This window comes from Lobosporangium transversale (assembly GCF_002105155.1).
Source record: "Lobosporangium transversale strain NRRL 3116 chromosome Unknown BCR41scaffold_45, whole genome shotgun sequence".
NCBI lineage: Eukaryota > Fungi > Mortierellomycota > Mortierellomycetes > Mortierellales > Mortierellaceae > Lobosporangium > Lobosporangium transversale.
In genome coordinates, this window is record NW_019029023.1 from 294,178 (window position 1) to 364,308 (window position 70,131).

The following is a 70,131-nucleotide window of genomic DNA, read 5'->3' on the forward strand; positions in this document are numbered from 1 at the left end:
CAGCACAGCCATAACAGCGCACCGCACTTGACTGATCAGTGAACCTGTGCATTTTTGCCATTTACTATCTAGTATTTTTGGATCCATTGGTATCTTTAAGGACACTGACCCCAATTAACAAAGAGGAACCAGCTTGGGTTTCACTCGAGTACCATATTGAATACACGAACGTAGTTAAGGTCATTGAACAGTACGCTCCAAGGCACACATCCCGGAAGAATCACCGTAAAGGATAACTCTCCTATATATCCGTCTGCTAAGGTATGCCATGATCGATTGTCTTGGCTTTAGCATAACTAGCCCATGCGCGAACTTTGCTATTAAAAAAAGAGAAAAAGAAAAAGGTCTAAAATAAAATTGAATGAAATTAAAAACTAGGATGGCACAATTTTTTTTTTTTTTTTTTTTTTTTTTTTCCCAATCAGAGTCCCTTGCTCAGGGCGTTGGTCGACTTGCTCAAAGATGTTTTCCAAGTGCAATCGATCTTGTAGTGTGCGCGCATATGAAGATGCAAAAGTAGCACTGGTAATCGGAAGGAAATAAAGCCAATCTTTATTCGGGGGGGAAAGGCCTGCTCTATAAAATAGTATGAGAGCTCTATTTAAGCTATTTTGGCTCTAGGATTTGGGCGAAGCGTTGTCAATTCTAGTGCGTGTAGACTCCGTTGCAGAAGACCAATGTTCCGGTATGCAGAGTTCAAGCCACCAGTACCGCCATCGTTATCAGTTGTAAGTTGCGCTGTAGCACAGTTGTACCTGGTAGCACACGGCAAGAGTGTTCCAAAAGATGTCGAGGCCCACGATTTCGGGCACAAGTCTCGGAAGAGACTGAGGATTCACTCTTTCTTAGGGAAGGACATTAAATACTAATTTGCGGTTAATTCTTGCAGACTCTGATTGAGGCGGACAAAATTCTTGATTGCAGAACATGCCATGGTGAGGGATCTCGATGATAGGGCCGACTGAAAAGAGTCGCTTGTACCCGCTTGACCTTGATATTGAGCTTGACCTTGACCTTGACCTTGGGCTGTAGTGGGGAAAATGATTTTCTTAATATATTTATTTATTTATCCCCCTTTTGAAAATCTATAGTCTATAGGTCGCTACGCTTTTCGATGCTTGATGATTGATGATTGAGGGTGATTGAGAACTGGGAGTTAAGGAGGAGGAGGAAGGCTTTACTGGCAATAGAGAAATAGTTTTGATCCGTATGCGAGTGAATTTTATTTTTTTAACCTGACAAAGACTCTATTGTACCGAATTATTATTATTATTATTATTGTTGTTGTTGTTGTTTTTTGTTTTTTTTTTTTTTCTTTGACTATATCTTATTGTTACATTATCAAGTAGTATTATTTCTGGCAGAGATGAGATCAATCTATCAGTAAATCACTTAAGAATAAAGAACAGTAGCAAGCAGTATTAAAGGGAAAAAAAAAAAAAAAAAAAAAAAAAAATAGTCTTCTTCATGCTTTTCATGCATCTTGCCTTACCTTACCTTACCTTACCTTGCCTTACCTTATCTGCTTGTGTGCTTGTGCCTGTGTTTTCAGTTGTAAAAAATTATATATATATATATATATATATATATATATATTTCTATGGTCGCGTAACAGGTTAGGTTGATTGATCAGACTGATAACGCGAGACAAGGTTATGAGTGAGCCCCGTTTAAGAAGACAAAGAGATCTGTAAAATCATTAGACGGACAGGTTTTATTTTTTCGATATTACTCCTGAGTCATCTGCTTTGCCCTGATACAGTAGTTTATTCTCTTTTTAGGATTATTTACGTGTAATAATGCTATATATGTGTATGTATATATATATCATGTTTACAAGTGTAACAATGGTATACATGTATACTGTATATATATACATATAAGAAGGTTATTTGATCAAAGAAGAAGAAGAGGGTGTCTGAGGTAAACATATCAGATCCAAGGATTGGGGAAATCATCATGATGACTTTAATATAATTTGTCTCAAATGTAATTATAAAAGCGCGGAGTGAGAACGAGAGGCGGTGTGGCCATGCAAACTTTGGCTCTTTTTGTGTTTTTGACGCTTAGCCAACAACAACAACAACAACAAAAAAAAAAATTAAAGCTCAATGGGTCATAAAGTCGGCAGGATATTTTTTTTTGGTTTCTTAATGTTTATTTAACATTATATAAATACTTTATTTTATCTTTTTTAATGTAATGTAATATAATTATAAATATATACATATATATAATAATCCTTGTTATTTTATTCGAATCAAGTAGGACGAAGAAAAAAAAAAAAAGGACCAACCAACGAGAACAAAGACTGGTAATGGAAAAATAATAAAGGTCCTGGGCCTAAAGAGGAAGGGCCATTGCTTTTCTGTCTCTTTGTCTTGTCCGAACGGACAATAGAAATATAATAGTGTTTAGTTTGGGTTGCACCAGTTCATGAATGCTATTGACATGACAACAACAAGACTAGTTCTCTACAAAAGCAAAAGGGAGATTTGTTTTGATGCTGGGAAGAGAATGTATACAGATCAGAAATAAAAAAAAAAGGGGGGAGGAGAGAATGAAAGAAAGAAAGAAGAAAAGAGATTGGATTGAACATGGATTGGATGTGTCAAGTGTCCATTGTGTGCAGCTGATTAAGTGATGTGCATGTGCAACTGTGTAAAGTGTAAAAAGGTATTAGTTGTGTTAGTATATTGGTGCTAGAGACAAGGGATGAATGAGGGGAGGGGGAGAGAAGAAGAAGTGAAGGAGAGAAAGAGAATGAGAATGAGAATGAGAATGAGAGAATAAGAGTAAGAATAAGAATGAAGATGTAACGAAAGACAAAGAGAGAGAGATTGAGAGAGATAGAGAGAGATAGAGAGAGATTGAGAGAGAAAGAGAGAGAGAGAAAGAGTAAATCACACGGCAAGCGGGATCGCTCCCTTTTTTCCCTCTCCCGCAACTGTCCCATCACAAACGTATGTTTTGTATCGTACCCTTTTTTACCTTTTTACCCTTCATATAGATGAATATTTTATTGTCGGGCTTACTTCTTCCCTTGTTGATTATTGTTGATTGTTTGTTGATGAAGTCAAGCAAGTGTCTTTTCTCTCTTTCTCTTTCTCCTCTCTCTCCTCACTCTCTCTTTCTCTTTCATTCTCTCTTGACTTTACTCCTTTTCTCTATCTCTCTTTATCTTCATTCACTCCATCGCTTTCTTTCTTTCTTTCTTTCTTTTCTTTCTTTAATACGATTGTTTATTAGTTAACTACCATTCATTACCTTATTATCTCATTACTATTTCCCTACTATACTATACGACTATACCTTTTGTATCTTTATCCTTCCCTTCTCCTCCTCCATTACTATCCTTCTCTCTCTTCTCTCTCTCTTCTCTCTCTCTCTCTCTTTTTCTCTTTTTTTTTTTTTACTTTCATCCTACATTCATTCTCTCATTCTCTCATTCTCCTCTCTCTTTCTCTCATTCACCTTTTCTTTGCAAGTCATTAAAAAAAGAAAAAAAAAGAAAAGCGCAACGTGCTCCTTTTTGTTCATTATTCTTTCATTGCTCACTGTCCTGTCCGTGCTTGTGCTTGTTAACGATCAACTGTCTATTCCCACTCTCGCCTTTTCTCTTTCTCTCCCTCTCCCTCTCCTCGCTCTGTCTTAATTCCATCCATCACATTCACCCCCCCGTTATTTTTTAATATCACGACCACGACACGACACTTGACTTGGGCATGAACTGAACATTCACCTCATCTCTCTCTCTCTTTCCTCCCCTTTCCTCTTTTTTTTTTAAACTTTTTCTTATTACCAACTTACCCTTCACTTGAATATCTCCCTGTTGCTTTGCTTGCTTGACTTCTGTCCTCAACCCTGTCCTGTATCATTGCCTCTCATGACACCCTCGGACAGGCTGCCGCACCCGCAACAGCATCCTCAGCGGCTTCACTATGCCTCCAGTCCTCCACTCCAACATCAATCCCATCCTCATCCCCAGCACCAGCACCAGCACCAGCACCAGCATCAGCACCAGCACCCACACCATTACCCTCTTCCAACACCCCATCCACATCCACATCCACATCTACATTTTCAATCCCATCCTTCTTCCCCATATCCACAAGAACCCTCTCAGCATCAATCCCTTCTACGCCACAACGACTCTTCAGACCATTATCAATCCCATCCCCATCACTCTCATCCTCACCGACAACAGTTCTTGACTCATCCTTCAATTCCTACCTCTCCATACACTGCCCCATACCCTCTATCCGAACCCCAGCGTGCCCTTCCTACTCCTTCACACCTGACAACTCCTCCTACACAACGACACCATGGCTCAGACTCTTATTTCTACCGTGACCATTCAGACAGTCGTTACTCTCCCGCAACTCAATACACTCCACAACAGCATCATGACCATCCACCCTTGTCTGCCCATCACGAACCTCCATCACGCCACCATTCCTCCACACTCCAGTACTCTGATCGCTCTCCCGATCGTTCCCTTCCCTACTACTCTCATTCACCCCATGGATCACCCTATGAACCTGATCCTCAGAGGCTCTCACCCCAAGCACGAACACTGCAGCCTCGTACTCAAGAGCACACGTGGAATCAGCAAGGGTCTTCTTCTTCATCAGTCCCCTCTTTTCAACCTGATCAGTCAATGGACCAGAATGCAGATTCGACTTGCACTCAACGACCCGATCGCCATTACGTCCTGACCAGCGTCAACTCGACTGCTTCCACATTTACACAGAGGCAACTCTCCGTCTCCACCTCGGCCAATTACTCTGCCGTTACCTCTACGTCCGCATCAGCCATGCCCTCTCCCTTATCCTCCTCACCTCTATCCACACAACGTCAACCTGCGCACGGTGACGAGCCTTCGTTCGTCCACGAGCGTCAGGGTCGAGATAACGGTACAAAAGTGCCCCAACCGAGACCAACACCTATCCGCACGAAACTGAGCAGGGACTTGAGCCGGGAGTGTCCACCCCTGTCGTTCCAGAGTAGCTCCAGTCAATCCACAGGTAGAACAGAAAGCAGAGCCTCACCCTCAACACCACGCTCCTCCATGCTCCCCTCCATGATGCCAAGTTCTGCATTTGATGAATCAAGATCCGGTCTTTTTGAACACTCAAAGAGTATCCATCCCACCCCTTTTGATCAACATCATCACCTTCTGAAACATAACCATTTTCATCAGCAGACGACCCAGAGATCCATCTACGTCTTCCCATCGCCTGTTGAGTATCGCGACTCGGGTCTTTACCGCGATGATCATGATATGGAACATTGTTCTGAGCAGGACGATGTTCGCGAACGTGAACATGAAGAGGAAGATGAGGATGAGGATGAAGATGAAGCTCAGCATGCTAGAAAAATTGCTCGACATAATCTGGCAACAGGCGCCAAGGATAGGGATAGGGATAGGGATTGTGATAAGGATAAGGATCGATCAGGAGTTTCCACTCAAAATAATGTTCATCATCCTCAACATCATAATAATAATATTAATAATAATGGCCAGTTTGTACGCCCGTCCAAAAATGGAGTGGACGAAGAAGGCGATGACGCTGAGGATGGCAGTGGCAGTGGCAGTGGCAGTGGCAGTGGCAGTGGTAGTAGCGGTAGTCGGAAGCCAAGTTTGACAAACAGTCCGCCGAGGGAAGAATCAAAGTCATTGCGGAAAATCGCCAAACCTAAAACTGCTCAAAAGGGAGGATCAGGAACAGGAACAGGGGCAGGGATAGTCTCCCGACCACCTTCATTCCAGGCGGCCCTGGAAGACGCGATTGCAGAGTATGTGTTCATCTTGCAGCCCTCAAAATTTGAGGGTATAATACCGTCGTTAAGGTTTTCTTTTCTTTTTTTTTTTTTTTTTTTTTTTTTACTAATATCATGGGACTAACATGTAAAGGTTTTCTTTTATTCTTTTTTTTTTCTTTAAAAGATTTGAGGAAGAGGGTCATGGCCAGGATGGATCTGGTGCACAATCCCTGAAGGGCCAAGGACTCGGCCATTATGCTCCACTCGTTTGTGATCTTGTGGAGAGAAGACGTGTTACCACTTATAATGATGTATGTGACTCATTCATTCTTCATTCTGAGGATATCTGATCTTTTTTTTTTTTTTTTTTCCTTTTCTTTTCGTAAACGAATGTTTTTTTTTTTTTTTTTTTTTTCTTTTCTTTTGGCAGGTTATTAATTTTTCCTTTTTTCTTCTGCTCTCCCTTTCTTTTAACCTTTCTTGTAATAATATGGTAAATAAATAGCTTGTACAAGATCTTGCGAGTAGTCAGCCGATTGAGCGCGCAGAGGGCATGACGACTCAAGAACAAGGGGTAACAAATATCCTTTTTTTTTTTAAAAAAAAAAAAAAAAAAAAAAAATTTGTGGCAGACTAATTTCGTTTTGCTGGATAGCAATCATCAATGAGAAGTTATTTTATGAGCATCAGATGACTAATCTTGAGGGATATATTTTCTTATTTCAAAAAAAAAAAAAATAAATTAATCCTGGTAGAACATCCGTCGCCGAGTCTATGACGCCTTGAATATTTTGGAGGCACTTGGTATTATCTCTATGGACAAAAAGGAAATCCATTGGATCGGGATCTTGGATTCGAAACCGATTCGGGAGGTCTCTCGCAAGGTTCAACTTGCCAATCCATCACCACCCCAGACTGTATACTCCTCTCCTAGGCTTCAACAACGTGAGCGTGATGGAGCGGATGAAAGTGAGGAACCGGAGGATGATGAGATGGAGATTGAACAATTGCAGGTAAAAGCAAAAAGCAAAAAGTAAAAGCGAAAGCTTTTTTTTTATTTGTTTTCTGTTTTTGTCAAATGGATATTTCTTATAAAACAAAACAAAACAAAAAAAAAAAAAAAAAAAAAAAAGTTGATATTTTTTCTCACCCAATGCGTGTTTTTCTTCTTCTTCTTCTGTTTATAGAAAGAGGTGGAGGCTATGAAACTTCGTAACGCTCTTGAATTGGCTCGTCTTCAAGACCAGGTCGCTCGTGTAAGTTTTTTTTTTTTTTTTTGCTCAACTAGCTACTCGTTTTTTAAGCTTTTACAAAGTTTTTTTTTTTACGATGGACGGTATGATAACCATGAACACAAAACTTTGATTTTTTGTTATTGTTGTTGTTGTTGTTGTTGTTGTTGTTGTTGTTGTTGTTGTTGTTATATACATATACACATATGCACAGCATGTCCAAGTAAATAACCTTATTGAACGTAATAAGCTCCGGGAAGAAAAAGAGTTGGAGCGACAATTACGTCGACGTCAAAGGAAACAGGAACGGAAGGAGGAGAAGCGGGCACAGGCATTATTAGGCTCTGGTGCGACTGCTCTTAATGATGGCGAATCGATGGATGTTCAGGATGATGCTGGGGAGGCGGAGGTACAGGCAAGGAAATCAGAGAGACGTCATCGACATCATCGCCATCGTTCTCCAAGGATCGATAGAGAGAAAGATGGAGAGGATGCAGTACAGGTTGATGGAGCGAATGTTGAATCGGGAGTGGAGATGATGGATGAGGAGACTGCTCGAAAGATCCGTAAACAGGAACGTAGGGAGAGACGGGAACGTAAGGAGAAACGAGCACAGAGACGACTAGAGAGAGAGTCTGCAGCATGTGGAGAGGAAAATGGAGATGTTGAGCAGATTCAGTTGCCCTTTGTGGGTGTCAAGATCCCACGGTATGCAGGACAGAGCTCCGATTCTGAAGCTAGTATATCAGTAGTGCGCCGTGTACGTGAGGAGCAGCGATCCCGAAAGAGGTAAGGCAGCTGGGAAAAATCTTGTCCATGTCATCACGCGTGATTGATTGATTTTTTTTTTTGTTTTGTTTTGTTTTGTTTTGTGTAATGTTACAGACGAAATTATTGACACGTAAGAATACGTTATTAATATAATTATATGCTATGATATGATATGACATGATATCATGATTTTAGTGGCAAGAGTAAGAAACAGGGTCAGAGCACGAATGGAGATGAGACGACCATGGTAGAGATCAAGATACCGCATCAGGAGGAGTTGAGCATCATCTCGGACACGGAGATCCTTGGGGACTTGGGACTGAACCAGGTACCACTGAATGATCTCAAGGCTATGCTTCCGGAGGAAGCATTCAACAAATTCAGTTATACCACCACTACTACTGAAAATGGCGACGTCATCGCGACAGTCCAGGGTGGATTTGAGCGCGCCATCGTATGCTCTGGTGCTAATTAATAATTTATTTTATTTTACTTTATTTTATTATATTTATTTATTTATTTATTACTGTGTATTTTTCGATTTTACTTTTTACTTTTAACTTTTAACTTTTATTTTCTTTCTTTCTTTCTTTCTTTGCCACCTTTTTTTTTTTTTTTTTTTACATTCCTTGCAATCTTTGTAACATAGTCCTTATTTATTTTTTATTTTTTTTTTTTTGCAACGATTTTTTTTTTTTTTTGTTTTTGTGTATAGTAACATCCAAAGAAAGAGAGAAATAATATTTAATATTAGCTTTATTTTTATTTTATTTTTCTTATAAAGAAAAAGAAAAAGAAAAAGAAAAAGAAAAAAGAGTAATAATAGTATTTTTAATATCAAGAGTATAGATGATGACGAACAAAAGATGAAAAAGACCTTGTTTCGTGTTGTATACCAATGGCTATTATTATTATTTAAGACCCCGCATCCATCCATGGTGTGTGGCATGGATTACATGAACATGTAGAGAAATAAGCAAGGGAAAAACAAAAGGTTAAGAATAGCCGACAAAAATTTCCCCATTAACACATCGTGCGTTTAGATTCATTCAGTTGATTCACATGATAATCTTTTGCTTTGCAAAGAGAGAGGAAAGCATCATAAAGCATAAAGTGTATAAATATATAAGCATAAGCAAAAAAAAAAGGATTACGATTTTTGATGATGCAGTTGCCCATTGGACTTTTTTATTTTTTTTTTTTTTTGCTTGCAATAGTCTAAAAAATCTAAAAAAGAAAAAAAATGCCCTAACCTCCTAACCTATCAATTGCATTGATATTGGTTTTGATGTTTTGATGTTGATGTTGATGTTAATGTTAATGTTAATGTTGTGATAATGGATGGGGGTTGGGGGGAGGATGGAGCAGCTGACATGGGTGATGCGGATTGCTACACAAAGCAACAAAAAAAAAAAAAAACTGTTTTTTTTTTCCTTCCTTTTCTTCCTTTTCTTCCTTTCTTCCCGATGCGCCGCGGGAAAAAAAAAAAAAAAAAAAAAAAGTGCAATGCTTTGCCATTATCCTATCCTTGGCGAAGGAGATAATGGAGATCAAGCTGGAAAAAAAAAAAAAAAAAAAAAAAAAAGGTAATCTCTCTTTCTTACCTCATCCCAAAAAGAAAAAAAAAAGGGGAGGAATTACTTTTTTTTTTTTTTTTTTTTTTTTGTGATGGATTGATGGATCGATTGATTTGACAGATTTTGGTTTTTGGAAAAGTGGAGTTCGTGTGGATGTGTCTTTATTTACATTGTCTCCATCTCCTAAGATGCCTAGAATGGACAATGGACAATGGACAATGGACAATGAACAATGAACAGTAAGTGTATACTAATCTGTCCCCCCCCCCTTCCCCTGTTTCTCAGATATCGGTTCTCTCCTCTGTCTCTCTCCTATCTTTCACCCATCCTCTCCTCTCTTCTATGGATGTATAATATATAACATGTAATACATTCTACAAATGTATCAAGCTCCTTTGCTTAGATCTCTTTTAAGGTCTCGCGTTTACTTTTTTTATATGCCAAAAAGAGTCCTTCTTTGGATGAAAAAAAAAGAAAAAAAAAGTTGGAGGTCAAGGCTTCAGAGTCTTGAGAGCTTATTCATTTCATGTGATCTTGACTTTGTGAGTGGAAAAAAGAAAATTTCTTTTGAGCCTTTTCTCAGTTTTTTTTTTTTTTTTTTTTTTACATGTCAATTCTTATGCAAGTCATGCATTCCTCCGGCTCTGAATCTTGGTTAGATTGTTTGATGTAACATGGGAACATTGTAACAGTAGAAGGGGACACTCACCCACTTTATGTTTTAATCTTTAAGTGTGGGGTTACAAAATGCAATGTTTGTCCATATTAGAGACAAGCAACGATTAAGAAGAAAAAAAAAAGAGAGACGTTGTGTCACAGGACAGAAGGTCAAAAAAAGGTGTAACGTGTGAGATGATTGGATACGTTGTTTATCTTGAAAGGGTCATTCGGTCGCACATTATACATCTTGAACACATTTTTTTTTTTTTTTAATTTTCATGCAAGAAAAGGTAAAGAGTTGAAGTACATAATTAAAAAAAAGTAAGACGTTAAAGAGATGTGGATTGAGACATGGGTTTCAAAACATGTTTAGGAGATGGATGGAGAGATAAAGATGGTTGAAACAGAGCAAGAAAAGTATTATATATGGATATTGGATTTGTTGATCATATATTATATAAATATTTATCTATCTATGTATTCTATTGCTATTGTGTATATATATAATAGTAAATAATAAAATAGACAATAAAATAAAAAATAAAAAAAAGTGAGCTTGATATGCACGGCAATGGTTTAGAAAGCATGGAAGTAAAGAGGATGTAGCACACGTTGCTGCAATTGCTGCTGTTATGAACAAAGGGTCCCACGTAGCATTAGGCGGAGCAGGAATAAAAATGTAAATGACGATTTTAAATAAATTCTTGTTTTTGACATGAACAAATGAATGGACTAGAGAAGTGTTGTTGTTGTTGTGATGTGTTTTGTGTACTACAAGAGCACATGCATGTTTACTTTTATACTTTTTTAGTTGCACCGCATAGAGACTAAAATATTCATAAATACATCAATCAATCAATAAAAAAAGACACTATCTCTCTCTGTCTGTCTGTCTCCATGTTGAATTGTTTGAATGCAATGCATAGCATAGAGTGTAACTGCATGGATTTATGGTAGATGGCATGGGATGGATGGATGGATGGGAGATTGATACAACAAAGAGATAAGGAAAATTACACTAAGTTGTTGTCTTTTTATTCAATTCCTACCCACCCCCCTGCCCTGTTCCCTCTCCTTCCTCTCTATCATGCGCTCTTCTTGCTGATTGATTGTGGCATATGCTCGGCCCTGGGACAGAACAAGGGACCCATCGTCTTTATCGTTTTGTCTTTATCTTTTTCTATTTCTACCCTTTCTCTTTCTCTTTCTCTTTTCTCTTTTCTCTTTTCTCTTTCTTCTCTTTCAATCTCTCTTCATTCATTCTTTCTCTCTTTCTTTCTCTCTTCCCTTTTTCCTTATTCTCTGCAACCACATCAAGTTTTATTACATACTCTCCTGTCTTTTACTTCTCCACATTGTCTTCCACATCCGTACCCTCCTCCTTTCTCTATTACTTTTTATTTTTTCTTTTCTTTTCTTTCCCTCCTTACTCTCTTCCTCGCTCATTCATTCTAAACACCCCATTCCCATTCATTCGTCCATTCATTGACAAACCTACAAAGTCGTGTGTCTGTGTGTGCTCATACATTTTGTTCTTTATCCGGGCAGACAGATTTTAATTTTCTTTTTTAGTCCGATTTACTTTATTTTGCTTATCTTTATCTGGCTCCTGACCCGACTCCGCCCCCGCTATTAACCGCGACTAAAAAACTAAAAAAAATCTTCGCTTCCGTCACGCTAAACTATATATTCTTAAGGTCATACATAATCATAAAAAAAGACCTCTTTACTTCCTATCCCTATCCCTATCCATTCCTTCATCTCTTTTCTTTTTTTCTTCTTCTTTTTCTCGTCCTTCCTCGTTTATATCTCTCTTCATTTGTTTCCTTTGTTTCTCTTTAACGCTCTCTATTACCTCATACCTCCCACACATCAGTTTTTTTTTTTCCCTTTTTTCCCTTGACATCAACAGGCTTCCGGATGACACTTTCGATTCCTCAGCCTATCCCCTCTCGTTCCTCTCATCCGGTTCATGCACATCAACGACCCCCTGTCCGTCGTTCCCAGTCCCATTCTACTTGCACAAATCCCTCCCAAAACATTAATGCCTCGACCAGATTTGGTCTCAGTCGACTCTTAACCACTTCAGACCATCGTCTTCATCAATCCGATATCGGCGATGAACTGACACTGACGAACGAGGATGATGAGGATGAGATCAACTCTGAGAACGATGACGATGACGATGATGATGATGATGAAGAACAAGATGAGGATTCTTCAGAAGTACTAGTTGATAGTGGCCATTACTCCTCAGACCTCGATCTCGCCGTCATTGCAGAGAGCCGAGGTATCCCGATCGGCAAACCAAATTTCCTGTATAGTCAGAAAAACGCCAATCATCTTTACGGCACAGCCGGAGGGAGCGTTGATAGTAAGAGCCGAATGAGTCAAGGTTCACAAAGCGCATCCTCGCGATTCCGCTACAGTCATAGTCATAGTAACAGCGATAGCCATCATAGCATCAATTTGATCTCAAACAATCTAAAGGCAACAACAGTAGGGACTAACAAAAAAAAGGATGATACCCAGTCTGACTCTTCCTTTACTCACTTTAAACAATTCCAACCACCATCACCACAACAACAGCAACAAGAAGGTTATTCCAAAAGTAGTAGACTTGTATCCCCTTCGAACAATCCATCCTCTCCCCCTTCTGCTCGTTCGCCTTCTCCTACTGCTCCCTTACCCTCGCCTTCGCTCTCCCCTGACAGCACCCACTTTCCTCAGCGGGCAACACTCCAGAGGCATGATGCTCAAATCGGTCAACTTGATCTTGCCTCTGTTCAGGGCGAATCTGAATGTAGCCATGACCATATCAGCACTAGCATCAATACCAATAATAACTCTACTAGCAATGCTAGTCCTGATATCTTGAAAAGCAACAACAACAACAACAACAACAACAACAACAACAGAAATAGTGTCAATCATAATGCAGCTCATTATACCCAACCCATCTCAATCGACACGTCCAAAGCTCGTCTGCATCAAGAAGATATCAAGGCACCAACCGGTGATGCATTACCGGCCTTGTCCAAGCTTAAACAAGCTGCATCAACCACTAGCCCTCCAAAGCCGCAGCAAAGCAGCCAATCCCCATTTGGGTTAAAAAAGGAAGAGAAACCTGCTCCTGTCTTCTCCCCCTCATTCCCTGCATCCTCTACAAACAACAGCTCAACACGTCCCTTGATGATGGCTAGCCAATCCCGGCTCAGCTCAGCCCTGCCGCCCACGCCCACGTTTCACCAACAGTTCATTACCACTCCAGAGTCTGTACTCTCCCCATCATCTCCTCGTGCCAACTCTGCTCTGGTCAATTCGCTTGAACAGCTCTCCGTATCTTGGAAAGCGCCGGAGAACACGCCGAGTTTCCCGATCAACCGCTTACATCGATCTAGAACAATCTCCACTGGTGCTCGGCCTTCTTTCCCTCCTTCATTCTCCTCCAATGGTTCTTCAAACTCGTCCGGGAGCATGAACCCTTACCAAAGCAACAATATCATGTCACCCAACACAATGGTCACATCCTCCTCCTACAGCTCCTTGCCTTACTCTCCTGCTGTGGCATTCCTTTCGAACTTTGTGGATGTAACAGCGCCCCGTATGGCGCCTGATGAGGAAGGGGAGCAAGTAGGCGATTTCATCATGGGGAAGATCATTGGACACGGTGGATTTTCTCTGGTGCGTGAGGCATTTGCAATTCATCTGGATGGATTGGTTGCTTCAGTCGCTGTCAAGATTGTCAAGGCTCAGACGGGTGCTACCGACAATGACCGGATCCAGCGAATGTTGGACAAGGAGATCGCCATTTGGAGCCGGCTCTCACACCCGAATGTGTTGCCCTTCGTGGCAGTGGAGAAGCTTCCGTCGGACACCTTCGTTTTCTGCGAACTATGCACGGGCGGAAATCTTTTGGACTACTTGACAAAGCAAGAAGCTTCTTCATACATGTCATCACGTGCCAGTGGTGGCACAGTTGGCCTGGACGAGACACATGCTCGACTGATTTTTAACCAGATTGCAGAGGCAGTCCGATACCTGCATGAGGAGAAGCGAATTGTTCACCGTGATATCAAGTTGGAGAACATTTTGCAGCACGAGGATGGAACGTGGAAGATTTGTGATTTTGGCTTGGCAGAGTATCAAAACGATGAGGCAGCATTGTACTTTGGATCGCCTCTCTCACCCACGATCTATAACCCTCGAGCCTCGTCTAATCAAAACCGTAACTGTCAACAGAGTCCCTCGAGCTTGCAAAGCCAGGATAGTAATAGCAATAACACCAATAATGATGACAGTGGCATGGATGTAGAAGTAGAGGAGGAGGATGATGTAGTTGGTGGCTCACTCGCTTATTGTTCGCCTGAGCAGCTCAGATCCCCAAAGCCCTTGCGATGCCCTTCCACGGATGTGTGGTCTCTGGGGGTGGTGCTGTATGCTTTGCTGACAGGCCGATTACCGTTCCAAGATGAATACGAGCCTCGTCTGCAGTTCCAGATCTTGAATGGTCGATATGAAGATCCTACAGAGTGTAGTGCTGAGGCCCGTGATCTGTTGAAGAACATGTTCAAAGCCAAGGCTGGTGAACGACTGAAGATTGGTCAGGTCATTGATCATCCTTGGTGCATCAACGCCACGCTGGAGGGTTCTTCTTCCTCTACAGCATCAATGACAACATCATTTGGAGGATTTGGTGGAAGTAATGGTTTTGGAGGAGGAAGCAATGGCTTTGGCGAGAGCAACAACAGCAACAATAATGGCAACCACAGTGATCATGCCAAGATGAATAACTTTTTTGCAACATTCCGGTTCTAAACGGATCTTTTTTTGTTGTTGCAATTTGTATACAAATTCTCTATTCATTTGATTTCTTTCTTTTTCGTTTTTTTCGTTTTTTCGTTTTTTCTTTGTTTTTGTTTTCGTTTTTTAATTTCAACCCTCCCTCCTCTTCCCCTCTTTAATTCGTTTACCTTTTTTTTTCTTGTAGCAATAATGTCACTCAATGTATTTATCCTTCTTCAACAAACCATTCAATTGGAATAAAAACATCTGTACTATATGAATTCTAAAATACGCATTTTCATGTCATGTCATGTCTTGTCTTATTATTATTTTTATTTTATTTTTTATTTTTTTTAAATAGTCTTGACTTGCTTTTCCAAAGCCTAGAGAGAGAGAGAGAGAGAGAGAGAGAGAGAGAGAGAGCGGAGAGGTTTATTTTTATATCGTTTGGGATATGAATAGGAAGAGGGGGGGATTGATATATGGGACGGGAGCAAAGGAACTTTTCTTTTCTTTTCTTTTCTTCTTTTCTTTGGCGGGAACGTTTCTAATTTATTGATCAGCAGCCTCAGCAGCCTCGGCAGCCTCGCGTCTCTTTCTTTCCTCTGCAGTCTTCATTCTACGAATGCAGCTATTTTAATCGAGGGGATTAAAAAAATTAAATAAAATAAAATAAAATAAAGAGAATAGAATTAAATATTAATAATCTTGACAATCAAAAAATAATAGCAATAAGTCTTTTTTTTTTTTTTTTTTTTTTTTTAACTGTTCTATCCTTCCATGACCATTAAAAAAAAAAAAAAAAAAAAAAAAAAGTCGTAATATTTTGGGACGAGTCCGCTGTAATGGTAATGTTGTCTTGTTCTTATTCCCCGTAACAAATACATTTGCAACATGTTGTTTTCAAGAGGATTTACTCTCTCTTTCATCCTGAATAAAAAAATATGGCCGATACAATACAATTTCCTCTATTCATGTAATCCACTGTTGCCCCTCTGATTGTTATTATTGTTGTTGTGTTGTTTCTTTCTCTTTTTTTTTTCTTTCTTTCTTTCTTTTTTTTTTTTTTTGTCGTAGTCGTCTTCAATATGATGTTTGTATTAAATAAAAAATAAAAAAACAGTCCCCCGTACTCATCGTATTGACATTTCTCATAGTCATGACGTTCATCCTGACACTTGAATGGTAAATAAAAAGTTTCGGAACGACACTTGTTCAAAGGAATGAGCAAATGTGCACAAGAATCTCGATAGCCCAACGGAAGACGAGCATCCTGCATTTCCTTTTGTGTTGCGGACATTATATTATTTATTTCCTTTGAGTCTTAAGAAATGGTGAAAAGAGGGGGGGTGGTGAGTAAATGAATTATTCAATGTTTCCCCTCAAAATCGCTTGGAAATAAATAGATTCTATTCTATTGGATCCCTTAATTCCAACAGACGCGTCTTTTTTCATATATATTTTTTGCCACACAAAAATGTTGTCTAGATTTCTAGATTTGTAAATGTATTGTGTGGTGTGGCGAAGCATAAATAAATTTCATCCTTTGACTTCACTTTTTGCTCGAAGGGCTCTCCACCGAGAAGAGTGAACCAATGTATTACGCGGATTCACATGAAATAAATAAAATAAGGTATAATACACGAGTAATAATTACAAATATGATAAGTTGGTGGCCAAACATTTCAGACGTAAAGTTTATGGTGTTGGCAAAAACTTTTCTTCTTTAGATTTATAACACACAACTCAGAGCACTTTGGGGTTATCAATAATAAAACGACAGCAGCTACAATAGTCTAGTCCCTGCTTAGCGCCAAATGGACGTGGCAGAAACATTCTAATTGCAGACCCTTATTTTGGGTTCAGTCAATACCACCATCTATAATATAAAATAAGATCTTGGTATATTTATACCTTCGTTATTTTAACTAAATTGCAGGAGACAAAATAGAACTCTTCATGCAGAGATAAAAGACTGGATATTTGTAGTGTTAGTGAGATGGAAGGGTGGCCGAGAGGGACAAACGCAGAGGTAGAAAGATAGAAAGCGCCTCAAAAAGCTTCAGATTCTAGTTAGCTGCTTGTTCAAAACCCATCCGTTACTTCTGTACTTTGTCAACAGAGGAACATAAAAGACGCGAAATTTTTAAGCGAAATGACTATGCTTGTTGATGATAGTTCAAGGTGTGTACGCTTCTTTTTTTTTTTTTTTTTTTTTTTTTTAAGAGTTGAGTTCTATACTTTACTATCTCGTCCATACCCTCAACCATTATGGGATGGTACTACTCGAGAGCATTTTCACCCTAACGAAGATGTTCTCGCCTCCAACCTAACGGCGTAAATTGACAGGTATGCAAAATATTCACTGTTGCCCTTGTGTAGCGAAGAAAAAAAAAAAAAAAAAAAAAAAAAAAAAAAAAGATCGACAGCAGCATCTCCATCTTGTCATCATCATCATCATTCCCTCGATCATTGCCGAGATGACATGATCTCAATACCAATAATTTCGAAAAGCCAACAATGACATCATTGAAAAAGTTTGTGTAAGAACTGCCTCTGCTTCCGGAGGTAATGACGGCAATTCATTCTACGTGACTTTACAAGACGTTCGAGACGTGTTTCCTGATGCACACCGATTCATGTCGGGGGGAGATCCCATCCCATTCCTTATAGAGCCTGATGGCAGCAGGTATCTTATTTTATTATAATGCCTTATCAAATGTTCTAGAAAAGAAAAGAAAAAAAAAATGTGAGAACTCAATTAACTGCGTCTTTTTTTTTTTTTTTTTTTTTTCCTTCCTATTTCGTTATATTAGAATTGAACCTCCACGCATTGCGTTCTACCCTGACAAGGTTCTGGATGTCATTGCAGAAGTACCACAGTCCTGCAATTGCAACAGCAACAGCAACAGTAACAGTAGCAGCAACAGCAATACTGTCGTCCTTTTGCCAACCTCAAAAGAGTCAAAAAACTTGACCTTTCAGGACCTTCTTTTGGCATTATCCAACTTTATCCAATCTTCCAGCTCATCTCTTACTGTCCGCAATAACGAGGATTTCAACTCTCACTTTGAAGAGATTAAGGAGATGCTGCTGAGGGCCGAAAATAGGGACGACAAAATGCTCCAACTGCATTTGGAGGCTAGAGAGAAGAGCGACAGGATACTCGAATTACAATTGGAGGCTAGAGAGAAGGACGACAAGATGCTTGCAATGCAGGAGGAGATGAAAAATTTGCAGGAGCAAACACTCAACAGACTTGTCATGCTTCAGCAGAAAGCTGAGGCTATCCTTGTTCAGACCTTTGAGCTACACGAGTATCCAATCCCTCGACTCTTTATCATTTTACCTGCCGACCGCTCCAATTGGGACCCAAGGGAAGTATTGAAAAACAAGTTCCGCCTTCATTTCCTATGTGAATGTGGGGATCTCTCCGTAGAGGCAAGCAAGGACAGCCAGAACCAAAGCCACATTGCTAGACATGAAGGATATGAGATCCGAAACAGCACAGAGTTCTTTCAAAAGTATGGGAAACACATGGTCATCCTTTTACAGTGCCTCAAAGTAAGGACGCCCTTGAGTACTCCTCTAGCACCAGTTCCAGATCTCAAAGATTGTATTGATTACTCACTCGACTATCTGAATGAACTCTCTAAGGAATATGCCGCCTTGAATAATATCAATACAATCGATGATTATGAACCACTTGAAGGAGCAGATCTCCGGCAACTGCATAAATTCCTTCAAACTAACGGTGAAGACAGAAAGCTTGGCAACCTGTATAGAACTAAAACCGAAAAGGGACATATCAAATGGGTTCGCATCGACCACCATCGCTCGCCATATAGAGAAAAGGAACAAAAAGCGCTCGAAAAAGTTGTGGGGATGTCACAATAGTAAATATGACCCACATCTTGGTAAAAGTGGCCCATCGAATTATGGTCCAAAATAAGCGCTGAAGAATTCTATAATGTCTTGGTCAATGCAAAACACGTATACGAGTTAGATATTACTTTTGACTGGGATTGGAGCAAGGCTGATCTTGAAGCACTTGAGGAAGCACTAAAGATGTCGAGTGTATCCATCCTTCGACTTAGAGCTCAAATGAGTGTTGCCAGGAGGTTACAGGCAACATCGCTAAATGATATACCTGTTCGTATCATAGAGTTCCGCGGAATGAAATCGATCAATATCGTGCTAGGCCCAGATCTCGTCAAGCTTCCCAATTTACCTAGTATAAAATTGCCACACCTTCATGAGCTATCCTATGAGATGAGCCTTAGAAGAATGGAAAGTAGTGATCTTCAAGTTCTTGTAGAATCACTCAAGAGCAACACAACTTTGACATATTTGGGCTTGAAGGGTAATCCAATTGGTGAGAATGGCGCCCCAGCGCTGTCAGAGGCACTCAAGATTAACACGGCTTTGACTATCTTGGACTTGTGTTCCAGTGAAATTGGGGATAAAGGAGCTCCTGTACTTTCAGAGGCACTCAAGATCAATACGACTTTGATCTGGTTGGGCTTGGAGAGTAACTCAATTGGGGATAAAAGAGCGCTTATATTATCAGAGGCGCTCAAGATCAACACGACTTTGGCCAATTTGATCTTGATTAGCAACTCAATTGGAAATGAAGGAGCTTTTGCATTCTCGGAGATGCTAAAGGCTAATACAACTTTGATCGTTTTGGATCTGGCACAACCTAATTAAGGAGGGGAGCTCTAGTATTGATTAATGCGCTCAAGGCTAGTACGACTTTGACCAGCTTGGGCTTCTGGGACACTTTCCTTATGGAGCGTCTCTCGGACGGAAATGTGGCAAATTTGGACTTGCGTTACAATCCAATTGGGAGCGAAGGGGCTCTTGTACTCTCAGAGGCAGTTAAGGCCAACACCATTTTGACCAAGTTGGAATTGAGTAGCAACCTAATTAGGAAGGAAGGAGCCTTGGCGCTGTTCGAGGCACTTAAGATCAACACACACCACTTGGACCACATTAGTGTTGGTGAGCAACTCAATTGGGGGCGAAGGAGCCCTGGCACTCTCAGAGGCACTCAAAGCCAATACGACTTTGACGGATTTGCAATTGGATTGGAGCTCAATCAGGGATGAAGGCGGCCTTGCGCTCTCAGAGGCACTCAAGGCCAACACCACTTTGGTTAGATTAGGCTTACGATCTAACTTAGTTGGAAAGGAAGGAGCTCTCGCACTCTCAGAGGCACTCAAGACCAATACCACTTTGCTTAATCTGGACTTGCTGAGTAACAAAATTGGGCATGAAGGAGCCCTTACACTCTCAGCACTAATGGTCAACACGGCCTTGACCGATTTGAACTTGGGATACAACGAAATCGGGAAGAAGGGAGCCCTCGCACTCTCAGAGGGACTCAAAACCAATACAACTTTAAGCACATTGACCTTGTGGAACAACAGAATTAGAAATGAAGGAGCCATCGCACTCTCAGAAGCACTCAAGACCGACACAGCCTTGGCTAATTTAGATCTGAGTAACAATCCAACTGGAAATGAAGGGGCCTTTGCGCTCTCGGAGGCACTTAAGGCTAATACGACTTTAACCACGTTGAACTTGGGACATAACAAAATTGGGAGTGAAGGGGCCATCGCACTCTCAGAAGCACTCAAGGTCAACACCACTTTGACCACTTTGGTCTTGCGTTACGCCTCCATTGGGAAGGAGCCCTCGCCCTCTCAGAGGCACTCAAGACCAATACGGACTTGACAGAATTGAATTTGGGGTCCAACACAATTGTAAAGAATTAGACATGATGCATAATTTAAGGACTATATTCCTTAGTTATTTGTAAGAAAGAAAAAAAAAAAAAAAAGCGCGACTTGTAACAGTAATGCAGGATGCTGAGGAGGCTCTTCCCCCCCCCCCCACCATGCATTTTGTTCACGCTTCCACGACATTTATTAGTATAAAGAGCTATTAGTAAACCGTTTTGTTAAGAGCTTTTTTTTTTATTTTTTTTTTTTTATTTTCTTTTCTAAACTAATTAAATAAAGCAATTATACTACAGGTTTACCCTGTCAAACCCAATCGAGTGAGGAAATACCGAGGAAGACGAAGGTCATCTTAAGATGTATCGGCTCTTTCTGCTAACAATAAGGCTGTTTCTAGCTTTATAGTCCCTCCATTAGGAACAAAATATACATGATAAAGAACTCACCCGTAACGCGCACGCCCACTACTGCAACATATTTTGCAAAAAGGGAAAAAGAAATAATCACCGAATGAGACATGCATAATCCTTTCCTTCGGTCCACTTGCATGCTATAGCAGATGATAAGCTGTCTGACTAGTCTGACCAGCCTGACCAGCCTGAGAATCCAACGTATCCTTGATTGGATGGAATACTGTATAAACCGCCGGATCCCGCCCTACTTCCAGAAGTTGTGTCGGCCTTCCTGGGAGATCTTGGATGGATTGACCCTTCAAGACGGGCTCTTCATGGACGGTAGCATATCGTTGCTATTGTGGTCTATTTTCAGTACTATTAATACTAATGTTATTTCACCCACGCTCTACCACTACGCGTTTTGTTGCCAGTGTGGTCGCTGTTACTACTACTATATGTAGTCGTATTCTCAGATCGTACATCATCATTGACAATACTGATCTTGGTCGTTAGCTTTCGATACCATTGTTTTTATTCCACCGGACTTTCCATTATATTAATGAATACCTTCCTTGGTGCTTCTGAACAACAAAGACCCCTCTCAAGATGCAATGGAGACACAAGGGGCGGTGGGATTTTTTAATGGATCTGCGTATACTAGGCTAGGGGCTGGCACTCGCTTGTCCATCAATACCGGCTATGAAATATGACTCTCTGACGACCTATAAAAATACGATTTGGATATTGTTGCATTTGCTATGACTAAGTTAATGACCCCTTCTTTAGCTGATACTATCTTCTTAGCTTGGACAGATTTACATAAGAGTGACAACCCGGGTTGTCAAATAGATTAATTCATCTTAATAACAGCATCTCTACGACTCTTGAAAATCTCTTGAGTTGTCAAATCGAAGCGAGCAATGGCAATATTAAATAGTTTTTCGAACGTGCCTTGCGATAAAGGCCCGACAAAAACGAGATAAGAGTCTGAATCCCTGAGCATGGTCCTATCAAACTTGCCATGTACAGTGCCTGTGAACACAACGCACAATCCACTCTTTACTCTGCTCGTCCAAGCGGCGAGGCAACCCAGAGAAGCCAGGACAGGAAGCCTACTTTTTGCTGGAGGTTCCTTGTGAAACAAAGCACTATGCTCATCTACAATGAAGAGAGCCTTTTTACCTTCTTGTTGGAGGAAGTCGTTTAATATGTAGCCAGCAATATATTCCACACTCTCATAACTTGCCATGGTGGAGAGCTCGTTTATAGCCAAGATATCCTTATTGAGATCTAGGAAGCGTTGACAAATCTTTTTTGATGCGTCCCCATCCTTCTTACATCGAGCAAGGCTCCCTGCGTCAGTGATGTAATGAACTGGCCAGCCGTGAGCATATGCCTTAGCGACAAGAAACCAGGTTATATAGGACTTTCCGACTCCCATGGGGCCAGACAAACATCTTGCAAACGCCTTAGGAAAATCTTTCATCTCTTCCCATAGCTTCTTCATCAGTTCGGTAACAAGGAAATCATCTTGATTCTCTACTCCAAAGAGCTTTGGGCGATGCCCAAGGCTTTTTCTCTTAACCTGCTCGCCAACCCTAACATTCTTCAGTGATGAGAACTCCAAGCGACTTTCCGGCTGGTATGTGGTTGTAAATAGTAACAAGCAGGGCGAGTCTAGGTTTTGACAAGGAGCTTTATTCTATGTTGTCTACCCTAAGCTGTTGCTCTAACCATGGCTATTTATATGCAATGACATGGGGCGTAGTGAGAGCGCAATGGGGGGCGTAGTAATTAACACGTTTGCATCCTTCCTTCTAAAAAAAATTTTGGTTTATGAAAAAGGAAGAATCAAAAAAAAAAAAAAAAAAAAAAAAAAAATTATAAAATTGGTGGTAACAAAAAATAGAGAAAAACAAGCCGGAGACCGTGGCTTCGCCACGGCCGGCTCTTGTCTCGTTAGAAATTCCATAAAGCGTAGTGCAACGATTGGTTTGGAAAATATTAAGCGTTACCATATATACAACGAATAGTATCTTTGCATAACTTTTTTATTGACTGGGTCTTTTTTACCATTTTAAAAGCTACAAACATAATCGACACTATATAGAAATACAATAAAGCAAAATCAGGTAAGATTATATACAGCAGTAAAATAAACAAAAAATAAAATACAAAATAAGAAAGAATATCTGGAAGATACGGCAGTAAATGAGAGGATGCTTATTTACAACGCATCCTTGGAGGCAATGTTCCGCATGTATAGCCCAGGTCTGAGATTTAGCTCAATTGCACCCATTACACCGATATATGCATCCGCCTTCAGCTTGGACTGGTATTCGCTGATGAACTGAAGCCTATCCGCCTCCAGTCTGCTGTATTGGTCGGGAGCGTACTGATGAGTCAAGCACGTATTCATCCAGATGAAATATCGCTGGTCTGTTGAGCTCAAAGGACGAATCTGCATCCTGTACATTTAAAACTCCTTTAGCTTGGCGTATTCTCGACTTTTCCTAGCTCGGCCATTGCCTCCATCCACTTCCACCTCTAATTTGCCGTCATCGTTACCTCCGTCATAACTGTCACCATGAGGCCCTGCAGAAGTTCGACCTGGCCTAGGCCATTTTTTATACTTTTTATATGTCCAGCCCTCGCCTTTTGGGTGCAAGAGGATACTGTATCACCCACGAGGTAATGGTGTTGCTGGAAACCATGTAAAAACCGTTTGTCAAATGATCAGAAAACAGATCAGGCATAATAGCAAACATTGGGATAATCATGTTCCATTTACTCAACTAAGTGCCAACACTCGGACTGTGAGTCTTCATAACTCCTCACCATTTTCTTTATTTTCTGCACGAAAAGCGAATGGCTTCAGTAACTACACTGATATGGAGCAAAAGTAATGACTCTTGACCCAATCCGTGGCGACAAACTTACCCCACGTTATGAAGGACCATACACAGCCGTAAACAAAAATCCTCATGGCTCGTATATCCTTAAAGATGGGACAGGCGCAATCTTAGCCAGAAATTAAGCCCCGTCTCAACTGAAACTTGTCCTTGATGGCTTTGAAGATACTCTTACCTACGAAATAGAAAAAATTATTGACCATCGACAAAGTGATACATCCACATGAGTATGAGTATCTTGTTAAATCGAAAAACTATTCGCATGATGACAACACATAGGAACCTGAAGAGAACTTCACTGAACGACAATGCATTACTGATTACTGGGCTGATCATCATGCATCAAATGCTACTACTGTTGGCCCTAAACGGTCTCACAGTTCTTCATCAGAATCCGCTGACTTGCAGCAGAATGTGTCACAGATATCTGATGCTCGCCAGACATCTGTCAGAAGTACCTCTCGACCCAAGTGTCGACGCACGCGTCGTTAGACTTATGACGAACGCATCATTCACAATGATACCAATAAATATCAATAATAATACCATTAACAATATCTAAAATAACAGATCTATCAATGTTTAAAAAAAAAAAAAAAAAAAAAAAAAAAAAATTTGATAACAACACTTTATTCAGCAACTGGTTTAAAGGTTCTATACACATCTAGCAACAGTGCTGCTTTTTCTTGCAAGAGCTCGCCACGAGGTGAGTCTACATCAACTGATTCCAGTTCGGTGAGAACCTTTCGGAGCTGTCGTTCTGACATTGACTCTTGACGGCTGTTTGACGTTTCCGTCACAAATTCAGTCTCCGTTACTACTGAAATGACAGCAACCTGTGCACGTTGCGAGGCTTTAGCTGACGCTTCTAACCGTTACCAGTCTGCCTCCTTGACCAGCATCAGGTTACGACGTCTCAGTTGCTTGAACAACGATGGTTCATGCACCCAGAAGATATCAAAATTGTCACGTCTTATGGGTTCTCCTGAATAAATCAAGTTTTTGTCCTCCCTCCAGGAAGAGATACTTGCGAGGTCGCACTTCATCCCCATCCTGATAGAGTGCACTCTCTGTCCGCGCCCCGAAATTGCAGAGTTCACTCTCCAGAAAGAGCTTCCTGATCTTGCTCCCATCTCTGGTGGGACGCTCCCATGGAACATAAGTGAACACTGGGTCAGCGGGTGGACCGTCTGGGGAAGGTGGGGCCTGGCGACTTGCGCTCTTGTCATTTTCCAATTCCTCACGAGCGCGTTTTTTTGCCAGCAACTTTGCTGGTGGAAGAGGAAGCAGTGTTGTTGGAGAAAGACACAATTTAAGCAATGTAAAGTGTAAGAAAATGAGATTTGAAAGCCTGTTTTGCGTTGAGAAGAGTTTGAGTGTTAACAATGTTTTAGGAATGAAGGAATGAGAAGCACAATGACCTTCAATTTATTCTCCTCATTGCTTTTCTCATTACATCTCTCCTTCATCCTGATTCGTTCCTGACATTACAAATCTTTTCCGCATGATCTGATCTTGGCTGATCTTTCAAACCAATCAACATTGCGAATTACAATCGTCCAAAAGCGTCACTGATCTTAACCAATCACTGACACTGATTCACGCATGTGTAAGAATCTAAAGTTTTTTAAAAAAAAAAAAAAAAAAAAGTTTTTTAGCCGGGCCATTATTATATTGCATACTGAAATATGCAACAGCTTTCCCTTTTATTGAGGAATGAGGCACACATTTCAGGGCACGGAAGCGAGTTGAGATAGGACGCAAAGAATGATCGCGACTGTTATGCTCTGTTTCTTGTATGTAAGTGCATAGAAACTTTTTTTTTTTTTTTTTTTTTTTTCAGGGACAAGATTTTGCTCAAATAACCGAGCATCATGAGAAAGTAGCAGTAGAAATAGTGGCAATAACGCGTCGCACAAAGACGCGATAAATCATTGACAAGAGTTTTGAATGAGCCCATGTCACCTTATAGATAGATGTACTTACCTGGTACAAGTCCCTCTACCAGAAAAATGAATAAATACCCCATGGGTGTGGTGTGTGGACCCACATCTTATTCTCACTTACTTTTCTCACTGTTTACGATCTATCTGAAAATATTTTTCAGTACCAACATGCGCGATCAACAATGCGAGAGTAATCTGGGAAAGTAATGTTCTGTGTATCCTGAGTGGTGAAGAGGATAAAGAAGTCTCTTGAGGAAGCCGCCTTTTTCCTTTCATTATTGTAGGCTCGTTGGTTGATAATCGAGTTTCCAGTAGAAAATTTGTATTGATGTACCCCGTTACTGATAGGTCTGGAGTCCAGTGATAGAAAGGCGTCGCCATAAGGTGCTGATGTGGCATTAAGAATGATATCCTTGTGCTCCCGTAAATTTATGATCTCCTTGCTGCAATTAATGGTCCAATGGCGCCTATTAAACATTGACGTCTTGGTGTCCGTTTGCGCAATGCTGTCCTATGAAATTCTGAAGCGTTTCTTGATTTCCCTGTGCCTGCACCAAAGAGAAATAGGTAGAGGGACATGTACATTTTATCATGACTTCCAGCCCCGGAAGTAGCGGAAGTGATCTCGGATCCCGTCCCGCATGGTTTCAATTAGCTCGTCACTTGCTTGATACTCCTAACCTACTCCTGCGCTGCTGACAAGTAGTCTTGGTTCAGTGCATGCCAAACCTACTCAAATAGTCCTTGAGTAACTTTTAATACTAATAATAGCTGTCTCATCAGCATTAATACGATATTGCGATACAAATTACCATTGGGAAGGCTTCGACTATTGATGGTAGGCTTGAGCGTTCTGCTAACATTCCTTCGATTTTTTTTACTGTCAGATTCAGATGAATCTGACGCAATCTCGTAATATGACCCCTCAAAAGCTCGCCATATTCTCCCATTAACCGTTCAGATGCAATTCTTTGTTGATGAAGCCCAAGGTCGTGTACAATTGTGCCTGCATTGAGTGATGTGATTTTTGTCTTGATGTCTGAGTAGTGGGACCAGAATTGATCCTCTGAATGTTGTCTGAATTTGTCAGAGTTATCTTTTAATTTACTCCTTCTTTTACTGCGAAGGACAGGAACTTCCAAAAGGTCTTCAAACATCTTGATTGCAGATTCTTTGTCTGTCAATTTGAAACGTCTCACGAAATTGGGGAAGCACACATGTTCTTGATGTGGAGTCTTGGTAGTCACCCATTTATATGGACTTTTGGTACTGTCATCTCCTATGATATCATACAAGGAAAGGGTAAGGAAATCCAATTAGAGATTATACTATTACTAATCAAATTCAAAAGTCGAAAATGTCGCCAATCAAACAGATCGATCACAAGGCGCCACTGTCGGCGTTACCATGCAAAGCTCTCTGGTGACCACCAATATCATAGCTACCCCCGCTCAGTTGAGCCGGAAGTATATCAACCGGAGCTAAGGAAGCGAAGCTACGTGCGATATAGTGTTTCAAAGCGCGATCAAGTGAATCAATTACATGCCTTAGTCTGGCCTGGGGTCTACAGTCACCTGAACAGAAATGAATTATGAACAAATAGTAATCCTCTTAGTAATAGATTAACGATTAAACAAGTCTACAAGTACTCAATAGAGAGAAAAGAGGAGGGAAAAGACAGAATCGAGAGTGAAGTGAGAGAGATATGCTGATTAAAAAACATTGCTTTCCTTGAGAATACATGTGTGATAAATCGAGGAAGAGAGATAAAGAAAAAAGTGCGAAAGAATGCAGAAGATGTGGATGGAGTTGAACACCATTGTTCCGACCCCTCCACCTTTAAAAAAAAAAAGGTGCAAAGAGAGAGAAAATAAGTTGGTTCCCGGAGAGAGTCAAAAAAATAAATAAATAAAGCGGTGTGCAGTAAGAGCAGTGGACACGACTAAAAAAGGGCGTGCAGAAGCAAGAAAAAAAAAATGCGCAGAGAGGTGTACAGAGTGAAGTAAAAAAAAGGTGCAGAGAAAATGGATGGCAATCAGACGCGTAAACGAGTCATCAGCCATCAATCAATCAATCAATCAATCAAATAAATAAAATTGACCGTAATTACTTTAATTAAACGCGAAGAGAGGGAGAAAGGCGCACAAACAAGGAATCTGAATAATAGGGGACACCTGGCAATTTACTCTGGCTTTTTGACCTCGGTAATCAAAAATGGTAACCTTCTTTTTCAGAGAAATAGTTCGGGTAATATTTCTCCTCGAACCCCCTTGGTGTTGGCAGAGGATCTCTACTCCTAAAGTGAAATAAAAAATAATAAAAAAAAGGTTGAATAAATAGGTTTCGGAACAGGAATACAGCAATTCAAAATAATATTGTTTACCAGCGATCGGCTGCATCAAGGTCTTGCCGCGAATGTTGAGCATTTAGGCAATAGCAGTATTTCCTCATCTGACGCATCTGGGACTTTGATCCACGGTATCATCGAAAACACCTCGGGGGAAAGACTGTTTTGACAGAATAGCTGAAAAGGCGCACCGAAACCAGTGCCGTTTCCCCGGCGTGCTGACAGTCCGAGTGCATCGAAGGGTTGAGAGATTCGGCAGACCGATAACAGATAACGGAGCCGTACCCTTTCTTGTTCAGGATAGGATAAGGGCCATCGACCCCAATGTTGGTAGTAGGATTGTGTTTGTGATAAAAGGGTGAGAGAAAAGCTTTCTTTTATGTCCTTTTCACTCCAATTTCTTCATGTCGTGTGATCAATAACTCATGTATTGTCCGCTCCATTTGGTCAGTGATTCTTATACTTTATTGAATAACCTTGATACATTAGGAGCCAATTACAGTATTTCCCTCGTCGCGGCGAAATATCGAGATCAGCTGCCAAAGCGGTTCGGCCATCACTTTTTGAATAGAAAATATCAGAATCGCTGACCAAACGAGATGGAGTTTATTTTTATTGCAAGCTCACAATCCAGAATCAGCCATCATCGCTGGAGTACTGATCAAACGAAGCGGACAACACATGACATGACCCATATCCCATATTGCGGACAAAAATGGTCGCAATTTTTTTTTTTTTTTTTTTTTTTTTTTTTGTAAGATCTGAGCCTTTTTCAGAGTTGAATAGAAAATAGTGAAGCGATTCTCACCGGTGGTAGCGATGCCCTGTGGATCAAATGACATGGCTTGACATAGTATAATGATAAAAAGATGACCAAATAAAGTATAGTGTCTCCCCTATAACATTAATTTACTAGAGACGTTGAGGCAAAGAGAGGTGTTTCTTTGATAACAGGAAAAAATAGCCCTTTTTCTGTTATTATTGTTTCCAATCACTGTTGATCTTCGTTTACTGTGCAGACAATCCTTTCAGACTACGTGACCACCGGCAGTGATTGACGAACTAAAAAGGAAACCAAAAAAAAATTGACGCACTGACGATGATTCGTTGTTACACCAACTGAAATAACGCCTCTCTTCATTGCCCGCGTTCCTTGATGAGATTGTCGGATGCATTCCCTTCAATGAAAATGATGAAAGATCAGTTCCAACAACTCCGAAAGGCCAACAGCGACATCATTGAAAAAGTTTGCGTCAGAATTGCACCTACTTCCAGAAGCAATGGCAGCAACTCGTCATTCTACGTGACTTTGCAAGACATTCGAAATGTGTTTCCAGATGCACATCGATTCATGTTGGATGGGAGCCTCATCCCTTTCCTAGTAGATGGCAGTGGCAACAGGTATGTTGTTTTATCGTGATACCTTTTCAATTACTCTAAAAAAAAAAAAAAAGCGAGAGACCAATCTAGCATGTCTTTTATTCTTCTATTAGAATCGATCCTCTGCGCATTGCCTTTTATCCTGACAAGGTCCTGGACGTCGTTGCAGAAGGACCAAAGCCCTGCAACATTAATAATAGCCTCAACAGCGACAGTAACAGTGGCAGCGACACCACTATCAGTTTGCCTACCTTGAAGAAGTCAGTATATCTGGCCTCTCAGGAGCTTCTTCAATCATTATCAGTCTTGATTCAATCTTTCAGCTCATCTCTTGTTACTCACGAAAATACGCAAAAAGGAATGACCAAATCTGACCTTGAGCAGATTGAAATCTTACTACTGTATGTCAAAAAGAGAGACGAAGGGATGCTTAAATTGCAATCAGAGATGCATAGCTTGCGACTGAAGGCTAAGGAGAATGATAAAGTAACTAAGCTGCAACTAGAGGTGCTCAAGCTGCGACTGGAATCCAAAGAAAAAGATGAAAAGATCATTAATTTGCAACACCAAGCTCTTAGCAGGCCCACCATCATTCAGGAGCATGCTAATCAAGCTCCCGACAGGGCTACCATCCTTCAAAAGCATGCTGAAGCTATCCTTGCCCAGAACTATGAGCTGTATGAATATCCACTTTCTCGACTATTTATCATTTTGCCCGTCGACAGCACCAAATGGGATCCAACGAATGTCTTGAGGAACAAGGTCCGCCTCTATTTTCTTTGTGAATATGGAGACCACTCCATAAAGACAAGAAAAGACAGCCACGACCAAATCCATATTGTCAAACATGAAGAATATGAGATCCAATACAGCATGGAGTTCTTCCGCAAGTATGGAAAGCACATGGTGATCCTTTTAGAGTGGCTCAAGTTGAGGATGCTCTCGCCCACTTCTCTGAGACCTATCCCAAATCTGACCAACGCCGGTATCGATAAATCGCTCGACTACATGAAAGCACTCTCTGCTGAGTATCCGGCCTTGATTAACATCAACACATTTGATGACTATGAGGTGCTTGAAGGAGCAGACCTTCGCCAGCTGGGCACATTCCTTCAAACCAGTGATAAATACAGACAAATTTGTAACTTGTACAGGACTACAACTGAAGTGGGGCATGTTAGATGGATTTGTGCCGACCACTTTCACTTGGATTATAGAGAGAAAGGGCAGAAAGCACTCTTATGTGAAATTGCTCTGAATGGAGGCAAATACAACATGCATCTTGGCAAAGCGATGGTCAAATTGGAGTCTAGTACTAGAGCTAAAGTATTCCTCAATGCTCTGGCCAATGCAAGATGTGTTTATGAGTTGGATATCACACTCAACTGGGATTGGTCCGAAGCTACCCTTGAAGCACTTGAGAGAGCATTGAAGGTGTCGGGTATATCAATCCTACGACTTGAACTTGGACTATCTCAAGAAAGCAGCAGCGGGAATGCAGTTCCAAGATCCACACGATATGAAGCACTTATTCGTATAATTGAGCTTAACAGTATGAGGGTGATTCATATTGCCCTCTCACCGGACCTCATAGAGCTCTCTCGTTTAGAGCCTAGAAGCGCATCGCACCTTCATAAGTTATCCTTTGAGATGGAACCTCAAGGAGTTGAAGCTAATGATTTTCGAGTACTTGTGAATTCACTCAAGACCAATACGACTTTGCTCGTCTTGGACTTGGAGGGCAACTCAATTGGGGATAAAGGGGCCCTGGCGCTATCAGAAGCGCTAAAGACTAACACAGCTCTGACCTCTTTGAGCTTGCGCGAGAACTCAATTGGACATAAAGGAGCTCTGGCACTCTCAAAGGCACTCAAGATTAATACCACGTTAACTACTTTGAACTTGAACTGGAACTTGATTGAGGAGAAAGGGGCTGTGGTACTGTTGGAGGCGCTCAAGAGTAACACGACTTTGGTCACTTTGGGCTTGCGTGGCAACTCGATTGGGAGGGAAGGTGCTCTAACGCTGGCAGAAGCGCTCAAGGTCAATACGGGGTTGGCTTTTTTGGACCTGCACGACAACTCACTTGAGAAGGAAGGAATTCTGGCGCTATCAGAGGCGCTCAAGACCAACAAAGTATTGACAGATTTGAATTTGGGAGGTAACGGAGTAAGGAATGAAGGAGCTCTGGCACTCTCAGAGGCGCTCAAGGTTAACACTACTTTGACCATTTTGGGCTTGAGCCAAAACCTAATTAAGAAAGAAGGAGCTCTGGCGTTTCTAGAGGCACTCAGGATTAACACAACCTTGACCAGTTTGGACTTGTGGGACAATTTAGTTGGTGAAGAAGAAAGTCTGGCACTGTCAGAGGCCCTTAAAGTGAACGCGGCTTTGGCCCTTTTTGATTGAAGGGCGTAAATCGAAAACCAAGGTGTCCTGGTACTGTTTGAAACACTTGGTTCTATTTGATCGAATGAATTATACTTTTGGCCATAGATTATTTCTCGCTGTTCCTTAAAGTAAAGTCCATCAATTTCGTAATTGCACAATCTTTTTTTATTGCAAAAAAATCAAAAATCAAAAATAAAAAAAAGATGTATAAAGGCGAAAGTAAGTTCCATGGAGGACAGATGTAAAGATTGCGCAAGTGGCTCCACTTGTGTCTCAACGTGTCGAAGTCCACCGTCAAAGGATGAGGTTTCCATGTCATGAACCGATGAAGCTGATTGTTGGGCGATAAGGTGGGGGCCCCACTGCTGGTCTAGATTGACGAGCCCAGCCTCCATTCGAGCCGTGCTTGCATCCGGTGCGATGGTGCACCTGCTGGATTGAATACCGATGGCACGTATGTGGTCCTGGGTCTCATGTCTGTTGCTAGACAATACTTCCAAATTTTGTCCGCCAGATCAATCAGAGGTTGTGAGCGAGTTCCGCCGAACCGGTTGATGTAAGCGGTGGTGGTTGTGTTGTCGATTACTAGGCTGAGCATTCTTCCTTGTGTTTGAGGAAGAGTGGCTGCGTAGTACATGGCTAGTAATTCTTTTAGATTGATGTATTGGTGAGGTATGTCTGGTGGCCATAGCCCTATCCAAGTGCGTTATCCTATGACAATCCCCCAACCTTGGCCGGAGGCGTCTGTGTACACGTCCATTTGAGCTGGCGATTGAATCCATGATGTTCCGTTCCACTCCTTGAGTTGGTTTGTCCACCAATCCAGATTGACTCGAGTTCTGTCGTCCAGTGGGATTGTCACTTCCCATGATGGCACCCCGCGCATCCATTTGGTGCTTCCAAGTGTGAAAGCTGTGTGGATGGAAACGATGTCCTTGTCTATATTGATCTCCTGAACATGGAGACTTTCTTTGATGAAAAAGTCAGCCAATCGGAAAATATCCGCAGCTTCAAGAAAAAGCGGAGGTAAAACTGCGTCTATAAAAAAAGTCATTGCTCCTCGGAAGGTCGGCACGCCTGTTACAGGTCCTATAGAAAGTGTAGCCCAAAGTGCAAATGTGTCCAATGGTCTGAACCTTTGAATAAAGAGCACATTGAACATCTTCTCTATATTAAATTACAGTCAAAAAAATAAAAAGAAAAAGAAAAATAAACAAGGTATCATGCAGCTTCTTTGATAATTGACTTCCTCGATCTACCCTTTCTACAAGCGACGCCAATAATTGATATAATGCCAGCATTTTTCCATATAAAAAAGAAGAAAAAACGGATCGCTGTCAAAGCTAGTGAGCATGCATGAAAAGAAGACACGATTGCCCTTATCGCTATTTATTCAGTGACAGGGTAAAAAATAATCCTGTCTATCAGATGTGTACAGTCACAAATATTTAATATTTACGTAATAAGAAACGGCTGGTGGCAAATGCATGTTACGTCTGGATTGACAGCGGCTGAAATGAAATATCGGTATAATAGGAGCAGATCTGTCGGCATGGCTCTCTCTACATTAGTTCTCTTTATATTACCTTGCTCACTTTTAGCTTTTATCACCCTCATTACTCTTCTCCTTCCTTCCTTTTGAAGGCCACACGACTGTATTTGATCTTCCTTTCTACTTTCACCAGCCAACTCACTTTTTTGTCTATTAATCACACCGATGATGGACAAAATTTCACTCCTTTGCATCCCTAACGGGGAGTCTACCGCATTCCCAGTGGACATAAATCCCCAGAAGACTATCAGCCACCTCAAAAAGGCAATCAAGGAGAAAAAAGACGCTTTTCAGGGTATTAATGCCTACGAACTCATCCTTCATAAGGTCTCGGTCCCTGGTGAAGGCACCACAGTCAATCTCACCAATGTTGGATCAAAGGAGTCACTCACCAGAGGATCAAGCAAGGTCTCCAAGGTATTTGGCACATCACCTCTGCCCGAGAAGACTATTCACGTCATTGTTCAGCGTCCATCAGCAGGTAAGGGATCAACTGATATGCTCTCTCTAAATTTTTTGCATGATGTTGTTGATTAACATTACTGATTATAGTGATGCCGCTTCTAATTACCTTCATGTTCCTCTTCGGGTTACCCTTCAGAGCAACCTACTCAAAAAGCAGCGCCAGGGCCGCCAAGGCTAGTGCAAGAAGCATGTAAGTTGATGGCACTATCCTTTCAAGACCGCAATCCGGTTTTGGTATGGATTTGCGGTTAATATCTTGCATTCATTGTAGTCAATAGGGAACTAGAGAATATCGAGAAGAAGGTCTTCCATGCGGACACTCCAATTTCACGTTTCCTTCATTCATACGTGAAGGGTGACATTAAGCTCCCTGACGCAGACTGTTGTGTCAAAGGCTTACCACGGGCCTGGCTCCGATCAAGATATTTCAGCCCTGAGTTACCTCAGCCTGCTCTCTATCTCATACATCCAAGAAAACCACATGAGACGATAACGACACCTCCTTCTGTAACAGCGCTAGATACGATCAGCAGGTTTCAGAATAACGACATTATCACTTTTTTCGGCGAGAGTGGATGTGGAAAGGCGAGAGCAGTCGTGGAAATGCTTGCACAGAACTGGGGGGTTCTACTTTAATGGCAGTCAGTCGGACAGAGGTTCAATGGACGTTGTTACTTTGTTCAAGTCAGCAATGAAGAGGTCGAAGCAGTACCTTTCGTCCGATAAGGTTCAGAATGGCCCCAATATCCAGGCGATTACAAACTGTTTACTTATTTCGCGTCTTATGGTTCTGCATTACTGTCTGAGTATCGGCTGCAATGATTCATTTACTTGCGAGCGTTGGATGTTGCTCCAAATGTGCCCAGGAGCCTTTAACACCGATGTATCAGATGTCTTTGACGATGTTTTCACGGCTATACTACGCGCCTATCATGACCAGAGACCGGTTATCGTTCTCATAAGCTTGGAGTACCTATTACATGGTCGGTTTACTCAGGTTAAAGGCCGATCTCCTCACTTGCCTCTAATTCTCCAACGAACAAGCTTCTCGTTGTCCTTGATGAAGCGCAAGCCCTGAATGATCATGGAAGAGAATGCTTTGTGTCGCACGCGGATTCCAGAACTCCTAGGCCGATTCTCTCACCTATTATTTATGGGCTTAGGAACATATCACGAAGTAGACAAGACTACTGCGTGGTGACATGTGGCGCAGCCATCAGTGAAGATGAGATTGAAGTATTAGGAAGCTCGAGCACTTCAAAATACTTTGGTCATATCGAATACTGAATTATGGACTTCCCAGGCTGGGAATCAGTGGGCCAGGTGGCTCTGTACATCAACAGTCTTGGAAACATGATGAACGAGGACGACAAGGTGATGCTTCATACATTAATACCAGAGGCAGCTGCCCAGGAGTTGTTTTTCAGCCTTCGAGGCCGATACCGTCCAATCATTACGACAATCGAGGATATCATCACTACCGGATCTCCATCATACTGGAAAGAAGCTATTGAAGGCCGAGTTCGATCTTTGGTAAACTATCCTAAGCAACTTCACATGCCTGGGGATATTTGCTCAGCTATCAAAAGGACGATCGACAAAGTTGCGAAGGATCCAATCAGGTTCGGGGATGCTGTCGAACTCAAGCACGTCCTCAAGCAAACTATTGTTTATCGAGCCTCTCTGGGACTGCCATGGAGCTTACAAGGAGAGAAGCCGATCTTGGTTGAGAGCGCTTTCGGCTGTCTCCGCAATGTAGCTACCAGCACGGTTTTTGGGAAGTCATTCTACACGGTTATTGATGAGCCATTTATATTCCAGGCTGCCTACAACTTTATCAAGCATGAGGACTATGACTTCTATGTGCACTTCAGGGAATAGTATCAAGACTTACAGGGTCGACAACCTGAAGAAAGGATCTTTGAGCTGCACGCACCCTTGGATCTGGTTTACGCTTTCCATAATAAACAGCTCAAGCAAGAATTATTCTCGATCCCCAAGGCTGCTAAGCATCAACCTACGCCAAAACTTAAAAGCCCTATCCCTGAATTTGAGCCTGTTGCTTTTCTCAGGCATTTGTTCAAACATAAAGCAACGATTGTCGGATGGGAAGATTATGATTGGAGGGTTCGATACATGGAGGCTCTGACTATGGGCGATTTTTTAGAGGCACACTACAAGCATAGCTCGATGTGGGGTGGCTCTGCGGTACCGCCTTTTTACTACCCAGAGTCGTCTCTTTCGGGACCGGATATAGTCTTTGTTCTACGAATTGATGATCAGCTCTACCCTGTGTTTGTCCAGACGAAGCTCTCTCAAGATATTTCTCCAGGAAAAGTAGAGGAGGCACGGTTGACGATACATGAGAGCAAACTCAAGCATCATCTTCCGAATTTGGCCTCATACTGCCCTGGCGGAAAGTACTTTGGCTTGATCTACGTTCACCCTATGGTTGTAAAAACACCTCGAGAGAGCTGGGATGATAGTCTTTGGCGTACAGAGCCCGATTGTGGAGCCGATGGCAATCAAGTCCTCAAGGATGACGACATACCATCGATGCAACTCCTTATGATTATTGATAGGAGCAATATGCAGAGTCTTCTTCCAGGAGGAGTGGTTGACTTTCTCGATAGTGTGTAAGGCATCAAGCGAGCACATGAGCAATCAGGCTCGTCTGATAGGGCGGATAAGAAACCAATGTTGGTGAAGCAACAGTAGTGAGTGTTGAAAGACATGTCAATAAACGATATATTGCAGCAATTTGTGGGAGAGCTTTGCAAGCGCTGTTTCGATGTATCCTTTTATTGAGAAGTATTGCCATCATTGCCAACATCCATGATCAACAAAGACTTCTCAGGAAAAATAGCTACTAGCGATGTTTAAAATCGATTCATGAGCCAATAACCTTTTAAAACTATCTTTAACCAATTGAATAATCACGGAACATTGAATTAGACCGAACTTTCACAATTTTCCACTATGAGTTTGTGTAGGTTATAATCTTGCTAAATAGGTTCCATACCCAGAAAGAAGCTACAAGCACTCCTTTCTGTGTACTTTTATTTCCTTTTTTTTTTTTTTTATAAAATAAAAATGTCAGTGTGCCCTTGGTCCTGGTTGCCTGCACTCACCTTGTAACGGTTTGGATAAAAGGAAATAGAAGGTAGTGTAAGTTCCGTACAAATGTGTTGTGGAATAGAACGCGCAGGTATAGTCGCCGCAGCGTTCAAAGCAAACGGAATGGAAGGAAACGAAGATGACAATTTAATCTCTAGTGGTGAACTACGTGAGCGTAACGTTGAGGCAGTAGTGTGATTAAGCCATGTCTGTTGAGACGTCGCGTTACCATCATGAGCGCAGGTCAATCCTATCTATATCTATTATTATTATTATTATTATTATTATTATTATTACTTTTGCCTTTATTTTAATTATTTCTAAACCTATGTGTGGAAAATAAGAAAAAGAGAGAGAGAGAGAGAGAGAGAGAGAGAGAGAGAGAGAGACAGAAGCTGCTATGCAAAATGAATAGTGAGTTTATGAGGAGAGAAAGAAAAAATCTTTTGGTTTTTTTGCTTTTAAGTATTGTAATGTAATGTTAATGTAAATGTAAATGTAAATGTATATAATGTAATTTTTATTTTACTTCCTGGCCTTCTTATTGGCGGCCTTGGCTTCCTTGGCCAATTGCTCCTTCTTCTTGGTCAACTTCTCGACCTCAGCAGCCTTCTTGTTCTTGCCATATTGGATCTTGTTGTACAATTTCTGTTGCTTATTGGTCATCATGATCTTGGCCAACTCCTTTGCCTCGGCTTCTTCAGCCTCTGCAGCAGTACGCTTCTTGCCAGCAGATCGTGTTACGGGTGCCACATCAGCAGCAGCAGTAACAGCCTTGGTCTTCTTGGCATTCTTCTTGTTTTCCTTGGCCTCAAACTCTGTAAAGGCAACACCTTTAGCTTCAGCCTCCAACTCCCTTTGATGGAGATCCTTATGCTAAAAGATTTGGCATTAGTCAATAATAATGAAAAAAAAAAAAAAAAAAAAAAAAAAAAAAATTAGTCCTTTTCTTTTTTTGCAAAAAAAAAAAAAAAAAAAAAAAAAAAGTCCGTGAGTATACATATTGCACATTCAGCAACATATGTTTATATATTACCTCGGTATCTTCCTCTTCTTCTTCCTCCTCTCCTTCTTCGTCTTCGTCTTCATCTTCATCCTCATCCTCCTCTTCTTCATCCTCCTCTTCTTCATCCTCCTCAGCACTCTCAATCTCCAGATCTTCGGTTTGACCTTCGAATTGATTCTGATCAGGAATGTAATCACCTTCCTTGGCCTCCACAAAGGGTGACAAATGAGGAGGCAAGGTCTTGCCGACATGATAAGGATCTGCTGCTAGGATTTTACCAGCGTTGATGGAATCATAAGCCCATTGGGGTTGAACATAATGACGGTTCAAGAACCGATGTCCCTGTGTGGGACGATCGCTAATTTGATGGGTGATTCTGTCATCATTCTCCTTAAAAGGCGAGCCCTCCCCCAGAACAGGATCCCAGCCCACATGTCCTCCACAGGCACGAAGAATAAACTCGAGTGAGTAGCGAGGGACCTCACGGGATAGGAAGATGTAACATTGACTGAAGAGAGATTGGAATTGAGTCAAATGTTGAGACGCTTTCTGAATATCGGAAAAGGTGACAGTATCGGAGGAAGACCCGTCCAGATTAGGAAGTGGTGCTGGGAATTCGTCCATGGTATCCTCGTTGTCGTTATCGTTATCATTATCGTTATTGTTTTTACTTGATGATGAATTTCCATTTGTGGTCTCATATGAGTTGGATTCTTGAATATGTGCAATCTTATTGGAGAGGGTCTTGAGACGTTTTTCTGATTCTTCCAGACGTTGTTTTTCTTCCTTGGATAATGATGATGATAATGAAGATGATGATGAAGAAATAGAAGCTTCGGGTACATTTAAAGTCTTTGCAATGTTGGCAGCCGACTGTGTGGATTCGATAATCAAGGCGTTCATTCCTGCACCGCCTTCATCCAACTTGAGATCCAATGCAGGAGGATAGACAAGGTTGACATCCGAATATAATTTAAAGTTGACGAATCCACACAGGGTTTGGTAAAACTCCAAGAATGTCAACATGACACGGAAGTCGACATCTGTTGGGACCTATTTTTGGGGTGTTATAATAAAATCAATTAAGCAAGGTAGTTGAAAAATGATTAGAATCGTTTATATATATATATATATATATATATATATATTTTTTTTTTTTTTTGCTTTTCTTTCTGTTGCTGAGAATAATACAGATAATAAACCAAGGTTCCTTAAGACATATTAAATAAAATAATAATAATAATAATAATAAATAAATAAATAAAAAACTTACATCCTGAGAAAATTGATACGGGACAAGCCAGTTGATGGTCTGACCTTTGATCTCGGCTTGATAATAGATTCCTTTGATGGACAAGAAGACCTTACGTAAACTCCTGGTGTGTAGTACATAGTGTTGGAATTCTGCTGCGAGACGTTGACAGTTCTCAATGGTCTCTGCTTTGATCTTTTCGGTTTTGGGCATGGTAGCGAATAAGAAGACCATGCAGAGAGCATCATCCAGATCACGGAGAGCATCTGTAAAAGTGGGGTAACGTTCCTTGATGATATGATCCAACGTATAGATGGGTTTGTTCTCTGCCAAGGTCTTTGCAGTGCTGTATTGACCCTTGGACATGACCTTGGCCATCTTCTTGGCAAAGGTCTTGTATTCACGGAACTTGCTCAGGATGGGTTCATGCATCAAATATTGAATATCCTTTGCATAGTAAAATGTCGCTGGAGCGGTCGAGCCCTTGTTGGCCTTCTTTTTGTTTTTAGGTTCCCGAGGATAAATTCCTTTCAAGATACAGAGACGACTTTAAAAAAAATAAAATAAAATATATAAAAAAAAAAACGCGAGTTAGGGAGATATTATCAGCTAATAGATTGTAGAAACCATGGCTACATATTAAATCCAGGGAAAAAAAAAAAAAAAAAAAAAAAAAAGTTGAGGATATGGAGAATACAAATAAGAAAAATGAGATAAATAATGACATGATAATTAAGAGGTAGAATGCAAAGAAATTATAAAATAAGTGCAAGCAATTGTTTTCCCCCTCCTTTTCCTTTCTGTCTTTTCTTTTCCTCTCTTCCCTACCGAAAATCAGCCAGAGTAACCTGAAGCTTTTTCAGAGCCTGGTTACGGGTGATATAATTGACGGCGGCTCCGGCCTTTCCCTTCTTTTGAAGCTTTCCCATGGCTAGTTGGTTATTCGGGTGTTAAGGATGAAGGGGATGTGAAGAAAAAAAAAAAAAAAAAAAAAAAAAAAGTGGAAAGGTTTTTGTAAATGGAGAGGGGGGAACACTTTGGTGTGTTTTGTCAAGGCTTTAGAAAAAAAAAAAAAAATAACAACAACAACAACAAATCTCACGTGCATGTGGCTTTAGGCAAGTAAAAAGCAGTCATTCATCGCCACCAAAATTTTTTTAATATTGCGAGAGAACATTAAATGAATTCCACGATACATTTTTTTATTAAATTGTAGAGTGTTTGGGTATACACATATTTAAAGCAACTATGAGTGGTTCTAGAAAAAATACAAAGGAGAGAGTAAAGAGTTTTTTTTTTTTTTTTTTTTCTTTCACAGCTTCTGTTCCAGCTGAATCTCTTGAAGTGTGCCTTGGTTGTGAATCTTATTCAGGACCATATCCTCTGCTTGCATATCCCTTTCATATTGTTCCTGATCTCTCAATTTCTGTGCCTTACCACCCATATACAAGACTACAAAGGGCAACAACAAAAGCGTCACAGCAGCGATCAAGATACAAGTCCAGAACATACTAGTCTCCTGATAGATCAAAGCTCCCAACAAGGGTCCAACAACCATTCCCAAAGAGAAACACATATTAAGTATTGAAAAGGCTCTAGCGAATCCATCCCCATCTCCCGTCACTCGGACCACTGCAGAGACCTCCGCCATGATTGGAGTCAAAAAGATGGCACACATACCACCGATTCCCACCAAGAATATGATCATGGCCCAAAGGGGCATTCCAGGAATTCCAAGGACTGCCACAAGAACTACACAGATCGCAATAGCGACACTGGACATGATCTTCGCACCATGTTTATCAGAGAACCAGCCCGCAACCGGTGAAATAAACGATGGGAGACTGAAGGCAAGGAAAATGATACCAATCTTGGTCTTGGACAAGCCGAATTTATCTGCAAGGAAGAGTGGCAGCACTGGCTCAAGCGCTATAAAAAAAAGAAAGAAAGAATAATAATAATAATAATAATACTCTGTTAAGTTTGATTCTCTACTTTTCAGATCCTCATGTAGGGTTGTAGAAAAAAAAACAAAAAAAAAAACACATACCAGCAATAAGAAAAGCTTGAGTGAAGCCGATAGCCAAGCTAGTGAGTAGGCGCGAATTGCTCAAAAGAGCAAGAATAGTTGTCTCCTTGGCAGCGGTAGGTGCGGAAGCAGGCGTAGAAGGGGAGGACTCCAATGAACCGACAATACCGGTTGCTGGTTGCTGCTGTTGTTGCTGTTGCTGCTGCTGCTTCTGTTGCTTCTGAAATTCTCGAATGGCTTTGACTTTGGCAGTTCTTGGTTCGATAATCAACAAACGACAGACCAGATCGATAACAATGAGGACAATACAGAAGACGTAAGGGGCTTTATCACCCACATTATCCTGAAGAAGTCCTCCAACGGGTGGTCCCACCATCAGACCCAGAGATTGACCAATCATCACTTTTCCCATCTCCTGACCCAGTTGATTAGAAGGAAAGGTATCTGAGAGTAGAGCAAGACCTAAAGTCATCATTGTACCTCCTGCTACACCAGCACAAAAGCGGGAGATCAATAATAACTGTTTTTTATATATAAATAAAATAAGAGAAACAGGGAAGAGTAAGTATCTACCCATATCAACTAATTCAATCACAATTTGCAGAGGGAGGTGTGATGCCAACAAACAGAAGAGAAAGTTCAAACTTACCCAGAAATGATCCATACCCTCCATGAAGAGAATTGTAGCAAGCAACAGTCCGACCAAACCAACGATCATTGGAGTGCGTCTGTTTGCCATTTTGTCTGAAATGATACCTGCAATGGGTGAAGAGATCAAGACTCCAACAGCAAAACAAGCAATCAAGGCACCATTGGCTGTTGATTTAAGGCCCAAACGTTCGACAATAAAGGGGGTCAAGGGCATGATGATACCATAGCAGACCATGTCGACAAAGATCGCCAGACCGACGGTGAAGGTTAAAAAGTTGTGAGAGCTTCTTAAACGGGTGAAACGACTGACTGTAGCATTATTACTATTATTATCCAAGTCTACATCCATGTCGTTTCTTGTTGTGGTTGCTGTGGTTGCTGTGTTGAGAACATTTTTATTTACAGTTGAGATCGAGGCAGAGGCAGAAGCAGATTCGTTTAGTGTTGCACATCGATCAGTCTCAGTCTGGTTCTCTAGATCGTTGGTTGAATGGGCATTTGGATTTATGGCCGTGCCATCGCCATCCTATTTAGTTTTTTGAAGGGACAAAGAAGAGAGAGAGAGAGAGAGAGAGAAAGAGGGACAGATCAAATCAGATTAAAAATTGTTTCTCAAGAATTGTCTCAGTTGTGGAATGCTGTCAAACTTACAAATTTTTGTGAGGACATAAAAGTAACACTTGATTAAATAGATAAATACAATAAAATAGTAAAATAGGGGTGGAGGGAGTGTTTCTGTTTCAGTCAAGAGAAATGAATGAAGAGAATGAATGAGAGAGAAGGAGAGGAGAATGTGTGGAATGTAGATGCGAGTGATCAGAATGAAGTCTGAATTGTTTTCGAAAGGGGAGGAAGAAAATAAAATTCTTGAGAAAATGAGAAAGCGGATGGTTCGATGGATCTTATATATTGGTTCCCCCTGGAAGGGTAAAGATTTGCGAATTGGAGTATTTGGACCTAGTGGAGGGACCAATTGCATAGTGTAACATGTGTAGAATAGAAATGAGGGTGGATCAACGTAACTCCGACGCACAAGACAATAAAGGAATAAGGGCTACATGTATAACCGGTATAAACTAGACATGGATATGGCTGTAGAACCAAGCTCTTAAGCCAATAAGCTATAAGCTGTGCTATTCTCTTTGTTTTGTTTATTCTCATTTGTAAGGGTAAGGGAGGAGATGGGGACACTGTATAATAATTAGAGTTGATCCATGGATGGACTGTTGCATGGATCGAGGGGATCGGTTCTTTATTTAGACCCGTTCCATGTCATGGCCGTAATAGGTATGCGCTACGAATTTAGTCGCGACTTGGATATCTCGAATCTAGTGTAACAGCCAATTAGATTGCCCCATTTCAGCCACACACTTGTCACTTAAAAAAAGTCCAAATGTTTAAGCTAAAAAAAAAAAAAAAAAAAGGTTATGGGATCATTACGAACATGATGATCATCAATGGCCATTGATGATGGATATCAAGAGTCGTATGTCATCATTTCTATAAAAAAAAAGCCACTAAATAAGACCATTGCTTTTTTTTTTTTCTTTTTTTTTCCTTTGATCAAAATACTCTATCTTTGCTTATTTTTGAGACCATACTTAAAAGGTAACGATTTTTACTTTTCAAAGAATCAAGCGCTCCGCTCTTTTGATGGAAGTTAAAAGCTTATTAACAAACTAGAAGTATGCATCTTCGTGTTTTTTTCGAAGTATGTCAGATGGAAAAAATAACGATCCTTTATTGGAGGGAATTTTTATGGGAAATAAGGATCCTTAATTTGTCGTAAATGACGCCTATTCATTAGAGAGTTTTCGCAACCAAGTTTACATCAAGGATTTACATCAGCTGAGAATGAACTTGAAAGAGTTTGATGTGTTTCTGAAAAATGACCATTTTTATTTTCGCCATTGGTAATATACAGAACGACTTTTCCATGTTCTTCTTAACGCTGTGACTGATTTTAAAATAAATACTTCGAATTAAAAAAAAAAAATATATTACCATGTAAAGCGTCCACATTGCACCCGTTCTCTTAAACCTCGTCAACGCTCAACAGCTTCTCGATGGAAGGGATATAAATGATGATGGTGCTGCTAACTTCCAGGTACCTCGACTCCAAAATAATCGTATCGATTTGGAAGCACTTTCTGACGCAGATTTCCGTACGATGTTCAGATTTACCGATAAAGGTGATTCAGAGTCTGATCCTGCTTCTTCAACATCATCCACAGGATCCGTCTGGGATATATCCTCAATCGACAATCTCTGAAAGGAAGGTAAGTTATGCGTCTCATTTTGTTCTGGGGGAGTATTCATTAGAGAAGAATGCTTTCTGTTGTGTGCCAGAGTTTTTTCGGTGAAAGGAATAGCAGGAGGTAAAGGCTCGTAGACACTACGGCTTTAAATGACTCTAGGCTAGAGCATTGATGACTAATAGAATAGAGATTTCTAATGTTGATAACCTCTATAGTCTAAAAAGTCGCGTCTTTTATGGTAAAAAATGATAAAAATATAGAATTGGCAATTTTTTATATTTTTTTTGGCTAAATTTAAGCAATTCTGGCTAGACGTAGAAATACGAGAAAAACGAATCTTGTTGTATTTTACAAAGCAAATTTATGACAAGGCTGGATTTCAAAAATAGAGATGCTTTTTAAGGTTTTTTTTCACTCCCCGATGTGAATTTTGATGTAAAAACGAGGTTGCGAAAACTCTCTATTTACCTAAATATACTATCATGCATTTCTTTTTTTCATTCCTAGAAACCGTATATGCATACAACACTCTTACTTTGGTTTAATAAAGCTCCCGTCTTCTTCTACGTCGTAGTTATGCGTTGTGACATTAGCTTGTCTCATTTGGAAAGCTAATGACTTTTTTGTCCATTCAGGTCATTGAATCAGTTTCACATGTGAATCGAAAATAAACCGAATCTGCTCTGATGGCGTGCAGTGGATCTGGGACGACACTCCGGGACGCCTCACTCGCAGGTCGGTGCAAGGCACTGTCAAGTTTGGGAGTGGTAACGTTAAAGTGTGGTCATGCTTCTCATGGTACGGACCTGGATACATTGCAAAGATTGACAATAATATGGACGCACAACTTTACATCAAACTACTCCAGGAGGATCTACAGATGTCGCTTGATGACTGGGGCCTAACTAAAAGCGATATCGTTTTTCAGCACGACAATGACTCGAAGCACACGGCGAAGATTGTTAGGAAGTATTTGGAGTCAGTACATCTGACAGAAGAGGAAGGTACACTTCTAGAGTGGCCAGCACAATCCCCTTACCTCAACCCTATTGAACACATGTGGGCAGAATTGGATAGGCGGCTCTCTAGGTATCCGGAGCGAGCTAAGAGCTGTGATGAACTATGGGAGCGAATATCGGTTGAATGGTACAGGATCCCAGTGGACTTCTGCCGCAAACTCATCATAGGTATCCATAAGAGACTCCAAGCTGTCAGTTATGCCCATGGTTGGAATACTACTTATTGATGTAAGGTTATGGCTCACAAAAGAATAAAGATCTTTGGCCACCGAATGGGCACATGTGAAACTGATTCAATGACCTGAATGGACAAAAAAGTCATTAGCTTTCCAAATGAGACAAGCTAATGTCACAACGCATAACTACGACGTAGAAGAAGACGGGAGCTTTATTAAACCAAAGTAAGAGTGTTGTATGCATATACGGTTTCTAGGAATGAAAAAAAGAAATGCACATGGGAATGAATTATTGAATCAGGTTTGCATGATAGTGTATAACAAATATGATCTCATTAATCACAGGTTGCTTGCCATCCCGTGCACACACCATGGGGCTAAAACGACATTTATGTCTTTAGAGTGGAGCTGTCATCCTAGCTCCCGGTAAACGTTTTGGCGCCCTGGATGATGATAATTGATAGGTCTTTCGCAAGTGGCAAGCATCCAGATGACAAACATATGAGAAAGGATAATTTCCTATGCCAGCTGTCCTGGTGATAATAATATGGTTTTGGGTCTCATCATCAGACTCTCACTGGGTTCTCCACAGGATTCTTCATCTCTATCCGTTTTACAAAACTCTTTGATAATAGTATCACAAAATCCTGCACACAAGATCGCATGATGATCACAGGAAGCTTATAAAGTTCTATATGCCCAGTAGAAGGAGGACGGATTAAACCGCTCTATCTATTCGTCTAAAAGGTAAGTGGATGATGATGGCTTCATTCATAAAGAATGAGCCATTGTAAAAATTCTCAAGGAACGGGTATAATGCTTTTTTTAAAAAAGACAAAATTTCATCCACTTGATTGGTATTCGATTTAATTCTTCAGATTCGTACCGGCTGCTCCTCCTGAATATGCAGCTTCGATGTCGATTTTTATGACACGCTGTCTTACATGTTTTAAGCATACATATGGATTCTTGACGACCGTATCTTTGGTGGTAAGAAAGTTCTGAACTTTAAAATCGCCATATACGTCTCCTGGCACCACAAATAGAGGAAAATGGTATCATCACTTCCCTTCGACTCTGATCGGTCTCCCTTCGACTCTGATCGGTCTCCCTTCGACTCTGATCGGTCTCCTTCGATCGTCTCCCTTCGACTCTGATCGGTCTCCCTTCAACTTTGATTGGTCTCCCTTCAAGCAGGGTCCAGTAATACATTCAATTATCTCCTTGAATGGTGCTTGCTTGATCGGATGCTTCTCTGATACTGTGACCTGAAATAGCTTGTTGGGTCCCAATGCAAAATCAATGCACGGAAATTTAGAATGTTCTGGTACAAACAACTTGCCAGCTGCTTGAGTGAGCCCTAATAATTCATCTGAAGTCCGGATATGCACCACTTCTGGGTTTGCTGGAAAATCAAGAAATCCTGTTTCGCCTGACTGGAGATCCCTAAAGGGAAATCTAATATCACCACATCGAAATAAGTGATGAGCATAGACTTCAAACAGTGGGCCTTTAGCTATATCCTCTTCGCTTTTGACAAGTTTCGCCAACACATCGAGCCAAGTGTCATCTTTTATTTTGTCGACAACCCTTAATTCAACCCAACGAGATGCCCACACCAGATGGAAGTTGAGGTGGTCAGAAGTGGGGACTCTATGGAGTAAACGACCACTAAATTCACTCGCTTCTTTTCCTCGTGCAAAGAGCGCTACAAGATCTGCTGGGTTCCGGAGTTTTTCAATGGCAGTTTCGACGCGGCTAAACGCAGAGTCTCTAGCACCCTTAATATCTCCTTGATTCTTGAATAGTTCTTTGGCTGGAGCCTGTAGGACCTGTCTTGGCACTCCCCCCAACTTGTAAAAAAGCTCCTCCAAAAATTCTTCATCCACTGGATGAAAAAACTTTACATTGGCTCTACATTCCTTAAGCTCGTCCAAACTCCAGAGTGACATGTGATAGTAGCTACTGCGTGAATTTTCCTTGGTGAATTCATCGTACTGCCCATAGAGAGTTTTTGGTGATGCCGCAAATATCGTCCTGGCTTGATCTGGTTGAGGATGGTTACCACTGTCAACTAAATACCACGTTTCAGGTTGCTCAAGAAAATGTTTGAAATCTACTCTCTCTCCATAACGTTGGCAAGTTGTTCCTCCGTAGGCATAACATTCGGTATTCTTCTTTTCATGGAAAACAATAATCGGTGGATTCTCCTCGTCATGCTCTGCAAGGAGGCGGATGGCAAAATAGACCAAAAAGGCTGACTTCCCAATTCCAGGCGTTCCAGTGACAAAGAGTCGGTTCAAACTAGCTCCATGAGGGGTACTGAATGTAGATGTAATATGGTCATAAAGCTTTTTATATTCATCTCTGATATAAAGATGCCTTGTTCCGGCAACAGGGAAGATACAACCCTCAGGAGCAGTCAATAGTTTGGAATCCTTGATACCACCAGAATTTCGGAGCTCGCAAGCCACGCTAACAATGCTGTAGTAAATACTATCTCCTGATAACTCCTCCCCCATGTACGAAAGCACCTTGACCCTCTCTTTCGAGTTTAGAGGCGAGATTACAGGCCTATCATTCACTATCCCTTTCGTTACAAGCCCTGCTTCTGTAATCGCATCCCTAAGAGCACTTCTACTACTTATACTTGGACGAGCTTTTTTAGAGGGTGACTCTGATAAAGGAGATAGAGTGATCAAAGTTAATATTCTTGATTTATTGCACATCACTCTAAAATGATCAATAACCAGGTTCTCGGCCAAAAGCACTCACCAGAATCTCCATCTTGTTTTCTTTTCTGAGCTAAGTATCAAAAGCGAATAATGAGAAAGAACGTTGAGTTATCAAGACACAAACCAAATGGTGATATTATGCACATGGCCGTTTAAGATATAAACCAAGCTTCATCAGCTGGAAATATCAACAATCAGTCCATCAAGAGCCAAAGATATACCTCGCTGTGGTGGCTTGACAAAAACATGGATAGTTTCCTCTGGAAGTTCGGAAATAAATATGTCCCCAAGCTTCCTTGACGCGACTGTAAGAGCCTCTTTTGACTCGATTTCTGACTCAACGACGATCTTGCCTTTGTCAGGGATGGAGACCTTGTAGAGGATAAGCTGGTCAGCGTCAATATCCTTAAATGCATTGGCTTTCTTTGCTTTAATGGCCTCCTTGAATTCACCGACCGATTTATCGCAGAAAATCTCTACTGGGAACGACGTTGCTTCTCCCTCGACAACGCAGTTCAGCAGCAGCAGTGGGATGGCGCGCTTTTTTCGTTGTGGGTGCTGGTTTACTCTTTTTCGTTTATTGAGTGTGGAGGCATCCTCAGGCTTATTTGCAGTCATTTTTTTTTGTGCTTGGCTCCTTGTGGTGGCCATTGAAAATTAAGATGAGTGGGACTGAGTGTGGTTGAAATGCAGGGAGAATGATGGTTAAATAGGCAAAGGTATATTCTATACTCTTTCACACTCGTGGTCGCTGTATGAAAACAAAAATGAAAAATGTGTAAGGCAAAAAAAAGGAAAGGAAAGGAAAGGAAAGGAAAGGAAAGGAATGGCAATAGATGAAGGCTTGGAATAAATAAAAGAGCAAAATTGATGGGAGCAAAACTGGGGTGAAATATGAAAAAAGTGATAAAGGAGGAGGGAGAGAGTGCAAAAATGAAGTGAAGCAAAGGAAAGAAAGGAAAGAAAGGAGCGACAATTGCAATTGATCCTTTATTTTAAGGTTAGGCGATGTGTGAGAAAATATTTTTTTCAAATCAGCCACGTGCCATTTTCTGGGTCATTGTGACGTGACAATCTTTAGTGCGCAAAGAACTCATTTCTCATTTTCCATGTCCCTCAGATAAACGTTTGTTCACGTTCTCTTAAACCTCGTCAACGCTCAACAGCTTCTCGATGGAAGGGATATAAATGATGATGGTGCTGCTAACTTCCAGGTACCTCGACTCCAAAATAATCGTATCGATTTGGAAGCACTTTCTGACGCAGATTTCCGTACGATGTTCAGATTTACCGATAAAGGTGATTCAGAGTCTGATCCTGCTTCTTCAACATCATCCACAGGATCCGTCTGGGATATATCCTCAATCGACAATCTCTGAAAGGAAGGTAAGTTATGCGTCTCATTTTGTTCTGGGGGAGTATTCATTAGAGAAGAATGCTTTCTGTTGTGTGCCAGAGTTTTTTCGGTGAAAGGAATAGCAGGAGGTAAAGGCTCGTAGACACTACGGCTTTAAATGACTCTAGGCTAGAGCATTGATGACTAATAGAATAGAGATTTCTAATGTTGATAACCTCTATAGTCTAAAAAGTCGCGTCTTTTATGGTAAAAAATGATAAAAATATAGAATTGGCAATTTTTTATATTTTTTTTGGCTAAATTTAAGCAATTCTGGCTAGACGTAGAAATACGAGAAAAACGAATCTTGTTGTATTTTACAAAGCAAATTTATGACAAGGCTGGATTTCAAAAATAGAGATGCTTTTTAAGGTTTTTTTTCACTCCCCGATGTGAATTTTGATGTAAAAACGAGGTTGCGAAAACTCTCTATTTACCTAAATATACTATCATGCATTTCTTTTTTTCATTCCTAGAAACCGTATATGCATACAACACTCTTACTTTGGTTTAATAAAGCTCCCGTCTTCTTCTACGTCGTAGTTATGCGTTGTGACATTAGCTTGTCTCATTTGGAAAGCTAATGACTTTTTTGTCCATTCAGGTCATTGAATCAGTTTCACATGTGAATCGAAAATAAACCGAATCTGCTCTGATGGCGTGCAGTGGATCTGGGACGACACTCCGGGACGCCTCACTCGCAGGTCGGTGCAAGGCACTGTCAAGTTTGGGAGTGGTAACGTTAAAGTGTGGTCATGCTTCTCATGGTACGGACCTGGATACATTGCAAAGATTGACAATAATATGGACGCACAACTTTACATCAAACTACTCCAGGAGGATCTACAGATGTCGCTTGATGACTGGGGCCTAACTAAAAGCGATATCGTTTTTCAGCACGACAATGACTCGAAGCACACGGCGAAGATTGTTAGGAAGTATTTGGAGTCAGTACATCTGACAGAAGAGGAAGGTACACTTCTAGAGTGGCCAGCACAATCCCCTTACCTCAACCCTATTGAACACATGTGGGCAGAATTGGATAGGCGGCTCTCTAGGTATCCGGAGCGAGCTAAGAGCTGTGATGAACTATGGGAGCGAATATCGGTTGAATGGTACAGGATCCCAGTGGACTTCTGCCGCAAACTCATCATAGGTATCCATAAGAGACTCCAAGCTGTCAGTTATGCCCATGGTTGGAATACTACTTATTGATGTAAGGTTATGGCTCACAAAAGAATAAAGATCTTTGGCCACCGAATGGGCACATGTGAAACTGATTCAATGACCTGAATGGACAAAAAAGTCATTAGCTTTCCAAATGAGACAAGCTAATGTCACAACGCATAACTACGACGTAGAAGAAGACGGGAGCTTTATTAAACCAAAGTAAGAGTGTTGTATGCATATACGGTTTCTAGGAATGAAAAAAAGAAATGCACATGGGAATGAATTATTGAATCAGGTTTGCATGATAGTGTATAACAAATATGATCTCATTAATCACAGGTTGCTTGCCATCCCGTGCACACACCATGGGGCTAAAACGACATTTATGTCTTTAGAGTGGAGCTGTCATCCTAGCTCCCGGTAAACGTTTTGGCGCCCTGGATGATGATAATTGATAGGTCTTTCGCAAGTGGCAAGCATCCAGATGACAAACATATGAGAAAGGATAATTTCCTATGCCAGCTGTCCTGGTGATAATAATATGGTTTTGGGTCTCATCATCAGACTCTCACTGGGTTCTCCACAGGATTCTTCATCTCTATCCGTTTTTACAAAACTCTTTGATAATAGTATCACAAAATCCTGCACACAAGATCGCATGATGATCACAGGAAGCTTTATAAAGTTCTATATGCCCCAGTAGAAGGGAGGACGGATTAAACCGCTCTATCTATTCGTCTAAAAGGTAAGTGGATGATGATGGCTTCATTCATAAAGAATGAGCCATTGTAAAAAATTCTCAAGGAACGGGTATAATGCTTTTTTTAAAAAAGACAAAATTTCATCCACTTGATTGGTATTCGATTTAATTCTTCAGATTCGTACCGGCTGCTCCTCCTGAATATGCAGCTTCGATGTCGATTTTTATGACACGCTGTCTTACATGTTTTAAGCATACATATGGATTCTTGACGACCGTATCTTTGGTGGTAAGAAAGTTCTGAACTTTAAAATCGTTATATACGTCTCCTGGCACCACAAAATAGAAGAAAATGGTATCGTCACTTCCATTCGGCTTTGATTGCTCTCCAGTAATATATTCAATTATCTCCTTGAATGGTGCTTGCTTGATCGGATGTTCCTCTGATACTGTGACCTGAAATAGCTTGTTGGGTCCCAATGCAAAATCAATGCACGGAAATTTAGAATGTTCTGGTACAAACAACTTGCCAGCTGCTTGAGTGAGCCCTGATAATTCATCTGAAGTCCGGATAAACACCTCTTCTGGATTTGCTGGAAAATCAAGAAATCCTGTTTCGCCTGACTGGAGATCCTTAAAGGGAAATCTAATATCACCACGTCGAAATAAGTGATGAGCATAGACTTCAAATACCGGGCCTTTAGCTATATCCTCTCCGCCTTTGACAAGGTTCGCCAACACATCGACCCAAGTGTTATCTTTTAATTTCTCCATAATCTGTGATTCGACCCAACGAGATGCCCACACCAGGTAGAAGTCGAGATGGTCAGAAGTGGGGACTCTATGGAGTAAACGACCACTAAATGCACTCGCATCTTTTCCTCGTGCAAAGAGGCTTACAAGATCTGCTGGATTCTGGAGTGATTTAATGGCCTCATTGACGCGGGAAAACGCAGAGTCTCTAGCACTCTCAATATTTTCTTGATTCATGGATAGTGAATAGGCTGGGGTCTGTAGGACCTGTCTTGGCACTCCCCCCAACTTGTAAAAAAGCTCCTCCAAAAATTCTTCATCCACTAGATGATAATACTCTACATTGGCTCTACATTCTTTAAGCTCGTCCAAACTCCAGAGTGACATGTGATAGTAGCTAAAGCGTGCAGTTTCCTTGGCGAATTCACCGTACTGCTCATTGAGAGTTTTTGGTGATGCCGCAAATATCGTCTTGGCTTGATCTGGTAGAGGTTTCTCACTACTATCAACTAAGTACCACGTTTCAGGCCGAGCAAGGAAATCTTGGAACGTTTCTATATCCCCTTTACGTCGGCAAGTTGTTCCTCCATAAACATGACATTTGGTACCCTGCTTCTCTTGGAAAATAATAATCGGTGGATTTTCCTCGTCGTGTTCGGCAAGGAGGCGGATGGCAAAATAGACCAGAAAGGCTGACTTGCCAATTCCAGGTGTTCCAGTGACAAACATTCGGTTCAAACCAGTTTTATGAGGGGTACTTAACCTGGATGTAATATGGTCATAAAGCTCTTTATATTCTTTTCTGATATAAAGATGCCTTGTTCTGGCAACAGGGAAGATACAACCCTCAGGGGCAGTCAATAGTTTGGAATCCTTGATACCACCAGAATTTCGGAGCTCGCGAGCCACGCTAAAAATACTGTGGTAAGGACCATCTACTGGTAGCCCCCCCATGTACGAAAGCACCTTGACCCTCTCTTTCGAGTTGAGAAGCGAGAGGGTAGGGTAACCATTCACTATCCCTTTCGTTGCAAGCCCTGCTTCTCCAATCGCATCCATAAGATCACCAGAGTGGCCTGTGCTTCCCATGCTTGGACGAGCTTTTTTAGAGGGTGACTCTGATAAAAGAGATAGAGTGATCAAAATTAATATTTTTGATTTATTGCACATCACTCTAAAATGATCAATAACCAGGTTCTCAGCCAAAAACACTCACCAGAAACTCCATCTTGTTTTCTTTTCTGAGCTAAGTATCAAAAGCGAATAATGAGAAAGAACGTTGAGTTATCAAGACACAAGCCAAATGGTGATATTATGCACATGGCCGTTTAAGATATAAACCAAGCTTCATCAGCTGGAAATATCAACAATCAGTCCATCAAGAGCCAAAGATATACCTCGCTGTGATGGCTTGACAAAAACATGGATAGTTTCCTTTGGAAGTTCAGAATTGAATATGTCTCCAAGCTCCATTGACGCGATTGTGAGAGCCTCTTTTGACTCGATTTCTGACTCAAAGATGACCTCGCCTTTGTCAGGGATGGAGACCTTGTAGAGGGTGAGCTGGTCAGCGTCAATATCCTTAAATGCATTGGCTTTCTCTGCTTTGATGGCTTGCTTGAGCATCCCGACCGATTTATCGCAGAAAATCTCTACTGGGAACGACGTTGCTTCTCCCTCGACAACGCAGTTCAGCAGCAGCAGTGGGATGGCGCGCTTTTTTCGTTGTGGGTGCTGGTTTACTCTTTTTCGTTTATTGAGTGTGGAGGCATCCTCAGGCTTATTTGCAGTCATTTTTTTTTGTGCTTGGCTCCTTGTGGTGGCCATTGAAAATTAAGATGAGTGGGACTGAGTGTGGTTGAAATGCAGGGAGAATGATGGTTAAATAGGCAAAGGTATATTCTATACTCTTTCACACTCGTGGTCGCTGTATGAAAACAAAAATGAAAAATGTGTAAGGCAAAAAAAAGGAAAGGAAAGGAAAGGAAAGGAAAGGAAAGGAATGGCAATAGATGAAGGCTTGGAATAAATAAAAGAGCAAAATTGATGGGAGCAAAACTGGGGTGAAATATGAAAAAAGTGATAAAGGAGGAGGGAGAGAGTGCAAAAATGAAGTGAAGCAAAGGAAAGAAAGGAAAGAAAGGAGCGACAATTGCAATTGATCCTTTATTTTAAGGTTAGGCGATGTGTGAGAAAATATTTTTTTCAAATCAGCCACGTGCCATTTTCTGGGTCATTGTGACGTGACAATCTTTAGTGCGCAAAGAACTCATTTCTCATTTTCCATGTCCCTCAGATAAACGTTTGTTCACGTTCTCTTAAACCTCGTCAACGCTCAACAGCTTCTCGATGGAAGGGATATAAATGATGATGGTGCTGCTAACTTCCAGGTACCTCGACTCCAAAATAATCGTATCGATTTGGAAGCACTTTCTGACGCAGATTTCCGTACGATGTTCAGATTTACCGATAAAGGTGATTCAGAGTCTGATCCTGCTTCTTCAACATCATCCACAGGATCCGTCTGGGATATATCCTCAATCGACAATCTCTGAAAGGAAGGTAAGTTATGCGTCTCATTTTGTTCTGGGGGAGTATTCATTAGAGAAGAATGCTTTCTGTTGTGTGCCAGAGTTTTTTCGGTGAAAGGAATAGCAGGAGGTAAAGGCTCGTAGACACTACGGCTTTAAATGACTCTAGGCTAGAGCATTGATGACTAATAGAATAGAGATTTCTAATGTTGATAACCTCTATAGTCTAAAAAGTCGCGTCTTTTATGGTAAAAAATGATAAAAATATAGAATTGGCAATTTTTTATATTTTTTTTGGCTAAATTTAAGCAATTCTGGCTAGACGTAGAAATACGAGAAAAACGAATCTTGTTGTATTTTACAAAGCAAATTTATGACAAGGCTGGATTTCAAAAATAGAGATGCTTTTTAAGGTTTTTTTTCACTCCCCGATGTGAATTTTGATGTAAAAACGAGGTTGCGAAAACTCTCTATTTACCTAAATATACTATCATGCATTTCTTTTTTTCATTCCTAGAAACCGTATATGCATACAACACTCTTACTTTGGTTTAATAAAGCTCCCGTCTTCTTCTACGTCGTAGTTATGCGTTGTGACATTAGCTTGTCTCATTTGGAAAGCTAATGACTTTTTTGTCCATTCAGGTCATTGAATCAGTTTCACATGTGAATCGAAAATAAACCGAATCTGCTCTGATGGCGTGCAGTGGATCTGGGACGACACTCCGGGACGCCTCACTCGCAGGTCGGTGCAAGGCACTGTCAAGTTTGGGAGTGGTAACGTTAAAGTGTGGTCATGCTTCTCATGGTACGGACCTGGATACATTGCAAAGATTGACAATAATATGGACGCACAACTTTACATCAAACTACTCCAGGAGGATCTACAGATGTCGCTTGATGACTGGGGCCTAACTAAAAGCGATATCGTTTTTCAGCACGACAATGACTCGAAGCACACGGCGAAGATTGTTAGGAAGTATTTGGAGTCAGTACATCTGACAGAAGAGGAAGGTACACTTCTAGAGTGGCCAGCACAATCCCCTTACCTCAACCCTATTGAACACATGTGGGCAGAATTGGATAGGCGGCTCTCTAGGTATCCGGAGCGAGCTAAGAGCTGTGATGAACTATGGGAGCGAATATCGGTTGAATGGTACAGGATCCCAGTGGACTTCTGCCGCAAACTCATCATAGGTATCCATAAGAGACTCCAAGCTGTCAGTTATGCCCATGGTTGGAATACTACTTATTGATGTAAGGTTATGGCTCACAAAAGAATAAAGATCTTTGGCCACCGAATGGGCACATGTGAAACTGATTCAATGACCTGAATGGACAAAAAAGTCATTAGCTTTCCAAATGAGACAAGCTAATGTCACAACGCATAACTACGACGTAGAAGAAGACGGGAGCTTTATTAAACCAAAGTAAGAGTGTTGTATGCATATACGGTTTCTAGGAATGAAAAAAAGAAATGCACATGGGAATGAATTATTGAATCAGGTTTGCATGATAGTGTATAACAAATATGATCTCATTAATCACAGGTTGCTTGCCATCCCGTGCACACACCATGGGGCTAAAACGACATTTATGTCTTTAGAGTGGAGCTGTCATCCTAGCTCCCGGTAAACGTTTTGGCGCCCTGGATGATGATAATTGATAGGTCTTTCGCAAGTGGCAAGCATCCAGATGACAAACATATGAGAAAGGATAATTTCCTATGCCAGCTGTCCTGGTGATAATAATATGGTTTTGGGTCTCATCATCAGACTCTCACTGGGTTCTCCACAGGATTCTTCATCTCTATCCGTTTTTACAAAACTCTTTGATAATAGTATCACAAAATCCTGCACACAAGATCGCATGATGATCACAGGAAGCTTTATAAAGTTCTATATGCCCCAGTAGAAGGGAGGACGGATTAAACCGCTCTATCTATTCGTCTAAAAGGTAAGTGGATGATGATGGCTTCATTCATAAAGAATGAGCCATTGTAAAAAATTCTCAAGGAACGGGTATAATGCTTTTTTTAAAAAAGACAAAATTTCATCCACTTGATTGGTATTCGATTTAATTCTTCAGATTCGTACCGGCTGCTCCTCCTGAATATGCAGCTTCGATGTCGATTTTTATGACACGCTGTCTTACATGTTTTAAGCATACATATGGATTCTTGACGACCGTATCTTTGGTGGTAAGAAAGTTCTGAACTTTAAAATCGCCATATACGTCTCCTGGCACCACAAAATAGAGGAAAATGGTATCATCACTTCCCTTCGACTCTGATCGGTCTCCCTTCGACTCTGATCGGTCTCCCTTCGACTCTGATCGGTCTCCCTTCGACTCTGATCGGTCTCCCTTCGACTCTGATCGGTCTCCCTTCGACTCTGATCGGTCTCCCTTCGACTCTGATCGGTCTCCCTTCAACTTTGATTGGTCTCCCTTCAAGCAGGGTCCAGTAATACATTCAATTATCTCCTTGAATGGTGCTTGCTTGATCGGATGCTTCTCTGATACTGTGACCTGAAATAGCTTGTTGGGTCCCAATGCAAAATCAATGCACGGAAATTTAGAATGTTCTGGTACAAACAACTTGCCAGCTGCTTGAGTGAGCCCTAATAATTCATCTGAAGTCCGGATATGCACCACTTCTGGGTTTGCTGGAAAATCAAGAAATCCTGTTTCGCCTGACTGGAGATCCCTAAAGGGAAATCTAATATCACCACATCGAAATAAGTGATGAGCATAGACTTCAAACAGTGGGCCTTTAGCTATATCCTCTTCGCTTTTGACAAGTTTCGCCAACACATCGAGCCAAGTGTCATCTTTTATTTTGTCGACAACCCTTAATTCAACCCAACGAGATGCCCACACCAGATGGAAGTTGAGGTGGTCAGAAGTGGGGACTCTATGGAGTAAACGACCACTAAATTCACTCGCTTCTTTTCCTCGTGCAAAGAGCGCTACAAGATCTGCTGGGTTCCGGAGTTTTTCAATGGCAGTTTCGACGCGGCTAAACGCAGAGTCTCTAGCACCCTTAATATCTCCTTGATTCTTGAATAGTTCTTTGGCTGGAGCCTGTAGGACCTGTCTTGGCACTCCCCCCAACTTGTAAAAAAGCTCCTCCAAAAATTCTTCATCCACTGGATGAAAAAACTTTACATTGGCTCTACATTCCTTAAGCTCGTCCAAACTCCAGAGTGACATGTGATAGTAGCTACTGCGTGAATTTTCCTTGGTGAATTCATCGTACTGCCCATAGAGAGTTTTTGGTGATGCCGCAAATATCGTCCTGGCTTGATCTGGTTGAGGATGGTTACCACTGTCAACTAAATACCACGTTTCAGGTTGCTCAAGAAAATGTTTGAAATCTACTCTCTCTCCATAACGTTGGCAAGTTGTTCCTCCGTAGGCATAACATTCGGTATTCTTCTTTTCATGGAAAACAATAATCGGTGGATTCTCCTCGTCATGCTCTGCAAGGAGGCGGATGGCAAAATAGACCAAAAAGGCTGACTTCCCAATTCCAGGCGTTCCAGTGACAAAGAGTCGGTTCAAACTAGCTCCATGAGGGGTACTGAATGTAGATGTAATATGGTCATAAAGCTTTTTATATTCATCTCTGATATAAAGATGCCTTGTTCCGGCAACAGGGAAGATACAACCCTCAGGAGCAGTCAATAGTTTGGAATCCTTGATACCACCAGAATTTCGGAGCTCGCAAGCCACGCTAACAATGCTGTAGTAAATACTATCTCCTGATAACTCCTCCCCCATGTACGAAAGCACCTTGACCCTCTCTTTCGAGTTTAGAGGCGAGATTACAGGCCTATCATTCACTATCCCTTTCGTTACAAGCCCTGCTTCTGTAATCGCATCCCTAAGAGCACTTCTACTACTTATACTTGGACGAGCTTTTTTAGAGGGTGACTCTGATAAAGGAGATAGAGTGATCAAAGTTAATATTCTTGATTTATTGCACTGCACATTACTCTAAATTGATCAATAACCAGGTTCTCAGCCAAAAGCACTCACCAGAATCTCCATCTTGTTTTCTTTTCTGAGCTAAGTATCAAAAGCGAATAATGAGAAAGAACGTTGAGTTATCAAGACACAAACCAAATGGCGACATTATGCACATGGCCGTTTAAGATACAAACCAAGCTTCATCAGCTGGAAATATCAACAATCAGTCCATCAAGAGCCAAGGATATACCTCGCTGTGGTGGCTTGACAAAAACATGGATAGTTTTCCTTGGAAGTTCAGAATTAAATATCTCCCAAAGCTCCATTGACGCGGGTGCGAGAGCCTCTTTTGACTCGATTTCTGACTCGACGACGGTCTTGTCTTCGTCAGGGATGGAGACCTTGTAGAGGGTGAGCTGGTCAGCGTCAATATCCTTAAATGCATTGGCTTTCTCTGCTTTGATGGCTTGCTTGAGCATCCCGACCGATTTATCGCAGAAAATCTCTACTGGGAACGACGTTGCTTCTCCCTCGACAACGCAGTTCAGCAGCAGCAGTGGGATGGCGCGCTTTTTTCGTTGTGGGTGCTGGTTTACTCTTTTTCGTTTATTGAGTGTGGAGGCATCCTCAGGCTTATTTGCAGTCATTTTTTTTTGTGCTTGGCTCCTTGTGGTGGCCATTGAAAATTAAGATGAGTGGGACTGAGTGTGGTTGAAATGCAGGGAGAATGATGGTTAAATAGGCAAAGGTATATTCTATACTCTTTCACACTCGTGGTCGCTGTATGAAAACAAAAATGAAAAATGTGTAAGGCAAAAAAAAGGAAAGGAAAGGAAAGGAAAGGAAAGGAAAGGAATGGCAATAGATGAAGGCTTGGAATAAATAAAAGAGCAAAATTGATGGGAGCAAAACTGGGGTGAAATATGAAAAAAGTGATAAAGGAGGAGGGAGAGAGTGCAAAAATGAAGTGAAGCAAAGGAAAGAAAGGAAAGAAAGGAGCGACAATTGCAATTGATCCTTTATTTTAAGGTTAGGCGATGTGTGAGAAAATATTTTTTTCAAATCAGCCACGTGCCATTTTCTGGGTCATTGTGACGTGACAATCTTTAGTGCGCAAAGAACTCATTTCTCATTTTCCATGTCCCTCAGATAAACGTTTGTTCACGTTCTCTTAAACCTCGTCAACGCTCAACAGCTTCTCGATGGAAGGGATATAAATGATGATGGTGCTGCTAACTTCCAGGTACCTCGACTCCAAAATAATCGTATCGATTTGGAAGCACTTTCTGACGCAGATTTCCGTACGATGTTCAGATTTACCGATAAAGGTGATTCAGAGTCTGATCCTGCTTCTTCAACATCATCCACAGGATCCGTCTGGGATATATCCTCAATCGACAATCTCTGAAAGGAAGGTAAGTTATGCGTCTCATTTTGTTCTGGGGGAGTATTCATTAGAGAAGAATGCTTTCTGTTGTGTGCCAGAGTTTTTTCGGTGAAAGGAATAGCAGGAGGTAAAGGCTCGTAGACACTACGGCTTTAAATGACTCTAGGCTAGAGCATTGATGACTAATAGAATAGAGATTTCTAATGTTGATAACCTCTATAGTCTAAAAAGTCGCGTCTTTTATGGTAAAAAATGATAAAATATAGAATTGGCAATTTTTTATATTTTTTTTGGCTAAATTTAAGATTTTTACTTATTTTATTTTACAATTTATAGTGTTAATTTTTTTTTTTTTTTTTTTTTTTTATTAAAATTTCTTTTAAATATACTTTTGCTTTTTAAAGGTTTTTTTCACTCCCCGATGTGAATTTTGATGTAAAAACGAGGTTGCGAAAACTCTCTCTATTTACCTAAATATACTATCATGCATTTCTTTTTTTTCATTCCTAGAAACCGTATATGCATACAACACTCTTACTTTGGTTTAATAAAGCTCCCGTCTTCTTCTACGTCGTAGTTATGCGTTGTGACATTAGCTTGTCTCATTTGGAAAGCTAATGACTTTTTTGTCCATTCAGGTCATTGAATCAGTTTCACATGTGAATCGAAAATAAACCGAATCTGCTCTGATGGCGTGCAGTGGATCTGGGACGACACTCCGGGACGCCTCACTCGCAGGTCGGTGCAAGGCACTGTCAAGTTTGGGAGTGGTAACGTTAAAGTGTGGTCATGCTTCTCATGGTACGGACCTGGATACATTGCAAAGATTGACAATAATATGGACGCACAACTTTACATCAAACTACTCCAGGAGGATCTACAGATGTCGCTTGATGACTGGGGCCTAACTAAAAGCGATATCGTTTTTCAGCACGACAATGACTCGAAGCACACGGCGAAGATTGTTAGGAAGTATTTGGAGTCAGTACATCTGACAGAAGAGGAAGGTACACTTCTAGAGTGGCCAGCACAATCCCCTTACCTCAACCCTATTGAACACATGTGGGCAGAATTGGATAGGCGGCTCTCTAGGTATCCGGAGCGAGCTAAGAGCTGTGATGAACTATGGGAGCGAATATCGGTTGAATGGTACAGGATCCCAGTGGACTTCTGCCGCAAACTCATCATAGGTATCCATAAGAGACTCCAAGCTGTCAGTTATGCCCATGGTTGGAATACTACTTATTGATGTAAGGTTATGGCTCACAAAAGAATAAAGATCTTTGGCCACCGAATGGGCACATGTGAAACTGATTCAATGACCTGAATGGACAAAAAAGTCATTAGCTTTCCAAATGAGACAAGCTAATGTCACAACGCATAACTACGACGTAGAAGAAGACGGGAGCTTTATTAAACCAAAGTAAGAGTGTTGTATGCATATACGGTTTCTAGGAATGAAAAAAAGAAATGCACATGGGAATGAATTATTGAATCAGGTTTGCATGATAGTGTATAACAAATATGATCTCATTAATCACAGGTTGCTTGCCATCCCGTGCACACACCATGGGGCTAAAACGACATTTATGTCTTTAGAGTGGAGCTGTCATCCTAGCTCCCGGTAAACGTTTTGGCGCCCTGGATGATGATAATTGATAGGTCTTTCGCAAGTGGCAAGCATCCAGATGACAAACATATGAGAAAGGATAATTTCCTATGCCAGCTGTCCTGGTGATAATAATATGGTTTTGGGTCTCATCATCAGACTCTCACTGGGTTCTCCACAGGATTCTTCATCTCTATCCGTTTTTACAAAACTCTTTGATAATAGTATCACAAAATCCTGCACACAAGATCGCATGATGATCACAGGAAGCTTTATAAAGTTCTATATGCCCCAGTAGAAGGGAGGACGGATTAAACCGCTCTATCTATTCGTCTAAAAGGTAAGTGGATGATGATGGCTTCATTCATAAAGAATGAGCCATTGTAAAAAATTCTCAAGGAACGGGTATAATGCTTTTTTTAAAAAAGACAAAATTTCATCCACTTGATTGGTATTCGATTTAATTCTTCAGATTCGTACCGGCTGCTCCTCCTGAATATGCAGCTTCGATGTCGATTTTTATGACACGCTGTCTTACATGTTTTAAGCATACATATGGATTCTTGACGACCGTATCTTTGGTGGTAAGAAAGTTCTGAACTTTAAAATCGCCATATACGTCTCCTGGCACCACAAAATAGAGGAAAATGGTATCATCACTTCCCTTCGACTCTGATCGGTCTCCCTTCGACTCTGATCGGTCTCCCTTCGACTCTGATCGGTCTCCCTTCGACTCTGATCGGTCTCCCTTCGACTCTGATCGGTCTCCCTTCGACTCTGATCGGTCTCCCTTCAACTTTGATTGGTCTCCCTTCAAGCAGGGTCCAGTAATACATTCAATTATCTCCTTGAATGGTGCTTGCTTGATCGGATGCTTCTCTGATACTGTGACCTGAAATAGCTTGTTGGGTCCCAATGCAAAATCAATGCACGGAAATTTAGAATGTTCTGGTACAAACAACTTGCCAGCTGCTTGAGTGAGCCCTAATAATTCATCTGAAGTCCGGATATGCACCACTTCTGGGTTTGCTGGAAAATCAAGAAATCCTGTTTCGCCTGACTGGAGATCCCTAAAGGGAAATCTAATATCACCACATCGAAATAAGTGATGAGCATAGACTTCAAACAGTGGGCCTTTAGCTATATCCTCTTCGCTTTTGACAAGTTTCGCCAACACATCGAGCCAAGTGTCATCTTTTATTTTGTCGACAACCCTTAATTCAACCCAACGAGATGCCCACACCAGATGGAAGTTGAGGTGGTCAGAAGTGGGGACTCTATGGAGTAAACGACCACTAAATTCACTCGCTTCTTTTCCTCGTGCAAAGAGCGCTACAAGATCTGCTGGGTTCCGGAGTTTTTCAATGGCAGTTTCGACGCGGCTAAACGCAGAGTCTCTAGCACCCTTAATATCTCCTTGATTCTTGAATAGTTCTTTGGCTGGAGCCTGTAGGACCTGTCTTGGCACTCCCCCCAACTTGTAAAAAAGCTCCTCCAAAAATTCTTCATCCACTGGATGAAAAAACTTTACATTGGCTCTACATTCCTTAAGCTCGTCCAAACTCCAGAGTGACATGTGATAGTAGCTACTGCGTGAATTTTCCTTGGTGAATTCATCGTACTGCCCATAGAGAGTTTTTGGTGATGCCGCAAATATCGTCCTGGCTTGATCTGGTTGAGGATGGTTACCACTGTCAACTAAATACCACGTTTCAGGTTGCTCAAGAAAATGTTTGAAATCTACTCTCTCTCCATAACGTTGGCAAGTTGTTCCTCCGTAGGCATAACATTCGGTATTCTTCTTTTCATGGAAAACAATAATCGGTGGATTCTCCTCGTCATGCTCTGCAAGGAGGCGGATGGCAAAATAGACCAAAAAGGCTGACTTCCCAATTCCAGGCGTTCCAGTGACAAAGAGTCGGTTCAAACTAGCTCCATGAGGGGTACTGAATGTAGATGTAATATGGTCATAAAGCTTTTTATATTCATCTCTGATATAAAGATGCCTTGTTCCGGCAACAGGGAAGATACAACCCTCAGGAGCAGTCAATAGTTTGGAATCCTTGATACCACCAGAATTTCGGAGCTCGCAAGCCACGCTAACAATGCTGTAGTAAATACTATCTCCTGATAACTCCTCCCCCATGTACGAAAGCACCTTGACCCTCTCTTTCGAGTTTAGAGGCGAGATTACAGGCCTATCATTCACTATCCCTTTCGTTACAAGCCCTGCTTCTGTAATCGCATCCCTAAGAGCACTTCTACTACTTATACTTGGACGAGCTTTTTTAGAGGGTGACTCTGATAAAGGAGATAGAGTGATCAAAGTTAATATTCTTGATTTATTGCACTGCACATTACTCTAAATTGATCAATAACCAGGTTCTCAGCCAAAAGCACTCACCAGAATCTCCATCTTGTTTTCTTTTCTGAGCTAAGTATCAAAAGCGAATAATGAGAAAGAACGTTGAGTTATCAAGACACAAACCAAATGGTGATATTATGCACATGGCCGTTTAAGATATAAACCAAGCTTCATCAGCTGAAAATATCAACAATCAGTCCATCAAGAGCCAAAGATATACCTCGCTGTGGTGGCTTGACAAAAACATGGATAGTTTCCTTTGGAAGTTCAGAATTAAATATGTCCCCAAGCTCCTTTGATGCGACTGTAAGAGCCTCTTTTGACTCGATTTCTGACTCAAAGATGGCCTCGCCTTTGTCAGGGATGGAGACCTTGTAGAGGATGAGCTTATCTGCAGCAACATGATCAAGTTCTGGCTTCTTTGCTACCTTGATGGCTTGCTTGAGCATCCCGACCGTTTTATCGCAGAAAATCTCTACTGGGAACGACGTTGCTTCTCCCTCGACAACGCAGTTCAGCAGCAGCAGTGGGATGGCGCGCTTTTTTCGTTGTGGGTGCTGGTTTACTCTTTTTCGTTTATTGAGTGTGGAGGCATCCTCAGGCTTATTTGCAGTCATTTTTTTTTGTGCTTGGCTCCTTGTGGTGGCCATTGAAAATTAAGATGAGTGGGACTGAGTGTGGTTGAAATGCAGGGAGAATGATGGTTAAATAGGCAAAGGTATATTCTATACTCTTTCACACTCGTGGTCGCTGTATGAAAACAAAAATGAAAAATGTGTAAGGCAAAAAAAAGGAAAGGAAAGGAAAGGAAAGGAAAGGAAAGGAATGGCAATAGATGAAGGCTTGGAATAAATAAAAGAGCAAAATTGATGGGAGCAAAACTGGGGTGAAATATGAAAAAAGTGATAAAGGAGGAGGGAGAGAGTGCAAAAATGAAGTGAAGCAAAGGAAAGAAAGGAAAGAAAGGAGCGACAATTGCAATTGATCCTTTATTTTAAGGTTAGGCGATGTGTGAGAAAATATTTTTTTCAAATCAGCCACGTGCCATTTTCTGGGTCATTGTGACGTGACAATCTTTAGTGCGCAAAGAACTCATTTCTCATTTTCCATGTCCCTCAGATAAACGTTTGTTCACGTTCTCTTAAACCTCGTCAACGCTCAACAGCTTCTCGATGGAAGGGATATAAATGATGATGGTGCTGCTAACTTCCAGGTACCTCGACTCCAAAATAATCGTATCGATTTGGAAGCACTTTCTGACGCAGATTTCCGTACGATGTTCAGATTTACCGATAAAGGTGATTCAGAGTCTGATCCTGCTTCTTCAACATCATCCACAGGATCCGTCTGGGATATATCCTCAATCGACAATCTCTGAAAGGAAGGTAAGTTATGCGTCTCATTTTGTTCTGGGGGAGTATTCATTAGAGAAGAATGCTTTCTGTTGTGTGCCAGAGTTTTTTCGGTGAAAGGAATAGCAGGAGGTAAAGGCTCGTAGACACTACGGCTTTAAATGACTCTAGGCTAGAGCATTGATGACTAATAGAATAGAGATTTCTAATGTTGATAACCTCTATAGTCTAAAAAGTCGCGTCTTTTATGGTAAAAAATGATAAAAATATAGAATTGGCAATTTTTTATATTTTTTTTGGCTAAATTTAAGCAATTCTGGCTAGACGTAGAAATACGAGAAAAACGAATCTTGTTGTATTTTACAAAGCAAATTTATGACAAGGCTGGATTTCAAAAATAGAGATGCTTTTTAAGGTTTTTTTTCACTCCCCGATGTGAATTTTGATGTAAAAACGAGGTTGCGAAAACTCTCTCTATTTACCTAAATATACTATCATGCATTTCTTTTTTTCATTCCTAGAAACCGTATATGCATACAACACTCTTACTTTGGTTTAATAAAGCTCCCGTCTTCTTCTACGTCGTAGTTATGCGTTGTGACATTAGCTTGTCTCATTTGGAAAGCTAATGACTTTTTTGTCCATTCAGGTCATTGAATCAGTTTCACATGTGAATCGAAAATAAACCGAATCTGCTCTGATGGCGTGCAGTGGATCTGGGACGACACTCCGGACGCCTCACTCGCAGGTCGGTGCAAGGCACTGTCAAGTTTGGGAGTGGTAACGTTAAAGTGTGGTCATGCTTCTCATGGTACGGACCTGATACATTGCAAAGATTGACAATAATATGGACGCACAACTTTACATCAAACTACTCCAGGAGGATCTACAGATGTCGCTTGATGACTGGGGCCTAACTAAAAGCGATATCGTTTTTCAGCACGACAATGACTCGAAGCACACGGCGAAGATTGTTAGGAAGTATTTGGAGTCAGTACATCTGACAGAAGAGGAAGGTACACTTCTAGAGTGGCCAGCACAATCCCCTTACCTCAACCCTATTGAACACATGTGGGCAGAATTGGATAGGCGGCTCTCTAGGTATCCGGAGCGAGCTAAGAGCTGTGATGAACTATGGGAGCGAATATCGGTTGAATGGTACAGGATCCCAGTGGACTTCTGCCGCAAACTCATCAATAGGTATCCATAAGAGACTCCAAGCTGTCAGTTATGCCCATGGTTGGAATACTACTTATTGATGTAAGGTTATGGCTCACAAAAGAATAAAGATCTTTGGCCACCGAATGGGCACATGTGAAACTGATTCAATGACCTGAATGGACAAAAAAGTCATTAGCTTTCCAAATGAGACAAGCTAATGTCACAACGCATAACTACGACGTAGAAGAAGACGGGAGCTTTATTAAACCAAAGTAAGAGTGTTGTATGCATATACGGTTTCTAGGAATGAAAAAAAGAAATGCACATGGGAATGAATTATTGAATCAGGTTTGCATGATAGTGTATAACAAATATGATCTCATTAATCACAGGTTGCTTGCCATCTCCCGTGCACACCACATGGGGCTAAAACGACATTTTGTCTTAGAGTGGAGTGTCATCTAGCTCCCGGTAAACGTTTTGGCGCCCTGGATGATGATAATTGATAGTTTTCGCAGTGGCAAGCATCCAGATGACAAACTATGAGAAAGGATAATTTCCTATGCCAGCTGTCCTGGTGATAATAAATGGTTTTGGGTCTCATCATCAGACTCTCACTGGGTTCTCCACAGGATTCTTCATCTCTATCCGTTTTTACAAAACTCTTTGATAATAGTTCACAAAATCCTGCACACAAGATCGCATGATGATTCAAACAGGAAGCTTTATAAAGTTCTATATGCCCCAGTAGAAAGGGAGGAGGATTAAACCGCTCTATCTATTCGTCTAAAAGGTAAGTGGATGATGATGGCTTCATTCATAAAGAATGAGCCATTGTAAAAAATTCTCAAGGAACGGGTATAATGCTTTTTTTAAAAAAGACAAAATTTCATCCACTTGATTGGTATTCGATTTAATTCTTCAGATTCGTACCGGCTGCTCCTCCTGAATATGCAGCTTCGATGTCGATTTTTATGACACGCTGTCTTACATGTTTTAAGCATACATATGGATTCTTGACGACCGTATCTTTGGTGGTAAGAAAGTTCTGAACTTTAAAATCGCCATATACGTCTCCTGGCACCACAAAATAGAGGAAAATGGTATCATCACTTCCCTTCGACTCTGATCGGTCTCCCTTCGACTCTGATCGGTCTCCCTTCGACTCTGATCGGTCTCCCTTCGACTCTGATCGGTCTCCCTTCGACTCTGATCGGTCTCCCTTCGACTCTGATCGGTCTCCCTTCGACTCTGATCGGTCTCCCTTCAACTTTGATTGGTCTCCCTTCAAGCAGGGTCCAGTAATACATTCAATTATCTCCTTGAATGGTGCTTGCTTGATCGGATGCTTCTCTGATACTGTGACCTGAAATAGCTTGTTGGGTCCCAATGCAAAATCAATGCACGGAAATTTAGAATGTTCTGGTACAAACAACTTGCCAGCTGCTTGAGTGAGCCCTAATAATTCATCTGAAGTCCGGATATGCACCACTTCTGGGTTTGCTGGAAAATCAAGAAATCCTGTTTCGCCTGACTGGAGATCCCTAAAGGGAAATCTAATATCACCACATCGAAATAAGTGATGAGCATAGACTTCAAACAGTGGGCCTTTAGCTATATCCTCTTCGCTTTTGACAAGTTTCGCCAACACATCGAGCCAAGTGTCATCTTTTATTTTGTCGACAACCCTTAATTCAACCCAACGAGATGCCCACACCAGATGGAAGTTGAGGTGGTCAGAAGTGGGGACTCTATGGAGTAAACGACCACTAAATTCACTCGCTTCTTTTCCTCGTGCAAAGAGCGCTACAAGATCTGCTGGGTTCCGGAGTTTTTTCAATGGCAGTTTCGACGCGGCTAAACGCAGAGTCTCTAGCACCCTTAATATCTCCTTGATTCTTGAATAGTTCTTTGGCTGGAGCCTGTAGGACCTGTCTTGGCACTCCCCCAACTTGTAAAAAAGCTCCTCCAAAAATTCTTCATCCACTGGATGAAAAAACTTTACATTGGCTCTACATTCCTTAAGCTCGTCCAAACTCCAGAGTGACATGTGATAGTAGCTACTGCGTGAATTTTCCTTGGTGAATTCATCGTACTGCCCATAGAGAGTTTTTGGTGATGCCGCAAATATCGTCCTGGCTTGATCTGGTTGAGGATGGTTACCACTGTCAACTAAATACCACGTTTCAGGTTGCTCAAGAAAATGTTTGAAATCTACTCTCTCTCCATAACGTTGGCAAGTTGTTCCTCCGTAGGCATAACATTCGGTATTCTTCTTTTCATGGAAAACAATAATCGGTGGATTCTCCTCGTCATGCTCTGCAAGGAGGCGGATGGCAAAATAGACCAAAAAGGCTGACTTCCCAATTCCAGGCGTTCCAGTGACAAAGAGTCGGTTCAAACTAGCTCCATGAGGGGTACTGAATGTAGATGTAATATGGTCATAAAGCTTTTTATATTCATCTCTGATATAAAGATGCCTTGTTCCGGCAACAGGGAAGATACAACCCTCAGGAGCAGTCAATAGTTTGGAATCCTTGATACCACCGGAATTTCGGAGCTCGCAAGCCACGCTAACAATGCTGTAGTAAATACTATCTCCTGATAACTCCTCCCCCATGTACGAAAGCACCTTGACCCTCTCTTTCGAGTTGAGAGGCGAGAGGACAGGCCTACCATTCACTATCCCTTTCGTTACAAGCCCCGCTTCTGTAATCGCATCCCTAAGAGTACCTCTGCTACTTATACTTGGACGAGCTTTTTTAGAGGGTGACTCTGATAAAGGAGATAGAGTGATCAAAGTCAATATTTTTGATTTATTGCACTGCACATCACTCTGAATTGATCAATAACCAGGTTCTCAGCCAAAAGCACTCACCAGCATCTCCATCTTGTTTTCTTTTCTGAGCTAAGTATCAAAGGCGAATAATTAGAAAGAACGTTGAGTTATCAAGACACAAACCAAATGGTGATATTATGCACATGGCCGTTTAAGATATAAACCAAGCTTCATCAGCTGAAAATATCAACAATCAGTCCATCAAGAGCTAATACATACCTCGCTGCGGTGGCTTGACAAAAACATGGATCGTTTTCCTTGGAAGTTCAGAATTAAATATCTCCCAAAGCTCCATTGATGCGGGTACGAGAGCCTCTTTCGACACAATTTCTGACTCAACGACGGTCTTGTCTTCGTCAGGAATAGAGACCCTGTAGAGGGTGAGCTGGTCAGCGTCAATATCCTTAAATGCATTTTTCTTCGCTGCTTGATGCTTGCTTGAGTTCATCGACTGAACAATGAAAGGAATTTTACAGAAAAAGAAGTTGCTTCTCCATCAACAATACAAAAAATCTTTAGCTCGGTTGGCTCGAGGATTTTAGGGTCATTGGTGCTTGAAGACTCTTCCTTCGCTTCCCCTTTTCTTTCTTCTTTCTTTCATACGGTTTAGTTCGAGGTGATAGGCATCTGGTGATGTTCTGTCGCTTCCCATTGTGATTTTCAAAAACAAGGGCGTAAATGACGGAGGACAGAAAATAGGGAAAGGTTGATAAAAATGCTAAAGGATGAT

At 41.2% G+C, this 70,131-nt stretch overlaps 11 protein-coding genes across 11 annotated transcripts; 8 read left to right on the forward strand and 3 right to left on the reverse strand.

The window, feature by feature from the left end:
• The first annotated feature begins 3,426 nt into the window (after positions 1-3,426).
• On the forward strand, positions 3,427-8,371 carry BCR41DRAFT_425119 (hypothetical protein). Its single transcript, XM_022030540.1, has 7 exons — positions 3,427-5,799; positions 5,951-6,077; positions 6,272-6,340; positions 6,522-6,779; positions 6,954-7,022; positions 7,213-7,787; positions 7,965-8,371. Exons 1-7 carry the CDS (start codon positions 3,887-3,889, stop codon positions 8,242-8,244), a joined length of 3,291 nt encoding a protein of 1,096 aa, XP_021877639.1. The 5' UTR covers positions 3,427-3,886; the 3' UTR covers positions 8,245-8,371.
• A 2,717-nt stretch (positions 8,372-11,088) lies between these two features.
• On the forward strand, positions 11,089-11,746 carry BCR41DRAFT_168072 (hypothetical protein). Its single transcript, XM_022019692.1, has one exon. The coding sequence runs from the start codon at positions 11,125-11,127 to the stop codon at positions 11,563-11,565; it is 441 nt and encodes a 146-aa protein (XP_021877640.1). The 5' UTR covers positions 11,089-11,124; the 3' UTR covers positions 11,566-11,746.
• Positions 11,747-13,525: 1,779 nt separating this feature from the next.
• On the forward strand, positions 13,526-14,824 carry BCR41DRAFT_311481 (kinase-like domain-containing protein; the record flags this gene model as incomplete). Its single annotated transcript, XM_022021037.1, has 2 exons — positions 13,526-14,148; positions 14,308-14,824. 2 exons carry the CDS (start codon positions 13,526-13,528, stop codon positions 14,822-14,824), a joined length of 1,140 nt encoding a protein of 379 aa, XP_021877641.1.
• A 327-nt stretch (positions 14,825-15,151) lies between these two features.
• Positions 15,152-16,113, reverse strand: BCR41DRAFT_327014 (NADH-ubiquinone oxidoreductase B18 subunit-domain-containing protein). Its single transcript, XM_022021641.1, has 2 exons — positions 15,925-16,113; positions 15,152-15,422 (listed from the first exon to the last, which is right to left on the reverse strand). The coding sequence occupies exons 1-2, from the start codon at positions 16,089-16,091 to the stop codon at positions 15,344-15,346; spliced, it is 246 nt and encodes an 81-aa protein (XP_021877642.1). The 5' UTR covers positions 16,092-16,113; the 3' UTR covers positions 15,152-15,343.
• Positions 16,114-16,946: 833 nt separating this feature from the next.
• Positions 16,947-20,546, forward strand: BCR41DRAFT_389214 (hypothetical protein; the record flags this gene model as incomplete). Its single annotated transcript, XM_022028100.1, has 6 exons — positions 16,947-16,975; positions 17,018-17,128; positions 17,818-18,687; positions 18,745-19,474; positions 19,537-19,795; positions 19,821-20,546. 6 exons carry the CDS (start codon positions 16,947-16,949, stop codon positions 20,528-20,530), a joined length of 2,709 nt encoding a protein of 902 aa, XP_021877643.1. The 3' UTR covers positions 20,531-20,546.
• A 5,646-nt stretch (positions 20,547-26,192) lies between these two features.
• BCR41DRAFT_412795 (hypothetical protein) lies at positions 26,193-27,383 on the forward strand (the record flags this gene model as incomplete). Its single annotated transcript, XM_022029478.1, has 3 exons — positions 26,193-26,398; positions 26,560-26,626; positions 26,916-27,383. The coding sequence occupies 3 exons, from the start codon at positions 26,193-26,195 to the stop codon at positions 27,381-27,383; spliced, it is 741 nt and encodes a 246-aa protein (XP_021877644.1).
• A 381-nt stretch (positions 27,384-27,764) lies between these two features.
• Positions 27,765-28,706, forward strand: BCR41DRAFT_374015 (hypothetical protein; the record flags this gene model as incomplete). The annotated part of the gene is made up of 5 exons (XM_022026835.1): positions 27,765-27,790; positions 27,956-28,035; positions 28,129-28,266; positions 28,313-28,493; positions 28,625-28,706. The coding sequence occupies 5 exons, from the start codon at positions 27,765-27,767 to the stop codon at positions 28,704-28,706; spliced, it is 507 nt and encodes a 168-aa protein (XP_021877645.1).
• A 564-nt stretch (positions 28,707-29,270) lies between these two features.
• BCR41DRAFT_425122 (hypothetical protein) lies at positions 29,271-32,054 on the forward strand. Its single transcript, XM_022030541.1, has 2 exons — positions 29,271-29,536; positions 29,629-32,054. Exons 1-2 carry the CDS (start codon positions 29,292-29,294, stop codon positions 31,922-31,924), a joined length of 2,541 nt encoding a protein of 846 aa, XP_021877646.1. The 5' UTR covers positions 29,271-29,291; the 3' UTR covers positions 31,925-32,054.
• Positions 32,055-33,623: 1,569 nt separating this feature from the next.
• On the forward strand, positions 33,624-36,563 carry BCR41DRAFT_412796 (hypothetical protein; the record flags this gene model as incomplete). Its single annotated transcript, XM_022029479.1, has 7 exons — positions 33,624-33,939; positions 34,011-34,113; positions 34,202-34,547; positions 34,570-34,920; positions 34,968-35,193; positions 35,227-35,786; positions 35,820-36,563. The coding sequence occupies 7 exons, from the start codon at positions 33,624-33,626 to the stop codon at positions 36,561-36,563; spliced, it is 2,646 nt and encodes an 881-aa protein (XP_021877647.1).
• Positions 36,564-37,565: 1,002 nt separating this feature from the next.
• On the reverse strand, positions 37,566-40,227 carry BCR41DRAFT_311575 (Pescadillo N-terminus-domain-containing protein; the record flags this gene model as incomplete). The annotated part of the gene is made up of 5 exons (XM_022021041.1): positions 37,566-37,910; positions 38,077-38,832; positions 38,890-39,099; positions 39,320-39,845; positions 40,127-40,227. The coding sequence occupies 5 exons, from the start codon at positions 40,225-40,227 to the stop codon at positions 37,566-37,568; spliced, it is 1,938 nt and encodes a 645-aa protein (XP_021877648.1).
• Positions 40,228-40,610: 383 nt separating this feature from the next.
• On the reverse strand, positions 40,611-42,327 carry BCR41DRAFT_311573 (major facilitator superfamily domain-containing protein; the record flags this gene model as incomplete). The annotated part of the gene is made up of 3 exons (XM_022021040.1): positions 40,611-41,227; positions 41,349-41,847; positions 41,977-42,327. The coding sequence occupies 3 exons, from the start codon at positions 42,325-42,327 to the stop codon at positions 40,611-40,613; spliced, it is 1,467 nt and encodes a 488-aa protein (XP_021877649.1).
• Between the last annotated feature and the right edge of the window lie 27,804 nt (positions 42,328-70,131).

Bases quoted from the DNA above. Each gene is read 5' to 3' on its own strand.
- BCR41DRAFT_327014 (XM_022021641.1), bottom strand. From the start codon at position 16,091: ATGTCCGCAACACAAAAGGAAATGCAGGATGCTCGTCTTCCGTTGGGC. The intron at 15,423-15,924 runs GTACGGGGGACT...CGATTAAAATAG, and splicing joins GAGAAATGTCAATACGATGA to CTGCATTCGTAGAATGAAGA.
- BCR41DRAFT_425122 (XM_022030541.1), top strand. From the start codon at position 29,292: ATGAGATTGTCGGATGCATTCCCTTCAATGAAAATGATGAAAGATCAG. The intron at 29,537-29,628 runs GTATGTTGTTTT...TTCTTCTATTAG, and splicing joins GTAGATGGCAGTGGCAACAG to AATCGATCCTCTGCGCATTG.
- BCR41DRAFT_425119 (XM_022030540.1), top strand. From the start codon at position 3,887: ATGACACCCTCGGACAGGCTGCCGCACCCGCAACAGCATCCTCAGCGG. The intron at 5,800-5,950 runs GTATGTGTTCAT...TTTCTTTAAAAG, and splicing joins CTGGAAGACGCGATTGCAGA to ATTTGAGGAAGAGGGTCATG. The intron at 6,780-6,953 runs GTAAAAGCAAAA...TTCTGTTTATAG, and splicing joins TGGAGATTGAACAATTGCAG to AAAGAGGTGGAGGCTATGAA.
- BCR41DRAFT_168072 (XM_022019692.1), top strand. From the start codon at position 11,125: ATGCTCGGCCCTGGGACAGAACAAGGGACCCATCGTCTTTATCGTTTT.